Source organism: Erinaceus europaeus, chromosome 17, assembly GCF_950295315.1.
Source record: "Erinaceus europaeus chromosome 17, mEriEur2.1, whole genome shotgun sequence".
Classification (NCBI taxonomy): domain Eukaryota; kingdom Metazoa; phylum Chordata; class Mammalia; order Eulipotyphla; family Erinaceidae; genus Erinaceus; species Erinaceus europaeus.
The window spans coordinates 68,043,453-68,115,541 of NC_080178.1; the positions used below are offsets into that span (position 1 = coordinate 68,043,453).

Here is a 72,089-nt window from a genome sequence, read left to right on the forward strand (position 1 = left end):
AGTTTCAGTGGCTTCAATTGTAAAGCTTTTTTTTTTTTTTTTTTTTTTTGCCAGACCACTGCTCAGCTCTGGTTTATGGTGAGGCAAGGGACTGAACCTGGGACTTCAAAGCCTCAGGCATGAGAGTATCTTTGCATAACCATTATGCTGTCTCCCCTACCCTCATCTTCCTTCACTATTTTTTAATTCTGCATGTTTTCTATTGCTGCATTAAGTCATTTTAGTGACTGAGAAATTAAGTGTGCCATTTTATGTATACTTAATTACAATTTAATTTCTATGTAATTTGGTACTATTTAAAAAAAATTTATTTCCTTTTTGTTGGCCTTGCTTTTATTGTTGATGGATAGGACAGAGAAATGGAGAGAGAGGAAGACGGGGGGAGAGAAAGATAGACACCTGTAGACCTGCTTCACCGCCTGATAAGCAACTCCACTGCAGGTGGGGTTATTGCTGGTGCTCGGTGCCTGCACTACGAATCCACTGCTCCTGGAGGCCCTCCCCCTTTTGTTGCTTTTGTTGTTTTATCGTTGTTGTGGTTATTATTAATGTTGTTGGATAGGACAGAGAAATCGAGAGAGGAGGGAAAGATGGGGAGAGAAAGCTAGGCACCTGCAGACCTACTTCACCACTTGTGAGGCGACCTACCCCCTGCAGGTGGGGAACCTGGGGCTTGAACTGAGATCCTTACACCTGTCCTTGCACTTGGCGCCATGTGTGATTAACCCGCTACACTACCGCCTGACCCCCTCTGGATTTTTTTATTGGATGATTTTCCTCCAAAAGGGATTACTAATTCAAAAATCTTGAGGGCTGGGGATACAGCGTAATGACTATGCAAAAGACTTTCATGCCTGAAGCTCTGAGGTCCCAGGTTGAATTTCCAGCATTAACATAAGCCAGAGTTAAGCAGTGCTCTGGTCTTCCCGTTGTTACTCTGTTTAAATAAACTGCTTTAAAAGAAAAAAAATTTTGCACATGTCAAAAAGTTTTCTATAGTTGAGGACATGTAACTTTCCAAGAATTAGCAACTAACAGAGATGCCAACAATACCTGATCAATTTCATTCTTATTTAATATTGAGTTAAAAATTATGGGGTAACAGGATTATAATTCCACACTGTTCCCCCCACCAGGGAACAGTGTTCCCCATTCTCTCCACTGGGAACTGCATTAGTTCTCCCAAGGTTACATATGTAGGTTGACTATAACTATTTGTCTATATTTATATATTTTTGCCCATTTTTCTATGGTTCTGCCTTCTCTTTAAAATTTTGTTTTTAATCTTTATTTGATAAGAGACAGCCAGCTTGTGAAGCGACTCCCCTGCAGGTGGGGAGTCGGAGGCTAGAACTGGGATCCTTAACGCTGGGCTATGTGCACTTAACTTGCTGCGCTACCACCCAACTCCCTGTGGTATTGTTCTTAAACAACTGTTCTAAACTGTTTCACATTTTGTTAATTGTCTATTGGTATCATCTGGTTTACCTGAATGTGACTTCTGCGTAAGTTTGAACACATTTTGAAGTACCTGTTAGCAATTTAACTCCCCAGGAATAGCTTATTCACAGTAATTTTCTTTGTGTTTTTTCTAGTGTATTTGACTTTGTCTTGCTGGTGATAAGAACCTTTTTATTGTGAATTATAATTCATATACAATATGATAAGTATAAATGTGCAAATTAGTGCAAATAATCACAGGGCTCGAGAAACAGCACAATGGTTATGTAAAAGATTCTCATGCCTAAGGTTCTGACATCCCAGGTTCAATCCCCAGCACCACCATAAGCCAGAGTTTAGTAGTGCTCTGGTCTCTCTCTCCCTCCCTCTCTCATCTCTCATTAAAATTCAAGGCACAGTATACCAGTTCCTGATAGTCTAGGGTCACCTCCATCACAAGTACATCCCTCCCTGCAGAAGTAATACCAAACACACTTTTAGAGTAGTAATTTCTTAAAAACCTCTGGCCCATTAAAATACAGCTTTAAGGGTCAGAGAGACAGCTTAGCTAGTTAGAGCACCAACTTATATGCATAGCACCCCAGAAACTACATATTTAATTCCTTGTACCATGTTGTGCCAGAGTGGAGCTCTAGAGTGTTGTGGTCCATTCCTACCTCTCATTCCATCAGAAAATAGACCCATGTGCCAACAACTGTTTGTAAACTATTAACTTCTCAATAAAGAAAAATAATTTTAAAATGTGACTTTAACAGTGATACATACTTAATATTTCTGTTCTCTATTACCTTTTTTATAAATGAACTACACAGTACACATTTTTATTCATTTATTTTAATCTTTATTTTTATTGAGTAGAGACAGAAATTGAGAGGGGGGCATAGAGAGGGAAAGAGACAGACATCTGCAGCCCTGCTTCACCACTCATGAAGCTTTCCCTCTGTAGATGGGGACCAGGGGCTTGAACTTGGGTCCTTGCACATTGTAATATGTGTGCATGCACTTAACCAGGTGCACCAGCCCCTGGCCCCCACATTATTTTTTAAATTTTATTACTGGACAGAGAAATCGAGAGGGGAGGATATAGAAAGGGAGGGAGACAGAGATACAGAGACAGCTGTAATTCTACTTCACTACTTGAAGCTCTTCCCATTCAGAAGGACCAGGTGCTTGAACCTGGGTCCTTGTGCACTGTAGTGTGTGCACTTAAACACCTAGCCCTAGAACAGGTTTTTTTTTTTACTTTGGTAATTTCCACTGATTTTCCATACAGCCTGTGGCATGAAGCCCTTGACCATTTTTTTTTTTTTTAACCAGAACACTGATCAGCTCTGGTTTCTGGTGGTATGGGAGATTGAGCCTGGGACTTGGGGGCCTCAGGCATGAGTTTGTTTTCATATCCATCATTCTGTCTACCCCTGCCTTTGATCAAATACTTCATCACTGTATAGAATTCTACTCTGTGAATTTATGCCAATTGTTCTGTAGATAGACTCCTGATTCAGTGCTTTGGAGTTAAAAACACAGCACTAGTTGGCTGTTGGATGTCTCTTGATGGACAGTATCTGCATACACATTCCTGTTTATTCTGAGGACTACAATTTCTAAGTCAGGATGCTTATCGCCAACTGAAAACTTTTAAATGCACAATCATTTTAACTCCAGAATAATTTTAAAGTTTATATCTACCCATTAACCAATTTCTTGTAGTCTTAAGCTTTCACCCACTTTCCCCTAATTTTAACTCCTTTAGTTAGAGTATATTTAACAGTTAAAGTTATTATAAAACTGCTAAAGTACACTTCAGATTTCACCAGCTCTTATCCCTAATTATTTACTCTAAGATTTTCTTTTTTTAAATTTTTATTTATTTATTCCCTTTTGTTGCCCTTGTTTTATTGTTGTAGTTATTATTGTTGTTACTGATGTCGTCGTTGTTGGATATGACAGAGAAATGGAGAGAGGAAGGGATGACGGAGGGAGAGAAAGATAGATACCTGCAGACCTGTTTCACCACCTGTGAATAGACTCCCCTGCAGGTGGGGAGCTGAGGGCTTGAACCAGGATCCTTATGCCAGTCCTTCTGCTTTGCGTTATGTGCGATTAACCCGCTGCACTACCTCCCGACTCCCTCTGGGACTATTTCTAGGATACCATATTACTTAGTTGTCTTGTCTCTTTAGTCTTTCTGTGACGGGTGATAATTTTGCAGTCTTATTCTTGATGACTAACAGTTTTAAGAAATACCAGGCAGGTATTTTGTAGCTTTTGAGTTTAGATTTACCTAATAGTTCCTGGCAGAGGTTATTTCTTGAGGGGTAGGGGTGGGAGGTGGGTAGAGGCTCTTAGATTTTGAGGAGCAACATCAGAGCGGTAATGTGCTGTTTTCATCACATCATACTATCGACAATGACTTGTGGCTGATGTTAATTAACTTACATTACCAGACCAGGCAACAAGACTTGTCTGGTTTCTCCACTGAGCAAATGATTAAGCAGCAGCCATTATGAGGGTTAATGAAAGGTAATACCGACCTCCTGGAACATAGTATTTACAGAAAGTATTGGGAATTATACTGTAAGAGTTTCTCATCTGCATGCTTATCCACTGGCATATTTAATCATTTATAACTTTGATTTATGTGTATTTATACTTTGGGTTAAGATCCAATGCAAGGATTATTTTGATCGTTGGAAGCTATTCTGGCTTGACTCCTGCATCTTTTTGGTACACAGTACCCCTTTCATTACTTCTGACACTAAAAGAACTTCAAGCTCATTTTTTATATTCCCAGACTCAGCCCTAGAAATAGTGTTTTCTCCAAGAAATTGATTCTTTTCATAGAGAGTGGTATTCAAAACCTAGACAGGGGACGGTTAATGCCACGAAATCGGAAGTCTTTTTTTTTTTTACTAGCTTATACTTCAATGATTTATTTGCCATTTTTTTCTTTAAACATTGTTGTCCCCCCCCCTTTTTTTTTTTTCAATTTTTAGCATAGGCAACATTTCCTAATGTGATTCTTGATAACTTCCTTTATTGTATCCTAGCTGGTAAGTTCCTCTTCTCCTTTTTTTGTATCTTTTTTTTTTTTTTTATCTTCACTTATTGGATAGAGACAGCCAGAAATTGAGAGAGAAGTGGGCGATAGAGAAGGAGAAAGACAGACACCTGCAGCTCTGCTTCACCACTCAAAAAGTTCCTCCTCTTCTAAGATGTGTTGAATATTCTCTGTTCTTGCCCTTCTGGTGTGAAGGTGTCAGCAACTTAATGATTTACTGAGATTATTCAATGAGGAGGTTAGTCAGTTTAGTTTTAATGGCTTACAGATTGTTAGAATTATCTATATTAAATGGTTTCTCTTCCCAATCAGTGTTTAGTATACATTAAACTCAAATAGAATTTATTCTCAGCTACCTTTTATGATTTTTTATTTCCACCATGCTTATCACTAGTTTTTCTGTGCTTGCACAATATATCCACTGTTCTCTGATGGCCATTTCCCCCCCTTTGTTTTCATTTTTAAAAACAGAAAGCAAAAAAAAAAAAAAATGAAAGGAGCAGAGAGGAGAGACACCTGGAGCACTGCTTCACTGCTTTTGAAGTTTCCCCACTGTCTAGGAGCTGGAACTGAGGTCCTTGTAAATGCTCTACATATGTGTACCACCTGTACTGATTGTTTAATTTCATTATGGCAGTATGACAGAACATTTGATGAGCTAAAGACTCAACAGAAGTGATTTCTGCTGGGTCATTTTGCTGCCATTGGGACATTAGGTAGTAACTAGAGATACTTTTACAACTAGAGAGGATTGAAGATCCTAGTTGCATCTAGTGGGTAGAGACCAAGAATGTTGCTAAATTCTATAAACTTAGTGTCCCTCCAAAAAATAATTGCTGGCCAAATGTTAGCGGTAAGTTACAAAGTTGTGATGGAAAATTCCACGGGTGGGGGAGTGATAGCCATTTAAGCACATGTGTTACTATGTTTAAAGACCTTGGTTCCAGCACCCAGTCCCTACCTGCAGGGAAGAAACTTCACAAGTAGTGAAGCAAGAATGCAAATGTCTCTCTCCTCTGTTTCCCTCTCCACTTCTCTGCTCTATCAAGTGAAAAAAGAAGAAAAAAAGGCTGCTGGAAGTGATGAATTTGTCATGAAGGCACTGGGTCCCACCAGTGACTCTGGTGGCAAAATGATAATTGTAATAAAAATAAAAGTTCTATTAGGCTAATTGAAAATGATTCATCAGTGTATGAAAAGGGTAGGGATCACCTGTTTTCTAGATAAAATGTTGGATTCTCAACACCTGCTTCCAAGCCCTATAGAAAAACCCCTCTTTGGTGTTTACCTAGAGCTTCTAGCAATCAGAAGGTTGTCATTATATACTGGAATCTCCCTGTTCTGCAAGTTCAGTGTTCACATTGGCAAACGCTAGAAGAAGTGTTCACATTAGTGATCAGAGCTTGGCCTGACAGAAATTTTTTGGCCTGACGGTGTCTAGAAACAGAGTAAAATTAAAGGGTCTTGGTATATAGTAGGAAGGGAATGACTTATGAAGTATGATAATATATTTATCATATCTATAACCTGGACACATGTTTAAATTTGTGTTCTTTTATCTGTAAAATGTCAATGAAGCCAAACTTCCAAACCTGTTTTTAAAACTAGGGAAGTTTTTCACACAGAACTACCTCTGTAGACCCTCAACAAATGCCATTAAGAGGGGGAGGGTGCATCACAAATGGTAAAGCAGTGTTGCAGGTGTCTCTCTCCCTTTCTATCTCCCCCTTCCCTCTAAATTTTTTTTTAATCAATAGTTTTAAAAAGGGAGGGAGGAACAGATGGCTGCCAGGAACTATGAATCTGCCTGCAGGCAGTGAGCCCCGTGATAAACTTAGTGGCAAATCAATAAATGGAGGAGTAGCTAAGAGGTAATGAGGTGGGCTCTCAGTCATGAAGTCACGAGTTTGAACCCCAGCATCACCTGCACTGGAGTGATCCTCTGGTCTTCTCTCTCCTCCGCCTCTTAATTTTGTTTTTAAAGGAAAGGAAATTTATACTACAGAAAAGAAGTTGGACAGTTAAAGTGGGAGGAAGGTGACATTGTTACAGCAATACTTTGCACCCAATAGGCCCTGGGTTTGAGCCCCACCACAGCATATGAAGGAGTGTACATGGGCCTCAGTCTCTACTTTGTAAAAATAAAATAAAATAAATGCTTTTAGAAAGCAGAAGACCCCCACAAGCAACATCTGTAAATTTACAGGCTGGGAGTTTTGAGGGTGTTTTTCTTCTCTGTAATTTTCCCTCATAATCGTAATCTTTGATTTGGAGAAATTTCAGTATTCTTTGAATTTCCCTCAACATACCTTTTTACTTCAAAAACTTTTTTTTTTTTTGATCAGGTCTTAACCCGCAATCTAGAATATTTCTCTTTAAATTTCTTTGAGTATCAGTGGTTTACAGTACAATATTTCTTTAGGGTGCTTAAATAACGAAACAGCCTGGCAGGCTACCAATTCCAGTCCTGATTTACCCTGTAATTTTGTTGTTGTTGTTATTGCCCATATCGTTTATCGTTGTTGTCATTATTGTTGTTATCATTGCTGCTGGATAGGACAGAGAAATTGAGAGAGGGGAGGAAGACAGAGGGGGAGTGAAAGATAAGACACCTACAGACCTGCTTCACCACTTGTGAAGTGATACCCTTGCAGATGGGACCTGGGAGCTGGAACCGGGATTCCTACGCTGGTCCTTGCATTTTGCACCATGTGTGCTTAACCCACTGCGCTACTGCCCAGCCCCTTACCTTGTTAATTTTTTAAAGTTGTCCGAATAGGCAGAGAGACAACACAGATCCCTTCAATGTGTTGGGAGCAAGGCACTAACATGGCAAAGAAGCACACTGTCCAAGTGAGCCATTTCACTATATAATTTTGATATAATTCACTTTCTATTTAAGAAGTAAGAACCTGCCTTTGTACATTTTTATCCCCCTCCAAACACACACACACTTTTCCAATCAATTCCATGAGGAAGAATACGGGAATATATGACAGGCTGGAAAGGGGGTAGAATTAAAAGAAAGATTTAGATGAAGTCCCAGATCAGTCTCTGTACAGCTCATATCTCAAGCTCTAGGCAAATTAATGAAGAGATGAGGGACTTTAAGCAGTCACTTTAGTGATTAGCTAGAGTGTCTGTACTAAGATATATATATATATGGAAAACATGAGACTTAAAAAAGCTAGAATTAGGTCATGTTCAAACAACTTTCACCACAGTAGTAAGAGCAGTAAACTGCTCAGTTAGCTGGAAGGCATTAGTAAAGAATGAGGCGCAGATCTTTTGAATATAAGAATTTGAATGGGAGTCGGGCTGTAGCGCAGTGGGTTAAGCGCAGGTGGCACAAAGTACAAGGACCGGCATAAGGATCCCGGTTTGAACCCCGGCTCCCCACCTGCAGGGGAGTCGCTTCACAGGCGGTGAAGCAGGTCTGCAGGTGTCTATCTTTCTCTCCTCCTCTGTCCTCCCCTCCTCTCTCCATTTCTCTCTGTCCTATCCAACAACGATGACAACAACAATAATAACTACAACAATAAAACAAGGGCAACAAAAGGGAATAAATAAATAAAATTAAAAAAAAAGAATTTGAGTAGTTGTTGCTGATAGTCCTGTGAGCACTAAGCTGAAATGCTGATGAAATAAGGTTAAAGCAGTTGAGGTTGGGAATGAGAGGAGAGGGTACGTGAGACAGCAGAGTGGTTATGTAAACACTCTAATGCCTGAGGCTCCAAGGTGCCAGGTTCAATTCCCCATACCACCATAAGCCAGAGCTGAGCAGTGTGCTGGTAATAAATAAATAAATAAAATGAGAGAGGCCAGGTAGTGGCGCACCTGGTTAAGTGCACACATAAGGACCCAAGTTCAAGCCCCCTGGTCCCCACCTGTAGGGGGAGAGCTTCAGAAGTGGTGAAAAAGGGCTGCAGGTGTCTCTGTCTCTTTCCTTCTCTATCTTCCCCTCCCCTCTCAATTTCTGTCTCTATCCAATAATAAATAAAAACTATAATTAAAGAATGAGAGGGGCCAGGTGGTAGTGCATATGCTTGGGTGCACACACTGCAGTGCTCAAACACCTGGGTTCAAGCCCTTGGTTCCCCGCCTGCAGAAGGGAAGCTTCACGAGTGATGGAAAAATCATTGCAGTTATCTGTCTCCTCTAACCCCTCTCTGAACTTGTCTTTAGCCAAATTTTTTTAAAAAGTTAAAATAATGAGAGAGAATACTGTTTTGGATGGACTTTAACTTGGAAGTCACCCAGAATATTTGTGATATTGAAGAGTCATATAGAAGGGATTTTAGGATCAGTCACATTTTCTTCTGAGTTGGCAACCAGAGATGGCAGTAGTGAGCCTAATATAGTGGACTTCAGCATATGTTTGTTAGCCTATCGTTGAGTAATTCATTTATAATATTTCTTTTTTTCTTAGGTCCACTGTTAACAATGGCCGCCCCCTCACTGAACCCTGAACATTTGCTCATAGGCAAGATGACAAATATGTTCTCTTCTCCTTTATCTATTTTTGAACTATTACTGTATTTGGAGAAACTAAACATAGAGGAATTAAACAGATTCAAATTACTCCTGAAGGATGAGATGATGGGAACTGGAGACTACCAGATACCCTGGACTCAAGTGAAGACCAAAGCAAGTGTTCTGGCTAAGCTGATGGATGAGTACTACTCAGTAGAGCAGGTCTGGAATGTAACACTTAAAATCTTTGATCAGATGAACCTGAAGTTTCTGTGTGGCAGACTAAAAGCACAGAGAACCTGTGAGTGTTGCTGGGGATATATCTGGGGGTAGGGAAATGAAAGCACTTCTTGGAGTTCATTGAGATGTTGCTGTGAAAGACCTGGGGATTAAACTATTCCATGACAGCCAAGCATATTGTGAATGTGTTGGATCATTTGAAGAACACTGAAGAGGCAGAGTTTTGAGTAGTTACTAAGTTTACAATTTCTGTTGGGGGCAATTCATCTTGTAACAGTTAGTGAATTAGTGATATGAATTAAATCATGTGCTGTTTTGCCTAAACTCCAAGTTAGCTGGGCTAAACCTTGGGCAATCTAAAATGTGACTTAAAACCTTTGAAGTATGAGGGGTGGAGGGAAATTAAGGAACCTGAGCTAAGTCAGGCATGGCTATGAGATATTCTGGATATCTGATATCCTTTACTCACTTGTAATAGTTTATAGCTGTAAAGCACAATATCATTTATTTCCTTTGAAGAATTATCACTAGTCAAGGAAACTGAGGCATAGGCTAGACCACTTCACTTAGAGTTGCATCCACAGGGTGGACGTGGCAAAAAGTCTTCAGTTTTTATGACATTACTTCTCCCAGCAGTGAAGCTGGTAGAATCTGAGGATGGGGGTGGGGTGGGGGGGGAGAGGCATTTTCTTCAACTCAAATGGTCATGGAATTGGATTACTAAAGAGAATTTAGGTCCCTGTTATGCCTAACACCAAAGTCTCTCCTGTTTCTGGTAAATCCCATGATCCATTTTGGAACCTGTTGCAGGGGCAGATCAGATCATTCCACAAGATGCCAGAACGGAACCAGCACAAGACACTCAGAGCTCAGTGCTGGGTGAGTTTGACCTTTTCCCAACTTTGGGAGGAATTGAAACTTTGATGCATGATGGGGTTTATTATACTAGAAAGGCTTTATTCAACTCTGATCTTTTACCATTCTGCCTTTTCCTGTCTAACATCAGGTATGGTAGAGAGAGCTCAGGTATGGTAGAGAGAGCTCTTGTTCACACAACAAATTTTCATGTCTAAGACTTGGAGATCCCAGGTTCAATCGTGTAACCACAGGAATCAGAAGAAAGTGACCTGGTTAAAAAGTAGTATAAATAAATTAATAAATGAAAAAAAAAAAAAACTCTCTAACCAGACTCAGAATTGGGGCCATGTTAAGTTCGTATAACTGTGAGAACAATACTTAAAAATGCCAAGTCAAAATAGACACACAAAACTATATTTGTATGTACTTTATTAGAGTTCCTGGGTTGGCTGGACTATTGGGTTTTCTTTCTTTTTTGCCTCCAGGGTTATCGTAGTGCCTGCACTACAAAGCCACTGCTCCTGTGGCCTTTTTTTTTTTTGTTCTCTAGATTCTTTGGATAGGACAGAGAAATTGAGAGAGGAGGGAAAGATAGAAAGATGGACACCTGTAGACCTGCTTCACTATTTGTGAAGCACCCCCCCAAGTCCCTGCAGGTGGGGAGCCAGGGGCTCAAACTGGGATCCTTGCGCTTTATTCTATGTGCACTTAACACCATCCGTCCCCTTTATTGGGTTTTCTTTTACTTTTTAAACTTTTTTCTTTGTTTTTATTTACTTATTGGATAGAGACAGCCAGAAATTGAAAGGGAAGGTGGAAATAGAAAGGGAGGGAGATTGATAAAGCAGGGCTGCAGGTGTCTCTCATTAAGCTTTCTCCCTGAAGGATCAAACCTGGGTCCTTGTACAATGTGACATGTGTGCTCAACCAGGTACACCACCACCTGACCCCTTTTAAAATTTTTTTTTGTAGAGGTGAGAATCAAAGATGGGGGAAAGACAGGAGACAACATGTAGCATCTCTCCCAACACTCATGAAGCTTCCCCCCTGCAGCTAGAGACTTGTACCTAGGTCCTTGCCCATGGTAAGCTGTGCACTCTGTTAGATGAGCCATCATCTGACCCCACTAACTGTTTTCAGTCTATCTACCCTCTTCAGAAATGATGCTATGAGAGCCAGACAATGGAACTCAGTTGAGTACACACTGCCACACACAAGGACCCAGGTTCAAGCCCCAGGTTCCTACCCGTAGGGTGTACATGTACATTAATGTACAGTGAAATGGTTGAAGATGCCTCTCCATCTCCCCTGTCTCCTCTCCTCTTAATTTCTGTCCTATGAAGTAAAAACAGAAACAAAATTTCAAAGGAAAAAATGGCTTCCAGGAGTGGCTGATTCATAGTGAAGGCATGAAGCTCCAGCAGTAACCCTGGTGACAATTAAAAATAAATGATGCTAAGAGTACTAGAGAGGTGACCAACTAGTTTCTATGAAATATAATTTCAGGTTTCTTTAGAGACAAAGCGACAGAATGTATCAATGAAGCTTCCTTCAGTGCTATAGTAGGTGGTCTCAAACCTGGGTCACTTACACATCAAAGCAATAAACTCTTCAAGTGAATTATTTTGCAAATCCAAAATGCAATTTATAAACCCAGATCTTCTCAATATTAGTCCAGATCATTGTTTCCCTTTTAGCTATATGTGGCTGATTTTCAGTTTATGTAAAAGGAACTGTAGTTGATTAAAAAAAAAAAAAAACAACTGGATTGTATGTGAAACTTTGTCTCCAGGGTTATCGCGGGGGCTCAGTGCCTGCACTACAAATCCACTGCTCCTGGTGGCCATTTTTTCCATTTTATTGTTGTTATTGCTGTTGTTGGATAGTACAGAGAAATCAAGAGGAGGGGAGAAAATTGAGGGGGAGAGAAAGATAAACATCTCCAGACTTGCTTCACTGCTTGTGAAGTGACTCCCTTGCAGGTGGGGAGCTAGGGGCTTGAATTGGGATCCTTGTGCCAGTACTTGTACTTCACAAAACCTTTATTTTTAAGCTACTTCTTTCTTATGACCCATAATTTCATTCAGGAAATAATTGAGAATATTTTATGAAGTTGTTTAATCTAGTGAATATTTTATAAATGTTTTAATTAAAAGATATCAAAACTTTTAAAAAATTTCTTTATTGGGGGATTAATGTTTTACATTCAACAGTAAGTACAATAGTTTGTACATGAATAACACTTCTCAGTTTTCCACATAACAATACAACCCCCACTAGGTCCTCTGTCATCCTTTTTGGATCTGTAGTCTCCTTTCCACCCACCCTAGAGTCTTTTTTTACTTTGGTACAATATACCAACTCCAATTCAGGTTCTACTTGTGTTTGCTCTTCTGCTCTTGTTTTTCAACTTCTGCCTGAGTGTGAGATCATCCCATATCCATCTTTGTTTCTGACTTATTTCAGTTAACATGATTTCTTCAAGCTCTATCCAAGATGGGCTGAAAATGGTGGTCACCATTTTTAATAGCTGAGTAGTATTCCATTGTTTATACCATAATGTATACACAAGTTTACCACAGCTTGCTCAGCCACTCATCTGTTGTTGGACACCTGGGTTGCTTCCAGGTTAATAAAACTTTTATTATCTGTTGTTCTGAAGTTTATGTTTATTCTTGGGGGTATAAATTGAGGAAACCAGTAGCTGGTTTAATTGTTAAAAATTCACTGGTAGAAACTTAAAAGATAAAAGTATGAAGTTAAAAACATCATTCTTATAATCCCAGTTTTCTCTAAGATTTTTTTAAATATTTAATTTATTAATGAGAAAGATAGGAGAAAAAGAACCAGACATCACTCTGGTACATGTTCTGGCAGGGATTGAACTCAGGACCTCATGCTTGGGAGTCTAGTGCTTTAATCACTGCACCATCTCCTGGACCACAGTTTTCTCTAAGATTTATGACAGAAAAAGGTAGGACTAGTGCAGGAAAGACTGAAGGACCACTCTGGTACCTGTGCTGCTGGGAATTAAACTCAGTACTTTATGCTTGATTCCAACATCTTCTTTAGCCTAATATTATTTTCTTTTTGGGAAGATTAATGGTTTACAATCTACAGTAAAATACAGTAGTCTGAATGTAGTAGTCAAGCATGAAGTTCCTGAGTTCAGTCCCTGGCAGCACATGTACCAGAGTTATGTCTGGTTCTTTCTCTCCTATCTTTCTCATTAGTAAATTAAAAAGTAGTTGTACTTGTTTAACATTTTGTTTTCCATATAACAATCTAATCCCGCCAGGTCCTCCACCATCATGTTTCAGGACCAGAACTCCCTTCCCCAACCCACCCCATAGTCTTTTTACTTTGGTATGCAGTACACCAACTCAGTCCACATCCTGCTTTGTGTTCTTTCAAGAGTCCAACATTTTACATCTTATCTACTGTGCCACCTTAGTCTACCACAATTTTTTAAAGTACTGCATTGTAGTAGTTAGCATGTCATAGAGTTCTTTTTGATATCATACCTTATTTTGGAAGAGAGTTAAGTATAATCTAGGTAAGCATAATGAGTAATGTTAGGTATCTGTATTGAATGTCCTAGTAGAGAAAAAATCATAATACAGACTAGTACTTTCAATACATGCTGTGAGTGAAAACTATACTAGTGAATACTTGGAGAATATACAAAGAACTATTCTAGTTTTGAAATTCAGTGAAAGCTTCCCTGAGATAGTAGCACTGAAAGGAGGAATTAAACTTCAGTGAAAAATTAAACTATTTTTATTCTATATAGACATGTAGGAATTTTCTTTCCTCAAAATTTCAAGCTATTCTTTAATTTTTAGCAATGTTTTACCGGTCTGGAATGGATTGTTAATCTGTGGATTCAGATCTATCTTCAGGGTCTCCCTACAGTTTAGTTGATTTCTTTTTTAATCTGGATGACTGTTTTCTATATAGATCATCTTTTTACTCTAGAGGGAGAAACAAAAAATAATTTCAGAGGAAAAATTGTAGTTTGCATCAAAAATTCATTTTTGTGTGTGTATTGCCAAAACTTTTGTAGCTTTTTAATCCTTTATTTATAAAAAGGAAACATTGACAAAACCACAGGATAAGAGGGGTACAGTTTCGCACAATTCCCACCACCAGGACTCTGTATCCCATCCCCTCCCTTCCCCTGATAGTTTTCCTATTCTTTAACCCTCTGGGAATATGGGCCCAAGGTCATTCTGGGATACAGAAGGTGGAAGGTCTGGCTTCTATAATTGCTTCCCTGCTGAACATGGGCATTGACAGGTCGATCCATAACTCCCAGCCTGTCTCTCTTTCCCTAGTGGGGAAGGGCTTTGGAGAAGCAGAGCTCCAGGACACATTGGTGGGGTCATCTGTCTAGGGAAGTCTGGTCAGCATCATGCTATCATCTGGAACCTGGTGGTTGAAAAGAGTTAACATACAAAGCCAAACAAATTCTTGACCAATCATGGACCTAAAGGCTGGAACAGTGCAGATGAAGAGTTGGAGGGTCTCCATTTTGTAGATAGCTAGTAGGCATATTTTAGTTCAATTCCAAAGGGCCTGTGCCTATATATATTTTTTCCCTTTTTCTCTTTGCCCCTGAGCCTGAAATCTGATACGCCAGTGGATCCAAGTTATTGTCTGGGGAGATGATATCATGGCTGGAAAAAGGACCAGAAAGCTGGATCAGGGAAGAGTAGCTCCCTAATATGGGAAAGGGGTATAAATATTGTTGACTCTAAACCCCATTAATTTGATGTGCTCTGGGGCCCATAATTAGCTTAGGAGCCTTTGTGACCTCTGCATCCCTGTAGATGTGAGTACACATTCTGTGGTCATGAGTAGGAACACTCCATGCTGCCCCAATATCGACCCATCTTCCTCAGGTGTAGCATAGTCTGTTGTCCATCCTCCCTTTGGAGGATAAAACATTCTCGATCAATGTTGATCACTTTTGCAGTTTCTAATGCCAGTTTTAAATCTACAGGACGATTGCATCCCTTTGTCCAAGCCTGCCCTACCTTCATTTCATCCTGTAGCACTTGTTCCTAAATCCATTCAATATTTTATTTTTATTTTGTTTTTACCAGAGCACTGCTGGGCTCTGGCTGATGGTAGTCTGGGGATTGCACTTGAGAACTCAGAGCTTCAGGCATGAAAGTCAGTGTTATGACTATTCTTTCCCCCGCCTGAATATTCAGTATTTCCATTGCAGTTCATAGAACTTGTTCTAATTGTGTATGTTTTCCTTTCTCCTCCATTTGAATTGACTTAGGTGAAGGAGAAGAATACAGAATTAGAATAAAGGAAAAATTTGGCATCCTGTATAGTAAACTTTTGCCTGGAGAATCTGATTTCTGTGATGGAATTTTGCGGGAAGATGAAAAACTTTTGGAAACTATGTTTGAGGTTGTCACAACTGGCAAGGAGCCAGAGAGAGTAGTGCTTCATGGGGCTGCTGGAATTGGGAAAACCACATTGATGATAAAGGCAATGTTAGCTTGGGCAGAGGGGCGTCTCTTCCAGAAGTTTGACTATGTCTTTTATCTTAATGCAAAAGAAATTAACCATCTAAAAGAAAATAGCTTTCTTCAAATGATATCAAAGTACTGGCCCAGTACAGAAGGCCCTATTGAAAAAATCATGATGAAGCCAAGTCGTCTTCTTTTTATTATTGATGGTATTGATGAAATGAATTTTGCCTTTGAGGAACCCGTGGATGCACTGTGTAAAGAATGGAATCAACTACACCCAGCGTCCTTCCTCATGAGTAGTTTGCTAAGAAACAGAATGCTCCCTGAGTCATCTTTATTGTTGACAGCAAGACTCACAGATAGCAAGAAACTAAAGCTTTTGAACAAAGCACGCTTCATAGAGATGCACGGTATGACGGAAGATGCAATAAAGGAGTTTATTTTCCAGCTATTTGAAGACAAGAACTGGGCCTTAGAAATGTTCAATTCGCTGCAAGACAACGAAACGCTTTTTAGCATGTGCAAAGCCCCCCAAGTGTGCTGGGACATTTGTAACAGTCTGAAGCAACAAGTGGAGAAAGGTGGTAATGTCACATTGGCCTGCCAAACAATTACTGAGGTATTGACTTGTTGTATCTCTGACTTGTTCCAACCAACCAAGGACTGTCCTCGTGTACCCAGTGAAATTCAACTAAAGAGATTGTGCTATTTGGCTGCCAAAGGCATATGGAACATGACATATGTCTTCTATAGAGAAACCTTAAGAAAGCATGGCTTACTTAATTCTGATATCTCAGTTTTCCTGGGCATGAACATTATCCAGCAAGATGTAGAGTATGAAAGCTGCTATGTGTTCACCCACATACATGTACAGGAGTATTTGGCAGCTCTGTCCTATATGTTGGAAGGTGATTGGGGAATGAAGAGTGATTCCTTTCAGTCTTTTGAACACTTGAAATTGTTACTTGAAAGCAAAATGTATAACAGTCCCCATTTGATTAATATGAAATGTTTTTTGTTTGGCCTGTTGAATGAAAATCGAATTAGACGACTGGAAAGATGTTTAAACTGCACAATGTTACTGGACGTAAAGGATAAGATTCTTCAGTGGGTGAAAAGATTAGGATCTAGAAAGTATTTTCCATCACGGCCGGAATTTCTGGATCTATTGCATTATCTGTATGAGACCCAAGATGAAGCATGGGTAAAACAGGCAATGAAATCTTTCCAAAAGGTTGAAATTGATATTTGTGAGAGAAGACATATGACTGTATCTTCTTACTGCCTTAAGAACTGTCAGTGTTTACAACACATTAAACTGTGTAAAAAAGTGGTATCTCAGATGCTAAAATCAAGCCTAAAAACTGAAACTTGGTAAGTGTTAGACCAACTCTCCTGGGAGGCCTGTATGTACAAGTGAAGGAAGATTGTTTATTACTGATTTGATAATGATCGACAAGACCATAGGATAAGAGGTATACAATTCCACACAATTCCCACCACCATTTTTTAGTGATTTAATAATGATTAACAAGATTGTATGATAAGAGTGGTACAATTCCATACAATTCCCACCATCAGAGCTCCATATCCCATTCCCTACATCGGAAGGTTTAAAAAATATTTATTTTTAAATTATTATTATTTATTAAAATATTTTTATTTTTTAAATTATTATTATTTATTTATTCCCTTTTGTTGCCCTTGTTTTTATTGTTGTAGTTATTATCAATGTCGTTGTTGGATAGGACAGAAAGAAATGGAGAAAGGAGAGGAAGACAGGGAGAGAAAGGTGTAGACACCTGCACCTTCATCGCTTGTGAAGTGACTCCCCTACAGGTGGGAAGCCAGGGGCTCAAACCTTGCACTTTGTGCCACGTGCACTTAACCTGCTGTGCTACCGCCTGACTCCCCATTGGAAGGTTCTTAATCCCTTTGGGAGTATGGACCAAAAATCTATCTGCGGTGCAGAAGGTGGAAGGTCTGGCTTCTATAATTGCTTCTCCACTGACATGGGAGTTGGCAGGTTGATCCATATCCCCAGCCTGTTGCTATCTTTCCTTAGTGGGGCAGGGCTCTGGAGAGAAGTTCTAGGACGCATTGGTGAGGTCCTGTGCCCAGAGGTGTCAGTATGGAACCATAGTAGCATCTGCAACTTGGAGGCTGAAAGGTGGTAAGATACAAGGCAGAGAAACATGTTTGATAAATAAGAATCAAAAAGTACGAATAGAGCAGATGAGATTAGGGACCTTGGGGTGGAAAGAAGCTAGGAAGTCTATGTTCCTAGGGGCCCATGATTTAATAATTTTTGCTTAAGCTTGATATAGCTTACATGCAGATGTACTAAAAATAGTCTGGGAAAATGGAATGTGAACCTTCAGTGTTGACCACATGCTTTGCCTTTTCAAGTAACCTTTCTCTACCCATCAAGGGGAAGAATTGACCTATGGAACTACTAGTTCCAAATACAATTAAAATTGAGGATTTAAGATATTGAGTGGGGTGCTTAACACTAGCCTATGCCTATATAATGCTGGCCCATTACCATGCCTATTGATTTTTAAGAGACTTGAAGTTTACAGACAGTGTATATAATTGATTCATGCACACAGCAGATAAGGACAAATATTTGCTCGGTACATATCTATAGTCTTCCAAACCCAACTCATTTAGTTTCCCTATGATCTGATACAGGTGCTATCATTTCCATTTAATTAATGACACTATACCAGCAAGGTATGTATGTAACTTGAGACTTCACATTTCAGACTAAGTCCTTGACTTTCCAATTTTATCCACACTCTGCCATTGCTATAACAGGTCAGCTGTAGAAGCATCCCTCCTTGAAGAATATGCATCGCATTTATTTTTCATTGTGGGTATAGGAGCCATAGGATGTTTGATCTTTACAGATCTGGCAGGTTTAAATAACCTGCATGTCACTTTTCTTAACACTGACTTTGTAGTTTTATCTCAAGGAATGATTCAATCTAGGACATTAGACATGTAGCCTAGGCCAAATGTTAGAAAGGTATTTTGGCCACTGTTGACAATCTTCTGCTTCCTCTTCCCTCCCCTCCCCTCTTACTACTTAAAACTAGCTGGCAATGTTGCTTTACACATCCAAAGAACCCCCTTTTTTTTTTTTTTTTGCAAAGTCTATCCCAAATCATAATTACTTTGTAACTCTTCATAAGAGCAGACCCTGTGGGGGCTGGGTGGTAGTGCAGCCAGTTAAGTGCACATGGCGCAAAGTGCAAGGGCTGGCGTGAGGATCACGGTTCGAGCCCCTGGCTCCCCCACCTGCAGGGGGGGGGTCACTTCACAAGCGATGCATCAGGTCTGCAGGTGTCTTTCTCTCCTCTTTCTCTCTTTCCATTTCTCTGTCCTATCTAACAATGACAATAAGAATAGGACTGGTGTAAGGATCCTGGTTCAAGCCCCCTGCTCCCCACCCTGCAGGGGAGTCGATTCACAAGTGAAGCAGGTCTGCAGGTGTCTATTTTTCTCTCCTCCTCTCCCCCTCCTCTCTCGATTTCTCTGTCCTATCCAACAACAGCTATAACAGTAACAACCACAACAAGGGCACCAAAATGGGAAAAATATCCTCCAGGAGCAGTGGATTTATAGTGCTGGCACCGAGCCCTAGTGATAATCCTGGAGGCAAAAAAAAAAGCAGACCCTGTGGACCATTGTACCCCTAGTAGCTGCATATATGTCCAATGTTTGAATTAGATTTATTGCCAACTTTTAAGACCTCCCTTGCAGTGTCATCTTAGCAAAGTCTGGAAAGAACTAACATTTATGTAGCAAAAGTAATCAGAATGTGCCACTCCAAAATAGTTTTTACATAAGAATTATTTTGAGCCGGAGGCATTTGAGCTCCTAAAATTTCTTATCTGCTTAAAAGCAGAGCCTCTAAAACACTTAAAATTCCTTCTGAGAGCAGCAACTCTAATCTCTTCTTGAGACACAAGTTAGCGCTACAGCTAGGCACTGTCCCTCACTATCATTGTCCTACGGCTCTTTATCTCTCCAAAAAACTTTTTCCATAACTACATTTCTCTTTTTCCCTAAGTTAGAAAAGAAAACGCATTCTAAGCATGTTGAGTTACTTATAACTGAATTTCTTCCAAGAATGTGCACGGTGAGTATGCTAGGAAAATATGATTCTTTATTTCCTCTGATGTGTAGAAACTTAAGAAGGGCAGAGGGAAAGAATGTTTTCCTCTCCTATAGTAGCTATTATATATATATGGCAACATCCTAGACATCTTCTTGTTTTTAAATATTTTTCTTTATTGAATAGAGATAGAGAAATTGAGAGGGGTAGGGGGAGATAGAGACAACTGCAGCCTTATTTCACCACTTGTGAAGCTTTTCCCATGCAGGTGGGGAACAGGCTTGAACCTAGATCCTTGTGTACTGTAGTGTTTGTACTTGACCAGGTGTGCCACTGTGTGGCCCAGCGGACATATACCTTAGTATATAGTTGTAACTACTAATCATTAGAAGTATGTACAATGTGATTTAAAATTTTTTATTGGATAGACAGAAATTGAGAGGGGAGGGGAAGACAGAGGGAAAAAAACACCTACAGTCCTACTTCACCACTTGTGAAGCTTTCCCCTTGCAGGTGGGGACCAGGGGCTTGAACCCAGGTCCTTGAGCACTGTAATGTGAGCACTTATCCAGGTGTGCCAATGACTGGTCCCAAAGTATTTACAATGTAGAAAATTTACTGAGTGGTTTTAAAAGTATCTTTATATTTATTTATATCTAAGAATTTTAGGATGAGAAGTTAGACACCAATATGGTACATGCAGTGCCGGGAATAGAATCTGAAGTCTTGGGTACACAGGTCTGGCACTCTTAATAGTTTCACTACTACTTAACTGCTACATTTTTTTTCTTCCTAAATCATATCTACAAATAGGGGCAGGTGGTGGTGGTGCACCATGTTGAGAGCACATTATCTTGCACAAGGACCAGGGTTCAAATTGTTGGCTTCTGTTTGCGGGGGTGGGGGAATGTTATGAGCAGTGAAGTAGTGCTGCAGGTACCTCTCAATTTTTATCTCCTTTTCCCCTCTCCATTTCTGTTTCAATCTAATAAAATTTTTAAAATAAAATGTTTTTAAAAAATAATATCACAGTTATGAGGCCAGATGGTGGTACAACTGGTGAGTGCACACTTTACAGTGAGAAGAATTTGGGTTTAAGTCCCTGGACCCCACCCGCAGGGAGGAAGCTTCATGAGTGGTGAAGCAGTGCTGTAGGTGTCTGTCTCCCTTCCTACTCTCTACCCCTTCTCAATTTGTCTCTATACAAAATACTATATTTTTTAAGACTAAAAGTGTTCACATTAGTATTATTGCCAGAATCACTATTTAGTGAATGGCAGTGTCGGGACTCTTGTTGTACTCTAGATTTTACAATGAGTATTGATAGCCTGCTTAATAATTACAGCATAGGGTATTTTAAAATGTGCACAGTACTTTCACACGCTCCAAATTGACTGTTAAATCTTCACAACTCTATGAAAAGAAATGCCACTTCCACTTTATAGACTAAAGAAAACTCAGAGCACATGGAACTGTGACTTGTTCACAGTAATAGTTAAAGAACTAGGACTCAAAGACTGTGGTTCTCAATCTACACCAGTCTTGATACTGGCTCTACAAGTTGACTAAAGACTTCTCTCTTGTTCCTTCTGAGTCTCTTCCTTGAGAGTGAATTCTGTGTGGTCTAAAATTTGTGTGTATTCAGGGTGTTGGTAGTCTGAGGGCAAATAAAACCTCCAGAAGGTGCCCAGAGGAATTCCTAGAGTACTACACATACCCCAGAGCTGCAGAGGTGCTTCTTGCTGTCTCTAAGTACTTTCACTCGGTATCATCCCCTGAAAGTTGTCTGGACTTAGAGTCACCTATATTCCTTTTCCCAATTATTTTAGGCAAAGACAAGCTGATGAAATTTCTAAAGGCTGGCAAGACCTCTGCTCTGTGCTTCATACAAATAAAGACTTGAGAGAATTGGAATTGTGGCATAGTGACCTTGATGCATTAACTCTGAAGACGTTAGTTGCAGAACTAAGGCACCCAGACTGTAAACTACGAAAACTAGTGTAAGTCTGGCATGACAAAAGCTAATGGAATCAAGCCAGTTCTGTTTGTTTGCCACACTTTACATTCTTATATACAAGAAACCAACAGTAAATTAATGCTGAAATTCCGCTGTGTAAAATACTCTAACACAAAAGAAGCCATTGTGGGGTGGGAACATTACTCGTCTGGGGGAACTTGCACAGTTTTATAGGTGTTGAGGGTTTTGGAGATGGGAGTTAAGAAACACACACAGCTAATCTAGGTATGTTATAAAAATGTTTCTATAGTCAAATTCTAGACAGTTGCTCCTTTTTTATTAGGAAATATTTTACATTCAGCTAAAATTCAGATACTAAGTGTTTATTGAATTTTTATAATTTAAAATAGAATTACATTATTTCAAAGTGTTCTTGAATCCCTTTTTCTATTCAGCCCTTTCACTCCATTAGGTCCCCAAGGCAAACATTTGCTAGTCTCTAGTATTACCGTTAAATAGCTTTTCTATGCCCTTGCACTCTTATTGTAATTTATCCATATTACTGCATGCTACAATAGCCTGTCTTCCTTTCTTCCTTCTTTCCTTCCTCCCTCCCTTCTTGTACTATTTTAATGAGTGGCGTCACACTGCCATTTGGACATAGTCTCATTGATAGACCCCTGGCTTAGTTCCATTTTGAAGCTACTGTAATAAGACTACTATGCATAATTTTAGATGAAGTCCCTTTTTTCATCTCTAGGCTAATAACCTAGAAATGGAATTTTGTCTATGATATGTCTGACTCTTTTTTTAAAATTTATTTTATTTATTCCCTTTTGTTGCCCTTGTTGTTTTATTGTTGTTGTTATTATTGTTGTTGTTGTTGGATAGGACAGAGAGAAATGGAGAGAGGAGGGGTAGACAGAGAGGAGGAGAGAAAGATAGACACCTGTAGACCTGCTTCACCGCCTGTGAAGCGACTCCCCTGCAGGTGGGGAGCCGGGGTTTGAACCGGTATCCTTACACCGGTCCTTGTGCTTTGCGCCACCTGCGCTTAACCCGCTGCGCTACAGCCCGACTCCTGATATGTCTGACTCTTAAAGAAATCGCGAAACTATTCTTCAGAAGAATTGTACCATTATAAAGTTCCACCAGCAGTAATTGAACATTCCAGCTGTTGCTCACTCTAGCAATATTTACTGTGTTTTTTTTCTAAAATTGCATTATAGTTTAAGTTTACTTCAAATACACTGCCCTTTTTTTTTTTTTAACATTTACGTACTTGCATTTCTTAACTTCTATTGTCACGGCAGAACTGGAAGTAATCCTACTTCCTTGCCTTATTCAGTATCCATCAATGGCCTCAAGGCCTGCTGATTGCTCTGTGATACTTAATGAACTCTGAGCAAATTACAGTTAGTTCCACTATACTTGTTTAACAATGAATTCTTTTTTGGTTGTTTATTTTTGTTTTTTTGTTTTGGTTTATTTGGAAGCTGGTTTTCTTGTGATTTGACTTAGAATCTGTTTATAGTGAAATCTGACTATAGTTCTCCAGTAACTAGATGACTTCCGGTCTTGAATATAGGTGTGGTATTTATTTCATATGCTAAGAGTAAAAGGGTCCTAAAAGTCCTTTTCACAGACTACCAGCTCTCTCCACCACATTTTGTCCTCACTGAATGTTACCAATCTAGATCCTAGATCCTGACAATAACCAATTTGGGGGGGTGGTGTATGTGCAGTGGGGGTTTAAATAGCTTCCTCTTTTAAAATGCTAGCTTCCATTGGGTGATGTGTATAAAACCATGAGAACAGTAGTCTTTTTCACCTCAGAGTGGCCTTAAGCTCTTTTTTCCTAACACATGAGATTGTATTTCTTATTTATATTTAGCAAGTGCACTGGGCATTTTTACATGGTTGTTAGCATACTAAATGGGTAAAATACACATATACATACCTATATCTAACCAGAGCATTGTTCAACTCTGGTTCATGGTGGTGCTAGAGATTACTTCACAGCCTCAGGCATAAGACTCACTTGCTTAACCATTAGGCTATCTCCCCAGAACAAGCAAAAAATTTCTTCTTGGTGCTTGTATATAAGAGTGGAAGGCAGATAGTGGGTAAAAAGAAAGGAAGGTCATTTTATAAAGGGAGGTTTTAAATAGTGTGAATGTACTGAGCACTGGGTGATAGCAGAGACGTGCAGAAAAAGTGTACCTGGCTGACAGTATCTTAGGAAATGGAAAATAGGGAGAGAAATTGGCAACTTCAACTGCTTTCATACTTTGCTTTGGGCCATTTCTTTATACCCAACAACAAAGTCCATGAGATGACAGAATATTTTACAATGTTTTTGCTAATGAAATAATCAACTTGATATTGTGATATCATGCACTAAAAGGAATAAATATGAATCAAGTAAGAAATAAACATGTGAATTAATGTCATAGTTACAGTATTTGGAATAGCCTACATTATTGATAGTCATTCCTGGGGTTGAGAGTTTCAAATATGCATTTTAATTTTTGTTGTACTGTCAACTTCTTTTCCTTTGAGGTAGGAAAAAAAAATTAAAAGACTTTAAGAATATAATGGACAGGCTAGGTACATAGCGTAATGGTTATGCAAAAGATTTTCATGTCTGAGGCTCTGAGGTCCCAGGTTTAACCCCCAGCCCCAACATGAGCCAGAGCTGAGCAGTGCTCTGGTCTCTCTTAAATAAAATAAATAAAATAGTAAGAAAAAAAGAATATAATGAACATTTATAAGTTGCAGTAAATTATTCTCTTAGGCCACGTCCTCAAATTGGGATGTATGACCTAAACTAGAATATGAAGAACCTAGAGTAAATAAAAGGTAGCAGGACTTGGAGATAACATCTAAGAATTGGGTTTGAAGGGAAGGATTCTATAAGCAGAGAGGCACAAGGATGGCATTGTAATCTCTCCTGCACATTTTTTCTTCTGAAGGTTGAAATATGTTTCTTTCCCTGATGGATGTCAAGATATCTTTAGCAGTTTGACTCAGAGTTGTAATCTGAATCATCTCTATGTGAAAGGGTATAATATGAAGGACCAAGATGTAAAATCATTATGTGAAGGCTTGAAACATCCAAAATGTAAACTGCAGGATTTGGGGTAAGCTTTATTATAATTCATTATTTTGTGTCTCCACATTGACTTTCCAACCTGGACTGACTTTGACAGAATCAGCTTCAACATCTTTTCATGAATGGAATAGCAGGAATAAGCTGTGGAGGCTCATACTCCTAGTGTCTCTTTAGTCACATTATGTTAGTATTTCAGCTAATGAATTTGGAGGAATACAAATCAGTTCATAACCTCTATTCAGAGCAAGCTGAAGTTTTCAGCCATAGTCTATGTTCTAGATCATTTATTGGTGTCTAATGTGTCAAGTACTGGATTGAGGAGAGCTTTAGCTGTTCCTACCTCTATATATCTTATTTTTGTGGAAGGGAACCCATTCCTTAGAGAATAGGAACTCATAAGTCCTTGACTTAAGGCAACTAGAACTCCCACATTCCAGGAATGCTACCTGACTCTTGCCTGACAAATGGTTAATATCATACCCAGTCATATCTAAAGCACACTCTTTTAAATCACCCTCAAAATATGGTCTACCTGCACTTTCTTTTGCTCCCCTTTCTCTTTTACTTGATATTTAGAACCCATTTTATTTCTGAATTTATTGTTTTCACTCACTGGGTTTCTCAGAAAAGGTGGATTTCTGGGTACCTCAGAAAATATCGGTTAATTGCCATGAATCAGTGAACTCTTGGAAGACAGTTGTAGAAATCATAGTTGTTGTTTCTAATTTCTTTCCCATCTATAAATGACAGCAAAGAGCCATACATCACCACATGCCATGCATGATACGTGTATATAGCCATATATCACCACATGCCGTGCATGATACATGTATATAGCCATATTATCAATTCACCTTTCACCTTATGTGTTATAGTTAGAAGAAATTCAGACCAAGTAAAAAATCATTCAAGTACTTTTGAATGCTTTCATCTATATTTTCATAGGGCATTGGGAAGGTAGCATAGAAGACACAGACCTCTCCACTTTTAACTCATAAGCACTTTTGTGCTTTTGTTCAGTAATGCTCATTCTAGGCAGGGAAACTGGATTTCCAAAGTCCCAAAAAGAGCCTGTAGTATCTGTTCTAGTTCTTCTCTGAGCAGACACTTTTTCTATTTTCTAGCTTGGAATCCTGCAGTTTAACTACAGATTCTTGTGTAAATATCTCTGAAGCTCTCATCAGATATCAGAACTTGATAAATCTAAGTCTTTCAACCAATAGTTTATCTGATAAAGGAGTGAAGCTGTTGTGTGAGGCTTTAAGACATCCAAAATGTCAACTGAAGAGATTATCGTAAGTCTTCCTTTGTTTTCAAGAGTCTTAGAATAAGGTAACTTGTTAGAATTTTTTGCGATATACCTACTGTTGACAGCAAGAAAATGATGGCTTATAGATTATAGTTCATTTGACCAAACCCTATATTCTAAGTTTAGGATAGGCTTATGTTTTATAGAAGCATAGTATCTTGTATGGTTGTATCACAATGTGATTATTCTGTTCATTGCTATTAGATGGCAAACGCTAGAAGAAGAATTGCTATTAGATAATTTGAGATCTAAAATTGAGGAGATAGTTTATTTTGTCAGATACAGTTAATTTTCTATCCAGATAAATTGGTAATATCCCCTTAGCAGTCTTGAGCCTACATTTTAATACTCTCATTTTGTATCTATAGTCCTTTTGGTTATTAGATGTTTTAAAATAAAAAGTAATAATGAACATCTTTTCAAATACATTTGGGCTTACACATTCTAGGAATTGACTTTTCATAGGCTGTTTTATTTGTGTGTTTTCTGTTGCATACACTATCAGTACACTAATAGTTAACACCTATATCTCACAGTAGCATTTCTAACTTCATCATTTTTAGAATTTAGCAGTTCAAAATTTTTGTGATGTCAAATTATCTTCTATCTCATGACATTTATTAGTTTTGTCATAACTGCAAATCCACTTGGGGTTTTTTTTTTTGGTACTATTATGATTTAACATGGAAAACTAATACAAAATTTTATAAGGCCAAACTTATTTTCTCCATTTGTTATTTTTACCCTACTCTATGGAATATTCATCTGATTGAAATGCCACTTTTTTCTTTTTTTATATTTATTCCCTTTTGTTGCCCTTGTTGTTTTATTGTAGTTATTATCGTCATCGTTGTGTAGGACAGAGAAATGGAGAGAGGAGGGGAAGATGGGGGGAGAGAAAGATAGACACCTGCAGACCTGCTTCACCGCCTGCTTGTGAAGTGACTCCCCTGCAGTGGGGAGCCGGGGGCTCCAACTGGGATCCTTATGCTGGTCTTTGCACCTTGTGCCACGTGCGCTTAACCCACTGCGCTACCGCCAGATTCCCTGAAATGCTACTTTTATTGTGTCTAAAAGTACTTGCTTTTGTGGTTATTTCCATATCCCTGCTCTGTAACTACTTTGGCAATAGTACATAGTATAGATACTTTATTTAAAGTAAGAAAAATGTTGAACATATATCCAGTTTATTGTCCAAATTTTTTTTAGTCATTTAGTGATTTTTTTTACTAGTCATTTAATGATTAACAAGATTGTGATAAGAGAGGGGTACAGTTGCACACAGTTCTTACCACCAGAAGTTCCATATCCCATTCCCTCCACTGGGAGGTTCCCTATTCTTTATCCCTTTAGGATTATGGACCAAAATTCTTTATGGGGCACACAAGGTGGAAGGTCTGCGTTCTGTAATTGCTTCTCTGCTGAATATGGGTGTTGTTAGCTCTATCCATATCCCTAGCCTGTTTCTATCTTTCCCTAGTGGGACAGAGTTGTGGTGACGTGAGGTTTCAGGACATACTGGTGAGGTTATCCAGGAAAGTCAGGATGGTATCATGGTAGTGTCTGCAACTTCGCTGAAAAGTGGCAAGATATAAAGCAGGACAATTGTTTAGTAATCATCTGAATCATTCTAAAGGTAAGAATAGAGCAGATGGAACTAAGGGTTCTAACTAAGGCCCAAGAGGCCCATGACTTTACTAGTTGTTGACTGAGCCTGATAGCTAACATGGTGGACTAAAAACATTGCCTGGGAAGATGGTGTCAGATAATTAATAGGACTAAAAAGCTGTATCAGGGAAGAGTAGCTCCTAAATATGAGGAAAGTATATAAAGTACATAAATATCATTATCTGTAATTCTATCAGACTTAGGGCCCATGTCTATTCATATTTTGCACAGGAGTCTATGTAACCTCTGCTTCCTTGCATTTGAGCTCTCAGTCCATGACAGCTAGGAACATTCTAGGCTGCACTCATTTCAGAACCAGTCTTCCTTGAATAGCAGAGTAGGTTGACCCAGCCTCCCTTCAGAGAGTGGGGCAGTCCCTACCGTTGCTGTTCACATTGAGGGCAAGGTCCTAGAGAGGCCCACAGAGGGCTTATGATATTTCCTGATGGAAGTGAACAGTGATGGTATAGAAAGGGATCTATTACAGATCTAGGCCCATCAAGAAATGTAATTTCTGTGTAAATACTGCACGCTAACCGACTGCACCACTGGAGCTCCAAGAAATAGAATTTTAAGTGACAAACACACTCCAGGTGTTAGCCCTCTTAGCCAGAGTGTGAACATAGACAATTTTTTTTCTTGGTTACCTTCAGAACTTCTGGGTAGACCATGTCAATTATTTCCTCCAATAAATATGAAATTGAGGATCTCAAGATTACTAAAGATTCATAAATGTTCTTATTCTCAAATGACTCAAAAATGTTAATGATGGGAACTCATGTAAACTACTTTTCCACGTGACATAAGAGTATGGCAGTGGTTCAAGGGATGAGAAATGAGACAGGGGAGACTATTATCTTCGACATGAAAGGATTTTGTTATGTGGAGGTCTTGTAGACAGAAGGAAAAGAGAAAGGAATAAGAATAGCTTCCACTTGTAGAAAAGTGGAACTGTTGTGAGTCGGGCGGTAGCACAGCAAGTTAAGTGCTTGTGGTGCAAAGCGCAAGGACCGGCATAAGGATCCCAGTTCGAGCCTCCTGCTCCCCACCTGCAGGGGAGTTGCTTTACAAGTGGTGAAGCAGGTCTGCAGGTGTCCCTCTCCCCCTCTGTCTTCCCCTCCTCTCTCCATTTCTCTCTGTCCTATCCAATGACATCAAATAAAAAAAATAAAAAAGGGCAACAAAAGGGAAAATAAATAAATAAATATTTAAAAAATTAGAAAGTCAGTGTATCCTTAGAGAATAGAGTAGGAACAAAATATAGAAAGAAAACACCTTTTTATTGTCCTTTTAATTTTATTTTACTAATAGAATGTTATAAGATTGTAAGATTACAATGTATATTTCAAGACCACACCCACCACCAAAGTTGTGTTCCCACCTTTCCCACCTCCCAAAATAACCACAATAGTTCTAGAAAGAAAACAAAGCTCAGTTGTGTATGCTCTTAAATGGCGTACAAAGGGCCTGAAAGAAATATCTAGATAAAATCTTTCTTGGAGATAACATTAGGAATCTTTATGAAAGTTTTGTAAATACATTAGGAATGAAAAACAGATCTGTGGGTTTCTTATGAAATCCCGCCCCCCCCCCCCCCCGCCTTTTTGGTATTTTTAAAGTACGTAGAAGTAAATGTATATCTTTTATTTGGAGGATGGCCATTTTGTGGGAGAAAGTAGGTTGACTCAGTATTTTCCCTTTGTTCATTAGGAAATCATACCTTTCTGGTGGTATGTTATACCTTGCTATGTGTACTTTATTGTAGCCAGAAAAGGTTCAGAAAATGTTCAAATACCATGACATATCTCCTAGAAATAAACTTAGTGTTTAGCACTGACGGTTTCACTTCTTGGATTTTTTTTTCAGTTTGATGGATTGTAATCTCACTCGTGCATGTTGTCTTGAACTGGCTTCTGCTATTTCGAACAGCCCAAACCTGTATAGGCTGAACCTTGGGGAAAATAACTTAGAGGATGATGGAGTAAAAATCCTGAATGAGGCTTTGAGAAATCCAACATGTAATATTCAGAGACTCGGGTGAGTATCTCATGCAGCATTAGTAGAGTATCTATTTTGGTGTCGAGTATATCTAAGAACTTTTGTGGGCCAGGTGGTGGCACACCCAGTGTATATATTAGTAAGTGCAAAGCCCTGTGTTCAGCCCCCTGCTCCTCACCTGCAGGGGTCAGTGCTTTGCAGGCAGTGAAGCAGATCTGCAGCTGTCTTACTTTCCCCTTCCTCTTTCTCTGTCCTATCTGATTTTTAAAATTTAGAAAGAAAAATTTAAAACTGACTACCGAGCGCAGTGGATACATAGCTGGCACCAAGCTCCAGAGATAACCCTGGTTGCAAAAAAAAAAAAAAAAAAAGTATGTGGAAAGGGAGGTGGCCTAGGTTAGCTGCTCTCAGAAATGGAGTCTAATTTTTAAAAAATTAGGATCAATATGTTTTTCATATAGGAGACACACTATATATATAAAGAATACACCTTTGTGTATTCCCTCCAGCCCATTAGTGTCTTGACCAGGTCATGTATTAATTCATACTCAGTTTAAGTCTTGCATGTCATATCCATCTGATAGTCCACCTCTTAACTTTTTTAATATTGATTCCCTTTTATTGCCGTTGTTTTATTGTTGTAGTTATTATTGTTGCTATTGATGTTGTCGTTGGATAGGACAGATAGAAATGGAGAGAGGAGGGGAAGACGGGGAGAGAAAGATTGACACCTGCAGACCTGCTTCACTGCCTGTGAAGCGACTCCCCTGCAGATGGGGACCCGGAGGCTCAAACCGGGATCCTTACGCTGGTCCTCGCGCTTTGTGCCATGTGTGCTTGACCTGCTGCATTACCACCTAATTCTTTGTACTAATCACAAACTAGGAAAGTTACCATGTTCTCAAGGACCTTGTACTCTATAATAAAGTTTCCTAATTCTGATAACTTTTTCTGTGGCCAACCATGTTAGATATTCTAAAAATCTTGAACAGATCATAATACATTTTTACTTGCACAGCATGACCTCTGTATCAAAAACTCTCTCCATGTTAATTTTCCTGACAGGTCCCTGAGTCTTTGACAAAAAATACACATTTTTGTTTATCTTGACTGTCTATATATTTTCGTTACAAAAATGGTGACGTCCCAGCTGCTGGATCTTAAGTTAATATATTACAAAAAACCAACTAAGTTAGCCAAATATTTTGTTATAGTGTTGGCTGTCATAAGAATGCTACCACACAGAGAACTAACTTGCAACATGGCCTCATAAACGTTAGCATTTCTGTTAGGTTTCTCTTGTCCTCCAAGGTCCACAGGGTTGATATGAATGGTTCTGAGGCAGGTTGGATCCCAGGACAGAATCAGAGATAGGGGGCTCCACTATTTTGGAGTAAACCTGTACTAGTCTTTTTGTCCTGGAGGAAGACATTACTTTATCCTTGAAGGTGCCCATTGCACATACATCTTAGGAGATGGTACCTGGTATAGAAATGTCATGATTTTGCATTTAGCCAGAAAAATATACACAAGAGTAAAAACAAAAACTTATGGAAAAATGTCCAATAAATATATATCCCACTTATCTACTGACTGCTGGTAAATTTTCAGACATGCCATTCCTCTGGTCACTCTAATAAGGCCAAAAGAGATTGGAGCCATAGATACTCATTTTATCTTATCCTCTATTAGTCAGTCGGATTTCAAATACAAGATAAATTCAAACTACTATAGTCCTGATTTCAGCAATGTCTCTGAGGGTCCCAACTAACCAACTGTGTAAGACCTGGGGAGAACCAATAGGTCTTAGTATTCACTACACTTCATGAAAGGGCTTTTAGAATGACATGCTGGTCTTGATGTCATATATATGACAAAACCAAACCGATTCCTCCAACTGATAAACTTAGTGATCTGTAGTTCCCAACACACAAACGTGTGACACAAAAGAGCACAGGCTTAAGTTAAATTTGACTAGTCACCATTGCATTGGTTCGGTTAGGTCATGTGGGCAGTGCCACTGAGTGATTACCTAACAACTGTCTTGTTTGCTGAAGATGATCAGATAAAGCTTATAAATTGGTATCTATCAGACTGGAACATAGCTGTCATGGTTGGTGTTTCTGTGAACAAATGACAGGCACCCAAATTTAGACATTGTCCTGGCCTCAAACACATCAGGATCATTTAGGATCCACCCTGTTACGTGAGGTTTTTTAAATTTTATTTTATTTGATAGGCCAGTGACAAATTGAGAGTGGAAGGGGGAAGTAGAGAGGGGAGACCCGTTTAAGCACTCATGAAGTATCCCCCTGCATATGGGGAGCAGAGGCTTGAATCTGGGTCCTTGCGCGTGGTGATGTATACTCAACTGAGCATGCCACCACCTGGCCCCCAAATTTTGTTTCCAACACTTGTGAATGGCTTGACTTGTAGAGGGAAGTGCCCAGCATTTTACTCAACAAGGTCACCATTATCCTCATGATGTAGGACATGTGAGTCCAAGTGGAAATACAGAAATCTGGACCAGAATTAAGTTGAAACCCCATTGGTTCTTTTTGGTTGGTCTGCCACCTGTAGGATATCCTAATCAGGGAAGTTTGAAGTTGTTCTTAAGAAAAGCATATCTATGAATGGTTGAGATGCAGTTTGTAAATTTTAAAATCATTTAATGCAACTCATAACTCAATATATAGTCCATCTTTGTGTCCCAGAGTGCACTAAGAATGATGACATCTGAAATACAAGTTAGAATCTCTATTTATAATAGGTTGGTTTCACTCTTGGTCTTTTCTACATTTTGGAACTGATTAGTCAGTCACTGCCAATTTAGCATTGTTAATAGTTCTTGATAACTTTTTATTAGAATTCATTTCACCCTAAGGCTTATGTTGAGTTACTTACCTTGTGCCATAAATAATGGTACTTGCTCTATCAAGTTCGTGAGCCCCATGTGGGCAGCAGTGTATACTTAGCATATATGTTGGGTGGCTAGGTAAAGATAATGTGAAAATTTAGTCCAGCTGTTTTGAGGAGAATCATTAGGTTCAAAATATTTAATTTAGCACAATTACTCAGTTAATGATGTTGTACTACCACTGGTTAGTGTAGTGCTCTTCTACCAAGTTATTTAAATGACTAATTTCTTTCCATTTGCTTTTTCCTTCCTACAGCTAGACCACTGACCTAATGTTGTAATTTGCCACGGAATTAAATATACATATAAACAATTGTCTGCTTTCTTTCTTTTTGTCTCCAGGGTTATCACTGGGGCTCGGTGCCTGCACTATAAATCCACTGCTCCTAGAGGCTATTTTTTCCCTTTTGTTGCCCTTTTTGTTAGGATTGTTATTGCTGTCATTGTTGGATATGGCAGAGAAATTGAGAGGGGGAGAGAAAGACACCTGCAGACCTGCTTCACTGTTTGTGAAGCAACTCCCCTGCAGGTGGGGAGCTGAGGGCTTAAACTAAGCCAGTCCATGAGTGTGCACCATGTGTTCTTAATCCGCTGCTCTACCGCCCAGCCCCCGACAATTGTCTGTTTTCTTAGCATAAATGGTGTGGTACTGAGAGCCTTATTATAAACCATACTTTTTACAGACTTGAAATTCTAAAATCTGCTTATGTTACATTTTAAATGATCAAAGATGCAACAGTTCCGTAGTGTTCCTTTGTGTGTATTATGTAGTGATGATTAGAAGATACATCTTAGAGGTTATTGTACTCAACTTCTCAACCTTTTGGAGCTATTCTACTCTCCCCAGTCTCAGAACTTTTGTGTGCTTGCTCTGTTTTAACATAAGGCTCAATTTACCTTTGGTCTACCCTTTCTCTCAGGTTGGAATACTGTGGTTTGACCTCTCACTGTTGTCAGGATCTTGCTTCTACTCTCAGAACCAGCCCCAAACTGATAGAAATAAACCTGATAAAAAATAAGTTAGACCTTGAAGGAATTAAGAAGCTATGTGACGTTTTGAAGTCTCCCCAGTGTAAGCTACAAGTGCTAGGGTAAGTATTGACTTTTGGGGGGAACTTACCTAGAATAAGGACTCTTCAGGAGTTACTCATTGATTGCAGGCCTCATGGTCAACCTGCTTGTGGATCCTTAGGTATTTTGTAAGTTCTTTTCTTCATAAAGTACTGAATTTCAATAGAAATAATGTAGCATAGTGGGTAAGAGCTGGCAAACCCAGTTACCATCCTTAAGGAGCTTCACACATAGTGAACAATGCTGAAACTATGACTGTCTCTTCTACTTATTTTCCTATTTCTGTCTTACGAAAAAAGATACAGGGAAAAACTCAGGAGTGGGTGGAATCCTTGTGCAGGCACAAAGGCCAAGTAATAACCTTGATGGCAACAGAAAAACAAAAACACCTGACAACTATAGAAACTGATGACAGACCTAAGAGTGAATTTTGACCTTACTAACAAAATTTTGAACTTGTGTTGGTGCCCAATTAGTTATTTTGCCTTGTCTGTAAAATGGGTGAAATGATACATACTTAGAGGGTTATTGTGAGGGCCAGTGAAATTGGTTTCTATAGGCAATGTTTAGAATACTGTCCAGCATAATGAACAATGTGTATGCGGGCTGTTTTCATCATGTTAGCAGTTCTGTTTTGTTTTGCTTGAATAGAAAACGATTTGGAGGGGGCTGCTGGGTGGTGGCACACCTTCTTGAAGGTACATGTGACAATGCGCAGGGACCAAGGTTTAAGCCCCCAGTCCCACCTGCAAGGGGGGAAGCTTCAAAGGTGGTCAAGCAGGGCTGCAGGTGTCTATCTCTTCCTTGCTATCTTCCCCAACCCTCTGGATTTCTGTCTATCCAATAAATAAAATATTAAAAGAAAAGGATTTGAAGGGTCCTTTTACATTTGAATCTGTTTCCTTCTCTCCAGTCCATTTTTCTTTTCTTTTTTCTTGTCTCCAGGGTTATTGCCGTGGCTTGGTGCCTGCACTATGAATCCACTGCTCCTGGAGGACATTTTTTTTTTTTTCCATTTTGTTGCCCTTGTTGTTGCCATTGCTGTTGTTGTTGGATAGGACAGAGAAATCAAGAGAGGAGGGGAGACGGGGGTAGAGAAAGATAGACACCTGCAGACCTGCTCTACTTGTGGAGCAGCCTCCCCTGCAGATGGGGAACAGGGGCCTCAAACTGGGATCCTTACATAGGTCCTTGCACTTTGCACGATGTGCACTTAACCCATTGCTCTATCACCTGACAACCCTTCCTACTCCAGTCCACTTTTTCAACTTTTACCCCCTCTGTTTTCTTCCCTACTACTCAGTCACATTAATACCTTCTTTCACTGGAGAAATTCTTATTAAAGTACTGTGAGAAAATAAAGTATAAGAAATGTTTCCCTGTTTTCCCAGGTTGTGCAAAGACGATTTTGACGAGGTGGTCAAGAAAATGTTGGAAGAAGTAGAATTAAGCAATTCACAGTTAACCATTAAGTCCAATTATAAAGAAGATCGTTCCTGGTGTTGGTTTTTGTAATTTGAAGAAACTTTTTGCAAACTAAACTAAGGACTTCAGAGACCTGAGGCTGTTATCTTTAGGTACTCTGTACCCAAATATTGTTGTATTTGATGTTTGTTGGTTGTTGGTTTGTCACTTCTCTATAAAATGTTCTACTGCACGCGGTGCTAAGAGGCTAAAATAAAGTGAGAAGCAGAAAGTTGTCTGAAGAGTGCTTAATCCAATGCAGATGTTTTAAGAATTCAGATGTGTTAGGAGCCAGTTGTCGCACACTGGATAGTGCATAAGGACCCAGGTGGAGATAAAAGGGGAGATAGAAGATTACAAGATTAAAGCTAAGATAGGCTCCTCCGTTTAGCAGAAACATGATAAGAGTGAAATTTTTGTGAAAGATTATTTCATAAATTGCTATGTAGAAAACCATCCTCAACTTCGTGATTTAACATCATTTGGTATCTCATGATTTTGTGGGTTAGAATTCAGAAAGGGCTCAGTTAAAATCATACATGATCAGGGAATAGAAATGGGAGGCACAACTTCCATATACTAGGGGGAAGAGAAGGGAGTAAAGACAAATCTTTTGATAGAAGAGCAGGCAAGAAAGGTGGAAAAACAAAGGGAAAGGAATGATCAACAGAAAGTATAAAATACTTATGTATCAGACAAAGCAGGTATGGCAAAAATGTTACAGTAAGTATCTGTATACATTCAGCAGAATACATAGCAATTCTCAAATTTAGAAATTTAATCTTGAAGCAAAATGAACAAGTAGTTCAAAATTGTGGAAAATTTTCATAGTTCTCGGTGAGTGACAACTTTGTGTGTGTGTGTGACTGCCTTTTGGAGAAAGGCACTGGTTTATTTTATCCTCTATTAAGCATTAGTGAGTTACTAATGATTTACAGGATTAATAGATTATATTACTTCAACACTACACCCACCATCAGTTATGTGTGTCTTATCCACCCAGTAATAGCCACAATAATGCTCACAAAGTCTTAGAGACAGCTTGGCTACTTTTTTTTCAAGTTAGTGTGTTTTATTTCTCTATATTTCAGATGAGTGAAACCATCTACTAGAATTTTCACCTTCCTTCACTAAGTATAATCACCTAAAGTTCCAGCCATTTTGCCCCAAAGAAAACATTATCTTTTAAAATAAGAGTAAGACTCTATTAAGTATGTGTCCCATATGTTTATCTAGTCCTGAGGCTGCTTCTAAGCCTTGACTATTGTGGATATGCTATGAACATCATGGTGCATATACCCTTTTGAATGATTACTTTCATCTCCTTTGGATATATTCTTAGGAGTGACACTGATGGATCATATGGTATTTCTATGTTTAGGGATTCTCCATACTAATTTCCATAGGGGTTGCATCTATGCCTCTCCACCAGCAGTGCACCAGAGTTCCTTTATCTCCATATCCTCTACATTTGGATTTGGATTTTGACTTGGTGTGAGTAATTCTCACACATGGTAGGTGCTATCTCATTTTGGTTTTAATTCAGATTTTTCTAATAAGTGAAGTGGAACATTTCTTATGTCTTGGAACCATTTTTTAGACAAGGTTCTATATCTTTTGCCCACTTTTTAATTTTGGGGTTTAATGGTTTATAGTATAAACAGTTGAATCTGTTTATCAGTTTTCTTTAAGATACTCTCACCCCCAACCAAGGCCCTCCTTTGCCATTATGTACCAGGACCTGAAAGCTCTCCACTAGGAGCCACACCCCCCCCCCAACCTGAGTTATTTTGATGCAGTACACCAAATCCAATCCAAGTTCTACTTTGGATTTCCTCTATTTCTCAACTTCTGTTCATGAATGAAATCATCCCTTATTCATCTTTAAGTGAGTAACAGTTGTCACAAAAGGGATGAGTGGGTGCGCTCAGAGGTAGAGGGGGAGGGCCTTACATATCAGAAATTTTGGGTTCTGCCTCTGGCATCTCATCAAATAGCAACAACAAAAAAAGAATTCCATGCATGGTGGATACATTTATTATTACATCATATTTCTGATGTAAAACGAAATTCATGTCCCTATCCCTTCCTGCATGAGTGTAGCTTCAGGCTGTGGGTGTCTCCCCCCCATACCTCTATCGAAATAAAGAATGGCCAGAAACATTTCTGGAATTTGTAATCACTAAGCTTCAAGAATAACCCTGTGGTCAGTAAGTACAAAAGTAACAAGTGTGGCTGAGCAGTATTGCATACTCCCAAGGCTCTGATCTATCTCTAACACATTTAAGATTTTAAAAGTCTGAAAAGACTGGTCACAAGAAAAAAACCACAGCTATTGATAAAATAAAAGTTCTCATTAAAAATAACTTGTTAGGGGGGCCAGGTGGTGGCGCACCTGGTTGAGCGCACATGTTACAGTGCGCAAGGACCCAGGTTTGAGCCCCTGGCCCCCACCTGCAGGGGAAAGCTTTACAAGTGGTAAAGCAGGGCTGCAGGCATCTGTCTCTCTCCTTCTCTATCACCCCCTTCCCTCTCAATTTCTGACTTTCTCTATCCAGCAAATAAAGATAAAAAAATTAAAAAAGAAAACTTGTTAGGTACGTCTGACAAAACCACCTTTTCAAAAGATATGAGAAAGCTTCATGAGAAAGTGAGATGCAAACCAGAATACCATTTGGGTACAATGCAAATTTGAACTGGGTGTGGTCTATGGTAGGAAAGGCGAGGGCTCTGAGGAAAGAGGGCAAGGAGGGGAGAGTGTGCTGGAGACCCAGTGCCCCATGGCACAGGACTCAAGCTGGTTGTGGAAGTGGTGTGAAGACTCCTGTCACAGATGAAAAACTGCACTTCTGCCTACAACTGCCCTGTAAACTTATTTTTCCCATAGGTCAATACCCTTTATGTTGAGAACTGTAAAAATAAACATAAACAAAAATCAAAATTAAAATGCATATACATCGTTTTACTTTAGAAATATAATTTAATAAAATCTGGGACAGCAATTTATATGAACCAATGTGATCCATTTAACTTCCATTCATGTATGCTAAAAGTTTGAATTCAAGTAACCATAAGTGTCTGCTTTTATTACCCTTTCCAACACAGGTAATGTAATATGCCAGTGTAACAAGTATCTAAATATGTAGCCTTGTATAGGTTTCTCAAAACTAAAATTTGACCACAGCCTTCACATTTTTTAATAGCGGTTTTTGAGAAACCACCATAAAACGTGGTTTTTTGTTCGTTTTTTTTTTTTTTTAAAGAAAAAGTGACTTTCGACATTACCGTCTCAAAGCTATGTTTACTGATTTACTCTTTACGGGAATATTGTGACAGATGCAAATTGTTTTACTGAGATGTGCCGCCTCTCACAGGAAGGAGGCCAGTTAGCTCAGTTACGACCTGCAAGGTGTCCAGGTGCTCTCAGCTTCTGCCTTTGCTTCCTGCTAATGTTGAGTCTGTGTAATACCTTTAAAGGGCAGTTTCATAGTTTATAGGCACGAAGGTGGAAAATTTGAAGAAAACGAACATGAGTTCAGTCCAGTACTGTCTCCTTATGTCTAATATCCATAAACACTTCATTTGATCAAGCCTTGGACAAGGGTTAAAAAAGGAGGGGGGGGTCGCTGGTGGTTGAGCGCACATGTTATGGTGCACAAGGTCCTGCGTTCGCGCCCCCACCTGCGGGGGAAAGCTTTTGAGAGTGGTGAAGCCGGGCTGCAGGTGTCTCTCTCCCTCTCCCCCACCTCAATTTCTGGCTATCTCCATCCAATAGGTCAAAACATTTTAAGTGTGTAGGTATATAAATTTGTATATGTATCGATATCGATCCTTTTTCGTGTTGCCGCGGAGCTTTGGGGATGGAGTTGGAGGCCTTTATTAAAGCAAAGCTGTGCGGGTAGTTGGAAATTGACACTGTCCAACAGACCGCAGAAACCGCTGCCCTTCTCCGCGCAGTGCGCATGCCCGCCTGCCTCAACCAACCAATCAGGAGCAGCGGGCGCGGTGGGCGGCGGGAACCGTTCAGAGAGGTCCAGACCTGCGCAGGGGGCGACCGGCCACTCGGGGTCCCGCTAACCGACCGACCGGTCGCTGCCTCCCCGAGCGCCGCTCTCGCAGCCCCTCGCCGCCCGCCCCGCCGACGACATGGTCGAGGCGGACCGCCCCGGCAAGCTCTTCATCGGTGGCCTGAACCTCGAAACGGACGAGAAGGTCCTCGAGGCCGAGTTCGGCAAGTATGGCCGCATCATCGAGGTGCTCCTGATGAAGGACCGCGAAACCAGCAAGTCCCGGGGCTTCGCCTTCATCACCTTCGAGAGCCCCTCGGACGCCAAGGCGGCCGCCAGAGACATGAACGGCAAGTCCCTGGATGGTAAGGCCATCAAGGTGGCCCAGGCCACCAAGCCGGTGTTCGAGAGCGGCCGGCGCGGCCCGCCGCCGCCCCGCAGTCGAGGGCGCCCGAGGGGCCTGCGCGGCACCCGCGGAGGCGGCGACCCGCGGCGCCCCCCGTCCCGGGGCGGCCCCGGCGACGACGGCGGTTACGGGGGCGACTTCGACCCGCGGCCGTCCCGGGCCCCGCTGCCCGTGAAGCGCGGGCCGCCGCCGCGCAGGCCCGGGCCGCCGCCCAAGAGGGCCGCGCCGTCGGGCCCCGGTCGCAGCAACGGCGGCGGCGGCGGGGGGATGCGCGGCCGGGCCCCGACGGTGCGCGGGCGGGACGGCGGCTACGGGCCTCCGCGCAGAGACCCGCCGCCGCGCCGCGACCCCTACCTGGGGCCCCGGGAGGAGGGCTACTCGCCCCGCGACGGCTACTCGGGCCGAGACTACCCGAGCGCCCGCGACTTGGCGCCCTCGCCGCGGGACTACGCCTACCGCGACTACGGCCACTCGAACGCGCGCGACGACTGTCCCTCCAGAGGCTACGGCGACCGCGACGGCTACGGCAGCCGCGACCGCGACTACGGGGACCACCCGAGCGGAGGCTCCTACCGCGGCGACCCCTTCGAGAGCTACGGGGACCCGCGCAGCGGCCCCCCGGCCCGCGGGACGCCGCCATCCTACGGCGGAGGCCGCTACGACGAGTACCGGGGCTGCTCGCCCGACGCCTACTATGGCGGCCGCGACGGTTACGGCGGCGGCGGCCGCAGCGAGCGCTACTCCAGGGGCCGCGACCGCGTAGGCAGGGCCGAGCGGGGGCTGCCGCCGTCGGTGGAAAGGGGCTGCCCGCCTCCCCGCGACTCGTACAGCCGCTCGGGCCGGCGGGTGCCCCGGGGCGGAGGCCGCCTGGGGAGCCGCGCGGAGAGAGGGGGAGGCCGGAGCAGGTACTAAGGAGGAAGGGGCGTGGGCCCCCAGCGGCCGCTGTTGGTGGTGATTGATTGATTTTGCCGTTTTTTGGTTTTCGTTTTTTTTTTTTTTTTTCTTTTTCGGTTTTGTTTTTCTTCAAAAAGACTCAACGTAACAGAAGAACCGTTGTCTGTCTGTCTGTCTCTCTCTGGTGACTCCTATCTCCCAAGGACTTGCTTCAAGAAGAGACTGGTTGTTGACCTTTGCAGACTTTCCCGTTAGCTTCCTGAGTTCGGTGCTTTCGAGAAGAAAAAGTTGGAAAAAAATAATAATAATAACAAAAACCAAAAAAAAAAAAAAAAAACAATCAATTTCAAATGTCGTTTGGGAATTGTTAAACGTATTCTTTCCACAAGTTGCTGTTAAAAAGTATAAGCTTTGAACCTGCGTGCTAGTCTTTTCTGTTTGGCAAGTAGAAACTCCGAAAGGCTCCCTTCTAAATTTCTTTGATTACACGAGGCAAACACTTCTAATTCTTTTTTGTAAATCTCTGTCCACCTAAAATGGAAAGAAAGAAAGAAAGAAAGAAAAAAAAAAAGGCCGATTCTGTCCGTCCAGACCGACAAATTTTGGGTGGGAGAGTGGGAGGAATTGGTATATGCTACTCCAAAGATTTGAGTGTTTTTCAAACTGAAACCGAATCTCTGTTTTCAGTATTAAAAAACAAAAAACAAAACAAAACAAAACAAAAAACAGCAACGACAAAACCGTTTAGATGTTGCCTATGTAAAGAAATTTCTATTGGCTTCAGTTAATCTAAAATTCAAACGGATAATGCTGACTGTTTTTGACCCCCCCCCCTTTGGGGATCCACAGAGTATCCCCTCCCCTTACTCCCTCAGATACTTTATTCATAAGTATTGAATGATGATGGAATATTAAAGTTGCCAGCCAACCACAAAACTACAAAAGAGAAACACAAAACAGTACAAGTTCATTTTCACTACCAGCAAATTATTAAGAAACCTGTAAAAAATACCTGTGGTGGATTTGGGGACCAGGATGACTTCTGTAACGAAGCTGCTTGCCCTTGGTTCTGGGGTGGCTTCTGGCTGGAGAGTATTGGGCTTTTATCCTTAGGAGCAAAGAACTAAAAGGCAAGTTGCATCAGAATTCAGAAGCTGAGAGAGTGTCAGAGAACTTGGCATTTCAGCATCTGAGAACTTCAACTTGGTATAAGGGACTGGGGTCTTGCTGTCCAAAAAGGACAAGGGAATGGGGTCCAGTGTTCCATATTCTTAAGTTGGGGAGCCGGGCTTGCTCAGAGAGCAGAGACTTCCTCTAAAGTGCCTCAGGAGGGATATAAGCAGTGTCCTTTTTCATATGAAGGTTGGGGCAAGAAACACTTTTTCCAGTCAAAGCACAAGGATTTCCTATATTTATTACAAGGTAATTGTACAGGGAAGGAATACTTAACCAAGGAAGGACACGGTTAAAATATTAGGACCCATGTTCAATGTAATAATTTATGGAACAAAAGAACACCGCAAAAGCTAAAAAGACATTTGGTAAGACACACATACACAACTCAAAACATTTTTTTCAACAAAATAAAGTGAGCAAATTACAGAAGCTGCTGGCTGTATAAGTGGCCCGGAAGATCAAATGCAAGAAATAGTTTTGTTTTTTTTTTTAAGTCCAGCAATAAAATTTAGAAAAATTGTTAAGATCTTTATGGAAAATAGTGATTTTCATTAAAGGAAATGAAGACTAATAAATGGAGATTTATGTCTTGGTTGGGAAGGCTTAGAATTATTCTCCACCTTACTAAATATATTGGAAAAATCTATACACCTTCAAATAAAGTAACATGATATTTTTTTTCTCACAGCTCCCCTCCACCTTCCTTAATAAAACCATAAGTGTTGATCAACGATGGAATACTAAAATTATTGGCTAAACAACCACAAACAGAATAGTTTTATATCATTATCAACAAATTACTAGAAAAAAACCTCAGTTTAATGCTTATGGGAGATTTAGCTGATTTAAAACTTATGTGGTAGTAAGAAGTGCAAGAAGAGCCAATTACTGAAAAACAGTAATTAGGAATGATTTCCTCCTAGCAGGTATCAAGACTATAAGTTCTAGTGACAAAAACTGAACGTTGGCAGACAATGTCACTTTAATAAAAGACCAAAATTGTGAACCTACGTTTAGGTCTCCTTATATATGAAAGTATTGTGACAAGATAGCTCTAGGAATCATTGGTGAAAGGATGGACTTTTGTTTTTAGTTACTATCTGAAAAAAAGATAAAATTCCCTAGCAACATACACAAAAATACGTCCTAAATGGTTTGAAAGCTTAATGTGAAGATCAGGTTTTTAGTCACTTAGAAGAAAATGAAGTCATATGGGGGTGGAAAAGTCTTTTTTAAAGAAAATGTTCAAATCCGAAGGATAAGTGATAACTATTTTCTACGCTATCACTAAGGTATTTTTACAATAAAAGACTTAGCAAAATGAAACAACTAACTATAGATGGGAAGAATTCATTTGTGTTGAAATAATTTTCAAAGTAATGCATAGGAATAAAAAAAAATGGGCAAAAGAACTCATTATTTTGATACGTAAATTGACACAGTAACTTCGGAAACAATGTTAATAATGCCTAGTAAAATTGGAGTATATATACCATATGATCCAGAACTTCCATAATTGCATAAGAAATTCCACAAGGAGAGGACCTAGAGATAATAACATGCACACATGGAGATAAATACAAGATTGGTTATTCCAGAACTCTATAAATGTTAAAACAGCCTACATGGAGTGGACCAACTGAGGTTTATTATTATGAAGTTCAGTCTGGAAGCTGATAAGAATCCACCGGATCCACGTGCATCAGCCTGGGTAAATATAAGTATTTGCTTGGTGAAAAATGCAGATGACATAAACATATTATGAAAGAAAAAAATATAATTAGGGTGAGACAAAAGAACAGGGTATTTAGGGTGAATGGGAAAGGAAGGTGGGTTGAGGGATAGGGATTTAGCTTATGGTAATGTTTTACTCCTTTAAAAGATGTTTTTAAAGCAAAAATGATAGTGCTATTAGTTTTGGGTTTTTTTTAATAGTCTACATTGGCTTTTATTACTATTACTATCTTATTTATTAGAGAACCAGAAACTGAGAGGGAAGGGGATGATAGGGAGAGAGACACCTGTAACCCTGCTTCACCACTTGCAAAGCTTTCCCCCTGCAGGTGGGGAGTGGGGGGCTTGAACCTCCGTCCTTGTGCATTTTTTAATATGTCTGCTCAACCAGGTGCACCACCACCCAACCCCTACATTGGCTTTTTTAATTCCATAATTTTACAGTATTTTATAAGCTTTAATATAAAAGAGTTTATCATAGCACCAACTGGAGTTAATGTGTCAAAGGTGTATTTGTAGAAAAATATGCATGACATCTGATCAATTGAGAATTTTTGTTTATAATTGTTTTAATAGTAAGAAGGAAACTAAAGTGTAGTGCTTTTCAGGATTTACCCACTGGGTGTAAATTAAGAAAAATGCATCTCAGCAAATATTTGAACTTGCCTCAGATTAGTATTCAGACCCTATCTCTACATTCCTTCTGTCTAAAACGGATCCAGGATAATCCCAACTAACTATGGCAACTGGCAGCATTATTGAATACTTCCCCGCCAGATGAGGCCTGAACGTCAATCATCTCTGGATGATGTTGAATTTTACTGTGGGTTCAGATGCTGTTTCAGGTGGTAGACTTCTGTTTCAGACAGATGTATCTTGGATTTTCACTTGTCTCAGGCCATGCAAGATGGGAAGCATTTTTTTTTTGCCTGTATTTTTCTTAGTTGGGGTCCTCCCTAAGTTTTCTCAGCCTTTAAATTATGTAGGGGCAGCAGCAAACCCCGCTTACCTTTGACCTTAAAGGCTGGTATGATTGCTCTTCTCTTTATAAAAAGCATTTCATTTGGGGGATCACTTACTATAATCCCTTCTTTGAAAGGTATTAAAAAGTTTACCAAGCAGAGTGAGGCTGTGTTGCTTTTGCAGAGTACACATGGATTCCAGTGCTAGTGGCAATTCCTTTCAGAATCTGTAAGATCTATTTGCAGTGACATTTCTGAAACTAATTTCTCTCACAGTGTATCACACTTAAGAATTCTTTTAAAAATAACCAGAGTCATGAACCATGATTCAAAATGTACCAGGTCGAGTACCTGCATGTCCATACACATGACCCAGCTTCAAGTCCCAGCACCACATGGGAGACGATATGGCAGTGCAGGAAGCTTAGGTGCTGTGATGTCTCCCTCACTCTGAGTAAAGTGTTCTGGAGCAATGAAATGACAAATGTATGTGATCCTACTTCCATCTGGGGAAAAATTTTGTAAGTGACATTGAAAATGGTTCTCGGGGCCGGGTGGTGGCGCACCTGGTTGAGCGCATGTACTACAATGTGCAAGGACCCGGGTTCGAGCCCCTGGTCCCCACCTGCAGGGGGAAAGCTTCATGAGTGGTGAAGCAGGGCTGCAGGTGTCTCTCTGTCTCTCTTCCTCTCTATCACCCCCTTCTCTCTTGATTTCTGGCTGTCCCTATCCAGTAAATAAAAGATAATAACAAAAGAAAATTAACTCTTAAGAGAATGTATTCTGTGACATATATAGTATTAATTGAAATGTTCGAAAGGAACAAAAACTGTAAAGCTCTATTAGGAAATCATTAGGAAAAATGTTTGGGAAAAAGTAGTAAACTACCCCTGCTTGAAGGCTGCTTGCTATAACAGAAAGGCAATCTTTTGGTCATATATATGAATTCTTATCTTGTTAGTTATGTGACTTGGGCAATTTCATTTAAAAATAGTGATAGCTCATAAAAATTAAGTCATATAAAATATACAGCACAGTAACTGGAAGGCAACAGGGTTCAATAATATCTATAGTCTTGGTACAGTCTTTAACAGTACACAGGGGAATCATGGACAGCATCAAGGAAACTCTTTTGTATTGCCGAGTAGTGCTTTTCGGGTGTGTGTGTGTGTGTGTGTGTGTATGTGTGTGTGTGTGTGTGTAGAGAGAGAGAGAGAGAGAGAGAGAGAGAGATGAAGAAAGACAATTGAATCAGGCTGAAGTGACTGGTGCTATCACACATATGCAAGGCTCACCAAATTGAAAATAAATAAAACTTGCAGTCTTGGTCAGACTACTTAAGTCACTGTGTCTTATAGCTATAAAATATGTCCAAATAGCTATAACATGAGGTTGTTTGTCCTTCTGTATATTTGCTCATGAGACCCATGGTTGGCCAAGTACTTAGGGAATGCCCACTGTATAACATGCGCTGTGCTAATATGCCAAAAAGGCAGATAGCAGCCTATGTACATTGGGTCTGAGTTCTTATTCATGAATAACAAACACAGCACTGCCCCATGCATTCTAGGGTAATACACATGACCAAGCAGGATTGGACATTCATTTTGGTAAAGAAGCTCCTGCATTTGAACTTTGAGTCCTTTGTGTTGCCTGCAATTGCCAACCCTTTCCTTGGAGTTGTTGGGACTTAGGATACAGTAGGAATATGTCGTAACAGAACCTGGGTTTTAACCTTGTCACTCAGTGGCACTCAGTGCTTATGCTTGGGGTAAGGCAAAGCTTTCATAATTAAATCTGGGGCTGGGCAGTGGTGCACCTGGCTGAGTGCACACATTATACAACGCAAGGCCTGCTTCAAGCTCCTATTCCCCATTTGCAGCGGGGAAGCTTCATCATAAGTAGTGAAGCAGTGCTGCAGGTGTCTCTCTCTCTTTCCCCTTGTCTACACCCCTTTCCGTCTCAACTTTGACTCATATCTGTATTTAAGTCTGTCTGCTTTACATCAGCTTAAAAACTGAACAAATTCCTGGTGTCCGTTTTAGGTCAGTCCAATTGTAAAGAACTGCAAGCAGAAACCATATGAATGGGAACTACACAGTTGATGCTGTGACTAACACCTCTTCTATAGTATAGGGAACAGGAGTCAGTCTTCCAGTTGAATCTATCAATATATGACACAGGAAACTAGTGGCAAAACTTGTTACATCAGCATTCATGATTGGGAAGCATGAGCCTTTAGCTAACATCATAGTTGCAGGGACAACAGTGGTTTAAGCCTTGTAGCTGACAGAGAGTATGTTGAAACTCTGCTTTAACCAATTTCTTTTTATTTTAAAGATTTTGCTTATTTATGAGAAAGATGGAGAGAGAGAGAGAGAGAGAGAGAGAGAGAGAGAGAAAGAGAACCAGACATTACTCTGGCACATGTGCCAGCGATTGAACTCGGGACCTCATGCTTGAGAGTCCAATGTTTTATCCACTGCGCCACCTCCCAGCACAATGCTTTAACCAACTTCCACTGAATTTTTCAGAATGCAAATCTTTGACTCATAGGTTAATCTCTTTGGGATTAGTTTTGGACAAGTTATCAGATCTCTTAGCTAAATCTTATAGACATTGGTGGACAAAAGTAAACATTATTAAGCCTCAAAGGGATTAGTGTTCAAAAGGGAAGATAGATTTTGGTTTAAAAATGTAAAATTTTGACTGCAATTACTATGAAAGACATGCAGTGAGATATTACGTTAATATAGGTTTGGCGCAGTATAAGTATTCAGAGAATGCCTCCTTAAGGGTGATTGAAATAATGTGAACTGAGTAAGAACTAGATTGCTATGAAAATTAAATGGGACATTTGTTAAAGTATATGTAATACAGTAAGCTCTCAGTTAAAAAAAAAGATTTTTTTCCATTTTCTAGTTTGTAAAAAATTTTTTTTTTCTAAAATGGAAATATTGACAAGGCCATAGGATAAAAGGGGTACAATTCCATACATTTCCCACCACCAGAACTCCGTATCCCATCCCCTCCCTTGAAAGTTTTCCTATTCTTGATCCCTCTGGGAGTATGGACCCAGGATCATTATGGGGTGCAGAAAGTGGAAGGTCTGGCTTCTGTAATTGCTTCCCTGCTGAACATGGGCATTGGCAGGTCAATTCATATTCCCAACGCTGTGTTATTGCTTTATTGTATCAAAATAACTTGTTTTTAATTTTAATTAGGATTTACAAGATAGTTACTGTCACGAGTACAGTGTCTTATATAGTAGATGTCTGCACACCACTGCCATCACTGTGAGGGTCCTCCTTGTGGTTTTGAGTTGCATTTCCATAGTAGTAAGCAGTGAACAACATCTTTTTTTCTTTTTTTCTCCAGGGTTATTGCTGGGCTCAGTGCCAGCACCATGAATCCACCGCTCCTGGAGTCCGTTTTTTCCCCCTTTTGTTGCCCTTGTTGTTGTAGCCTCGTTGTAGTTATTATTATTACCATTGTTGATGTTGTTCCTTGTTGGATAGGACAGAGAGAAATGGAGAGAGGAGGGGAAGACAGAGAGGGGGAGAGAAAGATAGACACCTGCAGACCTGCTTCACCGCCTGTGAAGCGACTCTCCTGCAGGTGGGGAGCCAGGGGCTGGAACCGGATCCTTACTCTGGTCCTTGCGCTTTGCGCCACGTGCGCTCAATCCACTGCACCACCGCCCTACCCCCGAACAACATCTTTTAATGTGTCTGTTGGTCACCCATATGTCTTTGGGGAGATGCCTATTTAGAGCCTCTGTTCCTTTTTTTATTTTAAGTTTATTTTTTAATTGGGGGGATTCATGATTTAAAGTCAACAGTAAAACACAGTAGTTTGTACATAGGTAACATTTCTCAGTTTTCCACATAATAATCTAAACCTAGGTCCTCTTCTACCATAATGTTCTAAGACCTGAACACTCCCTCCACCCCCACCCAAGAGTCTTAACCTTAGTGTAATTACACCAAATGTTAAAGTTTTTTTTTTTTTAAAAAAAACATTTCTTTATGATTTCGGTTTATTTATTGGATAGAGACAGTCAGAAATGGAGAGGGAAGGGGGTGGTAGGAAAGGAGAGACAGAGACACCTGCAGCCCTGCCTGACCATTTGCAAAGCTTTTTCCCCTGCAGGTGGGGACTGGGGGCTCAAACCCAGGTCCCTGTGTATTGTAACATGTGCCCTCAACTAGGTACACCACCGCTCAGCCCTCAGCAGATTTCTTTTGAAATTTTCCTTTTTTAAATTACACTGTATGCTTTTGTTCTTGCATTTTACTAGCCTTTTAAAAATATAGCTAGGCTCAGTTGTTATTTGCAGTTAATTTGAGGATTGTGCTCATTTCTGTCGATCCTATTTGCCTTTCTAGAGTATATTTATCCCACTGCTAGTTAATTAGAAACCATTGAGACTTCAGAGGAATGGTGACTTGATCTGTACTTGATTATAATATCCTCAGTGTCTGAAAGACCCCAGAGAATGGTTGGAGAGGGTCATCCTGCATATGATAAGACTTACTTTTAAAAAATAAATTATGTATAAAAGAAAAATATCAACAAGACCATAGGATAAGAGGGGTACATTTCCACATAATTCCCACCACCAGAGTTCTGTATACCATCCCCTGCCTTGAAAGCTTCCCTATTCTTTGTTTTGTTTTTGCCTCCAAGGTTATTGCTGGGGCTCGGTGCCTGCACTACGAATCCACTGCTCCTGGAGGCTGTTTTTTCCCTTTTGTTGCCCTTGTTGTTTATTGTTGTTAATATTGTTGGATAGGACAGAGAAATCGGTAGAGGAGGGAAAGACAGAGGGAGAGAAAAACACCTGCAGATCTACTTCACTACTTGCGAAGCGACCCCTGCAGGTGGGGAACTGGGGGCTCCAACCGGATCCTTGAACTGGTCCTTGCGCTTTGCGCCATGTGCGCTTAGCCCACTGCACTACCTCCCAGCCCCCAGCTTTTCTATTCTTTGTCCCCCTGTGAGCATGGACCCAGGGTCATTATGGGGTGCAGAAGGTGGAAGGCCTGGCTTCTGTAATTGCTTCTCCACTAAACATGGGCTTTGGCAGGTCAATCCATACTTCCAGCCTGTTTCTCTCTTTCCCTAGTGGAGCAGGGCTCTGGAGAGGTGGGGCTTCAGGACACAAGGGTGAGATCCTCTGCCCAGGGAACTCAGGTTGATGTCATGGTAACATCTGCAATTTGTTGGCTGAAAAAGCATTAAAATATAAAGCAGAACAAATTGTGTAATAATCATAACCCAGAAGTCAAGAATATAGCAGATGAGATTTGGGGTCTCTAGTTTGGAAAAAGCTAGTAGGTCTATTTTAGGTATATAACAAGGGGCCCATGACTTTACTAATTTTTGCCTGAGCCCAACAGCTAACATGCAGGTGGACTAAAGATATTGTCTGGAGAGATGGTGTCAGAGTTGGAAAAAGGACTAGGAAGCTGGATCAGGAAAGAGAGTAGCTCCCAAATATAAGACATTTTTTTATCATTTATTTATTTGTATTTACAATTGGATATTTAAAGCTACATAGACCAGTTTCTTGAGACTGAACAAATTAACACAAACAGTCCACTAGATGGCACCAAAGCTTAGTAATTGTGGTTTCTTGTTTTCATCTGTGTGCTTTTCCGCTTATGGCTGAAGGGTATTTATTAGTCGTTTCCTTTAAGAGATAATTAAAATGACATAGAGACAACTAAAAATATTCATCTAATTGGTACTGAGCATTGCATACAACTGGAAAAGACTAAGTGTAATAGTATTACAAGAATTCTAATTGGTGGAGAAAGATCAGTAATAAGAAATGCTAATTCACTTGACTAAGAGTTTGTATATATGTGTGTGCTATTATATGTGTCATAACATGTGTTTCTAGTTATGTACATATATGTATATATGTATGATCAGTTTGCGGTCGAATAATTTAGCAACTAAAATGTGGAAGCACAGACATAGACGATGTGGATTAATTAAATACCTTGGCATGAGCTTCATGTGTGTACATGTATGTACATACTTTCTCATTATTATACTCCAAAATAAGGCTAATTAACTTAGTCATTCATTTATCTAGACATGGGCTTCACATTTGTGAGATTTCACTGTTTCTGAGCTACTTTTTTTATTCAGACGGTGAGACAGAGAGAGGGAGAAATACAACACCAAAGCTTTCTTTAGAGCTCCTCCCATGTAGTGTGCTGGGACTTACCTGGATCACACACATAACAAAGTAGTCACCCTTCCCAGTGAGATATTTCTCTGACCCTAGCTTGAATTTTCAGTTACGCTTTAACATAATAATAAATAATAATAACATTATAATTGGCACATTGACAATTCACATATGTGTGATATCACCACATTGGGATAAACTGACTCTTTCAGATAGAATGACAGACTGGAGCTGGTAGAAAGCTCACCCAGCAGAGCGTACACTTTACCATGTGTAAGGAACCACGGTTTGAGTCCCTGACACCACATGGAAGTGCCATGTACGCCGTTTGTCTCTTGTTTTTCTCTGTAAAAAGAGTCCACTGAGAGCTGTGAAATTGCACAGATATGAAGCTTCCACAGAGAGAGAGATGGAGATGGAGAGACAACCCCCACCACTGAGGCTTTCCCTTTGCTGTGACACTCCCATGTAGTATGCTGATGCTTTGGACCTCTGAACCTCGACCCTGTGTGTAGCAAGGCAGGCAACTTACCAGGTGAGCGATCGCACTACCTCTCCCCCAATTTTTTTAACTTTTGTAAAGTTTACATAAATATGACATCTTAACCATTTAATTTTTTCAATTTATTATTTTACTTTGATAGGTCAGAGAGAAATTGAGAGGGGAAGGGGAATAGAGAGGGAGGGAGAGAGAGAGAGAGAGACTTGCAGACCTGCTTCACCACTTGTGAAGGTTTCCCCCCTGCCAGTGGGAACCAGTGGCTTGAACCTGGGTCCTTGCACATGGTAACATGTGCACCCAACAGGTCACACCACCACCTGGCCCCTTTATTAACTATTTTTAAGTGTACAGTTCAGTGGCATTAAGCACATTCATGTCACTGTGTTATCCATGCTTGCCATTCATCTGCTAAATTCTTTTCATCTTATTAAATGGTGGATTAATAGTTTAAAAGTAAATAAAAACTGCATAAAGCTTAAGACACAGGTTTGTTTTTTTAAGCTCATTTGTAATATAAAAGCGTTTTCGAGATGCAGAGAAGAGATAAGTGAAAACACCACTCTGGTACATGTGAATTCCTGGATGCTGAACCAGGAATCTGAAGCACACAAGTGTGATGCTTTTAAAAACATTTATTATTTTTATTTTATAGGACATAGAGAAGAAAAAGGGGAGACAGACACCTGCAATCCTGCTTTGCCGCTTGTGAAGCTTCCCTCTGCAAGTGGGAACCAGGGGGTTGAACTAGGTCCTTGTGCATGATGATAATGTATGCACCACAGCCTGGATCCCCCAAGTCTGATGCTTATTATTTACCTGGCCCCTAGATTTGTTTTTATATAAGCTTGAATTTGGAAGTTTTTTCTAGACCCTACATTAGAGATATGAGTATTTATATACAGATATATTTTACTGCATAAAAATTAAAACTTTTCCCATCGAAATAAGCCTCAAAATTGTTTACAATACATACATATGCACATACTCATTCTCTTAAGAGAATCATCATTGGGGAGTCGGGCAGTAGCGCAGTGGGTTAAGCGTACATGGCGTAAAGTCCAAGGACCAGCGTAAGGATCCCGGTTCAAGCCCCTGGCTCCCCACCTGCAGGGGAGTCGCTTCACAGGTGGTGAAGCAGGTCTGCAGGTGTCTTATCTTTCTCTCCCCTCTCTGTCTTCCCCTCCTCTCTCCATATCTCTCTGTCCTATCTAACAACAGTGACATCAATAGTAATAACAACAAGTGCAATAAAAAGGGAAAACAAATAAATATAAAAAAATTAAAAGTAAAAAAAGACAATCGTCATCATGAGATTAGAGACTAAGTCTGTTTCCTTGCTGACTGACAGCCAAAGATTACTCTCAGTTCCTAAAGGTCACATTCAACCTTCTCACAAATTCTTTCATAGAACAGCAGCGTATTTCCTCAAATCCCAAGAGGAGAGTCACGGTAATGTGCTAGTAAAAGCTTAAAGAAGGGTTGGGGGAGACAGCATAGTGGCCATACAAAGAGACTTTCATGTCTGAGACTCTGAAGTCCCAGGCTCAGTCCTCAGCAGCATCATAAACTAGAGCTGAGCAGTGCTCTGGTAATAAATAAATAAGTAAATAAATAAATTAAATAAATGACTGAAAGGGGAAGTGCAAAGTGAAAGCTGGACTGGGTTGGCAAATTACAGCAAAGTGAAGGAATCTGGGGAAAATGGGTGGATGGGGGAGGCCATCAGGACGGTGGGTGGAGAGAGACTTGGGTGCGTGGTGGAGCGATGCGCAGATATTTACCAGGAAGAGGTGAGAGGCTGCACCCACGTGTCAACAACTGTCACATAAACCATTATTTTCCCCAAGGAAATGATTTGAGAAAAAAAAAATGTCTTAACTACAGAAGGAAAAAGAACACAGCTTTCGTTTTATATTTATTGAACACTTCATAGAGGCCACACCCCATCACCTTTCCATATTATGTTTGATTCATTATTTAAGTCTTGCCCTCATCTGAATTGTCCAGCTTCTTCATCAGCAACAGTTTTATGAGTCTCTCCTGGTTTGAGGTTATAGATTTCCAGAGGTCCTGATGTTCCCACTACAGTATGGCATAGTGTGGTAGTTTTTCGCCGTTAACATCAAGATAAAAAATGAGATTCCGTTTTCAGTCTCAGGTTGGTGCCAGTGAGCCCAGTCATTGGAATGTTCTTATTTTCATTTGTGTTTTATTTTATTATTTTATAGAGAATTTTAAAATATTTGTTCATTGATTTTATCTTATTTTATGCGAGAGGCCAAAGCATCACTCAACTCTGGATGAAACCTGGGCCTCAGGTGTTCACACCCTGTGCTCTAGTGCACTGAGCTGTCTCCTCCATTCTTATTTCATTATTGAGGGCACATATGCTGTGTGTGATTTTAGCCTTCATTTTAATCTGTAAATTTAATTGTTATAACCTTCCCCCCCGCCCGACTTCATTCTGTGTTTTGAATTTATTTTCATTTTGTTTTTTTGCCTCCAGTGTTATTGCTGATATTATCAGTAGATAGGATTCTTTCAAATATAATTCTATCAGTCTGGTGGGGAAAAACACAAACTAGCAAGGACAAGCCAACATGTATGTAACTGTATAAGTGAAAACACTCCACACTGGCAGGGGGAAACAGCTTTTGCTTTGGAGTAGAAGAAAAATTGAAGACCAGAAATAAACCTAAGAGGCTAAGATGAAAATGGGGTCTGGATCAAGCTATTATGTGTTTGCCTTTTTATGTACAGTGAAGTATTTGTGACAGAAGAACTCCAAAAATACATCGTAACAGTGAATTGAAAAATTACTTTCTAGAAGCTTTGAGGAAAGGCCTTTTTTCTGATGTAAGAAACTCATAAATATTATGGACATTTTGATACACTAAAATAACAAACTTAAGAAGATTATTTTTTATCAAATGTATTTTATGGCCTCAAAAAACACTACTGCTTTGTTTATTTTCATTCTTTCCAGTGGCATATATACTCCACGTGTAACTAATGTATTTGGATTAACTTCTCTGCACTTCATTTGTTCTGAAGGATTAGCAACAAAGCTAGATTAGAACCTTAGGGGAGGGATGTGGTTAGTTGAGACACTCATCAGATTTTATACATTTTTTTAAAATGACTGTGTTCTTAGGCTCAAAATTAGATTTGGAAGAAATAAAAATTAATTTAGCTTATCAGTTCCTTAAGGCTGTAACTAGTGGCTACCGAGAACATTAATTGCAAAATTAAGATAGGGCTTGGGAGCTGGCACAATGGGTGCCTGGCTCAATAAAAAAAGTACTCGACTGGGTATGTTGAATAAGGGGACAGCTTTATGTCTATCTTGCTCTAATATCTAGAGTAAAGATATTAGGGCCCCAAATCCAGGAAGGCAGACTTTTAGAAGTCTAGCCTAGATTCACCTTGGATTTTTTAAAAAATATTTATTTTATTTATTCCCTTTTGTTGCCCTTGTTGTTTTTTATTGTTGTAGTTATTATTGTTGTTGTCATTGTTGGATAGGACAGAGAGAAATGGAGAGAGGAGGGGAAGACAGAGAGGAGGAGAGAAAGATAGACACCTGCAGACCTGCTTCACCGCCTGTGAAGCGACTCCCCTGCAGGTGGGGAGCCGGGGTTCGAACCGGGATCCTTATGCCGGTCCTTGTGCTTTGCGCCACCTGCGCTTAACCCGCTGCGCTACAGCCCGACTCCCCACACCTTGGATTTTATCTGTGCTCCAAACAAGAAAACTTGTGGAAACTATTGAGAAAGTTGAGAGGTTTTGACAAATATCCTCCTAGCAGATGTTTCTTTCTTCCTTCCTCTTTCTTTCTTTCTTTCTTTCTTTCTTTCTTTCTTTCTTTCTTTCTTTTTCTTTCTTTCTTCCTTTCTTCCTTTCTTCTTTTCTTTCTGTCTCCCTTCCTCCCTTTCTTTTTTTTCCTTCCTTCTTCCTTCCTTTCTTTTTTTCTTTTTCTTTCTTTCATTTATTTATAAAATGTTTTTACTGGGACTTCATGCAAATCTAATTCTACTGCTGCCAGAAAACTTTTTTTTTTTTTTGCCTCCAGGGTTATCACTGGGTATCAGCACTACGAATTCACTGCTCCTGGTGGTTTTTTCCCATTTTATTGTAAAGGATAGAGAGAAATTGAGAGAGAAGGGACCAGGGGTAGATAGCATAATGGTTATGCAAAGAGACTTTCATGCTTAAGACTTCAAAGTCCCAGGTTCAATCCCCTACACCACCATAAGTCAGAGAGAGAAGGGGAGAGAGGAAGGGGAGATAGGGAGAGAGAAGGATAGACACCTGTAGACATGCTTCATCGCTTGTGAAGCAGCTCCCCCTGCAGGTGGTGAGCTTGGGACTCGAACCCAGATTCTTGTGGGGGTCCTTGCGCTTAACTGGCACCCTCCAGAAGAGTCTTTAGAAGACAGACCTTCCGGGGGCTGGGCGGTAGCGCGAAGTGCAAGGATCCTTATGCTTCACAGGATCTCTCTGTGAAGATCTCTCTCTCACGCTCTCCTCTGTCTTCCCCATCTCTCTCAATTTTTCTCTGTCCTATACATCAACAACAGGTCAACAAAATGGGATAATTGCCCTCCAGGAGCAGTGGATTCCTAGTGCAGGCACCAAGCCCCAGCGATAAGCCTGGAGGCAAAAAAACAAAAAACAAGAACAAAATAAAAAACAACCTTCCACCTTCTGCATCCCATAATGATCCTGGGTCCATGCTCCCAGAGGGGTAAAGAATAGGAAAGCTTCCAGTGGAAAGGATGGCATATGGAACTCTGGGAATTGTGTGGAATTATACTCCTTATTTATTTTTTATTGATTTAATGATTGACAAGATTGTGGGATAAGAGGGGTACAGTTCCATACAATTCTTACCAGCAGAGCTCCATATCCTGTCCCCTTCACTGGAAGTTTTCCTATTCTTTATCTCTCTGGGAACATAGACCCAGGATCATTATGGGGTGCAGAAGGTGGGAAGTCTGGTTTCTGAAATTGCTTCTGGACATGGGCATTGGCAGGTTGACCCATACTCCCAGCCCAAACAGAATTTCTTATAGTTTAGGAACCTGGAAATTCCAGATCAGACTGCCAACAGTATATGGTTAATTCTAAATCCTTTTCTCTTGGCATGTAGGTGACCACTATCTTGCTACTTTCTCACTGAGATCAATTATTTGTGTGAAGGGCAGGAGAGAACCATCTTTCTGTGTTTGTTTGTTTTTTTAACTTTCTTACAATCTTTATTTTTATTTTTTTTTAATTTTTATTTATAAAAAAGGAAACACTGACAAAAACCAGAGGATAAGAGGGGTACAACTCCACATAATTCCCACCACCAGAGCTCCGAATCCCATGCTCTCCTTTTTTCCTACAGTCTTGTCCATAATTATTAAATCAATAAAAATATTAAAAGCGAGATGGAGTGAGAGACAGAGAGGGTGATAGAGTTGGAGAGGGACAGAGAAGCAGGAGACACCATAGCCCTATTTCACTGCCTGCGAAGCTTCCCAGGTGCAGGTGCTCCCATGTAGTTTGCTCCTGATACTTAATAAGAAACAAAGCATTTGCTGGGGGGGGGGGGGGGGTTTGTTGAAGGCACTTCACTTTCTTGCTCCTTTGCTAAAAGTGATCGGGGTTTGTTTTAGCGTTTTAACCAGGAGTGGCTCTTCAGCACTAACAGCTGCTTGTGAGATGTCTACCAATTCTTCTTCTTCTAGCGTTTGCCTTTCTTCCGTAGCTAGTCAACAGCAAAGCTGTCAGGAGCTGCTTGTTGCTGGCTTTGAAAGTGACTGGGATCCATGTGGATTCAGTCGGCTAGGAAGGATCGTCAGTTTCCCCAATGAATGGGTACTCACGGGATGCACCACGAGAAGGTACCACGAGAAGGTCGATCCAATGCAACCCAATGTCTACCAATCAGGTTATATCTTGCCTTTAAGTCAGTAATACAGAACTTGATGCATAGAAATTCTATATGCTCATGATGTATTATTTCTCTGTGATGCTGGATTTCATTTTTGACTATTTGACTTACAGTGTTTTAAAATCTATGTTCAGAAGTGAATCTAGTAGTTTATATCAGTTCCGATTTTCTACTTTATATAGCAGGTTAGTTAGCATAGGTCAGTGTGATATAGCGTTATGTGGCACAGTAACTTTGATGCTGTAATTACAGTATTATAATGTTACAATGTACGGTATATTGTACATTACTTGCAGATAATAAGATGATTTCCATACAGTACTATAAAGAATCAATATGCAGGGGGCCAGGCGGTAGCGCAGCGGGTTAAGTGCATATGGTGCAAAGCACAAGAACCAGGGTAAGGATCCGGGTTCAAGCCCCCTGCTCCCCACTTGCAGGGGAGTCACTTCACAGGCGGTGAAGCAGGTCTGCAGGTGTCTTTCTCTCCCCCTCTCTGTCTTCCCCTCCTCTCTCCATTTTTTCTCTGTCCTATCCAACAACGACGACATCAACAGCAACAACAATAATAACTATGACAATAAAACAACAAGGGCACCAAACGGGAAAATAAATAAAAATAAAAAAGAATCAATATGCAAACATTACTAGATCTAGCAAGCAAAACATTATTTTGTTCCTCTATAGGAACAATAGGTATTTCAAGCAAGAAAACAGAACGAGATGGCCTGACAGCACAGTGGCACACCTGGCAGAACACGCAAGCTACAACACTCAGGAACCCAGGTACAGGCTCCCACTTCCCACATGCAGAGGGGGAAGCATCACGAGGTGAAGCCATGGGGGTCGGGCAGTGGCGCAGTGGATTAAGTGCACGTTGGTGCAAAGCGCAAGGACCGGCGTAAGGATCCTGGTTCGAGCCCCCGGCTCCCCACCTGCAGGGGAGTCGCTTCACAAGCGGTGAAGCAGGACCACAGGTGTCTGTCTTTCTCTCCCTCTCCCTGTCTCCCCTCCTCTCTCCATTTCTCTTTGCCCTATCCAACAATTAACAACATCAACAATGGTAATAATAATAACTACAACAGCAAGGGGAAAAATGTCCTCCAGGAGTGGTGGAGGCACCGAGCCCAGCAATAACCCTGGAGGAAAAATAAATAAATAAATAAATAAAATTTAAAAAAAGAAGAAGAAAGAGGTGAAGTCATGCTGCAGGCGTCTCTCTCTTTCCATCTCTATCTTACCCTCCCCTAGTTTTCTCTTTGTCTTCGCCCAGTAAATAAAATATAAAAGAATTATAAATTTTATGGAAACAAAACTGTCAAACTCTTCACAAGACTTCACAGAAGAAAAAATGTTAAATTACCTGAGAAGACAGAGAGATAGCATAGTGATTATGTAAAAGACTTTCAGGCTCTGAAGTCCTAAATTCAGTCCCTGGCACTATCATAATCTACAGCTGAGTAGCAGTGCTCTGGTTAAAAACAGATGTTATCTGTCAATACAGCCAAAGAAAAGTTCAAGGGATTTTTTTTAAAAGACAAAGCATATTTATTTGGGATAAGATAACTAATTTAGGGAGCATAGATTCAGGTAGCAATATGGTGTTTGGAGGAAGAACAAGAAGTAGGCTTTTTTTTTTTTAGTGGAAAGAAGGAAGATGAGTCGGAAATGCCACCTCAGTGTTTTGGAACATGTGTTTGTTTTATAAGAGACAGGGACAGTCAGTGTCAGGTGCAGTGCTATGGAATGGACTAGACCTCAGGTACTCAGTTTCAGGTGATGTTTTTCAAAGCAGATTTGCTTTGGATTGTGAAGATTAAAATTCTGTATGTGCCAATATATAAGAACAAAAGACTTGACCAAATATTTTTGACGGTTTTTTTTAGGAACTCAGCATATATAGTCCACCCTATTATGCATTATTGGCTTTCCATTTTCAGTTGTTTTAACATGTAAATAATGAGCATGGTGATTCAGATGATCATTTGTGGTGATCTAAAAAGAGTGCTCAATATTAGAAGCAAATGCATTAGACAACTACAGTAAAGTAAAAAAAAAAAAATTGCATGATCATAGATACCAGTAAAAAGCTTTAGAGTCTTACTCATTTCAATAGGATAAGAGTAATATAAAGAAAAACAAAAATTAGGGAAGAAAGACAATAATATACTATTATTTAGTTAGCTGTTGGATACAGACAGATGGGCCATTTTTTCATGTGTCTGCTGGTTTTTTGGGGCTCTTCTTTGGTAAAGATTCTGTCCATACCCTTTCCCTAATTTGGGATTAAATTTTTTTTCATTTTTTGTAATTATTGTTGCTGCTGTTTGGTGAATTCTTTGTATATTTGGGTTATTAACCTTTTGTCTTATTTATATCATGTAAAGATCTCCTATTCCTTAAGCAGTCTATTTGGGGGGGCTAGTTTCTTTTGCTGTGCAGAAGCTTTTCAATTTGCTGTAGTCCTGTTGATTTATTTTTGTTTTCCTTGTGGATAGATTTGAATCATTGAAGAAGCCTTTAAAAATTGGATAAAAAAAGAGTCCTGCCAATGCTTTCCTCAAATATCTGATGATATCTGGTTTAACATCCAAATCCTTGATCCACATGGAGTTTCCTTTTATGCGTGGTGGCATTCAGTTTCATTCGTCTGCATGCTTCAACCCAGCTTCCCCAACATCATTTATTGGAGACACTCCCCTTTCTCCATTTAATATTTTGTGTCCCCTCATCAAAAATTAGATGAGCATAGGTGTGGGACCTGATTTCTGTCTCTCAGTTTTATTCCACTATTCACTGTTGTCTATCCAGTACCAGACAGTTTTGATTACAATACTTATATTTTGAGATCTATAAGTATGCTATTTCCAGTCCTTTTTAAAAAATTTTACTTATTTTAATATTTTATTGATTTAATAATGATTGACAAGACCATAAGATAAGAGGGGTACAATTCTACACAATTCCCACCACCTATTCTTTTTTTTAACCACCCCCCCCACACACACACACACCTATTCTTTATCCCTCTGGGAGTATGGACCCAGGATCATTATGGTGTGCAGAAGGTGGAAGGTCTGGCCTCTGTAATTGCTTCTCCAGTGAACATGGGGTGTTGGCAGGCTGATCCGTACTCCCAGCCTGTTTATATTTTCCCCTGGTGGGGCTGGGGTCTGGAGGTATGGGGTTCAAAGACACATTGATGAAGCCGTTTGCCCAGGGAAGTCAAGTTGGCATCATGGTAGCATTTGCAGCTTGTTGACTGAAAAAGAGTTAAGATATAAAGCAGAACAAATTGTTTAATAATCAGTAACCTAATGGTAAGAGTATAGCAGGTGAGATTTGGGGTCTTCATTTTGGAAAAAGCTAATAGGTCTATTTGACATATATTCCAAGGGGCCCATGACAATAGTAATTTTTGCCTGAGCCCAACAGTTAACATATAGGTGGGCTAGTGGTATTGTCTGGGAAGATAGTGTCAGAGTTGGGAATAGTACTAGAAAGCTGGATCAGGGTAGAGAGAAGTTCCCAAATATGGGAAAAGTATATAAATATTGTTAACTGTAAACCCCATTGATTTCATCTGGGGCCCATATTCAGCACAGGAGCCTGTGTAACCCCTGCATCCCTGTCAGTCTGAGCTTGAATTCCATGGTCATAGCCAGGAACATTCTGGGCTGCACCCATTGCAGGACCTGTCTTTCTTGAGTGGCAGAGTATGTTGACCCACCCTTCCTTCGGAGAATGGGGCAGTTTTTACCATTGTTGATCCACATTGAGGGAAAGGTCCTGTAGAGACCCACAAGAGGGTCCACTTGTTGTTCCTCATGGAGATGAAGGGTGATAGTGGGGGAGAGGAGTCTGCTAGAGGTCTAGGCCCATCATGCCTTTGTAGGAACTCCAGGATTCCTTGACTAGGGCCCCGAATGACGGGGTGGTCTGGTAGTGACCAAAAGAGCCATCATTAAAGAATGCCAGTCTCTTGCTCTTATCCAGCTGTTGTGTCCCTTACTTTATCTGACAAGGTTAGCCTTGGAGTGATTGAGGGAAGTGAAATAGAAAGTAGGTGAGGAGAGTATCTAGGACTAAGTGGACACTATTTGATTAAGTACTTTATGGTGTCTTTTTTTCAGTCTTTCTACTTGCTTGCTGTACTTACTGAGTCATTGCAAACTATTGTGAACTTCTACTCTAAGGTATATATTTCCCCCTACCTTATGGATACATTTGCACAAGTGCTGTATCTCATGGACCCTGGTCTGTGTCTATGTTCTGAGGCTTTGTTAGAAAGTGCACCACCTGAAATGGAATTAAGGAGTCCTATGAGCTACGAATGGTCTCACCAGAGTAATGGAGCTGAAGGGTTGACATTTCACGTCTGGCATCTCTGGACACAATCTGAAGTGAAACAGGTCAAGGTAGTACTGGTTGCATTGATTTTGTTGGGATCAGCAGGTGCAATATCAAATGATATGGGTCGAGAGATGCGTTCAGGAAAATGAGCCACAGCCCAGAATTTTTTTCTTTAGAGTACCATGGCGATTCTAGGTATTTTCTTATTCCAGATAGACATTTGTGTGCTTGCTCTATTCTCTTAAGGAAATTTGGTGAGACCTCAGTGAGGATTGCTTTAAATTTGTATATGGTTCTGATTGGAATATTCATTTTGATGTTAACTTTTCTAATTCATGAATTCATGAATATGGGATCTCCTTCCATTGTCTGTATCTATTTCTATTTCCTTGAATAGTGACTTGTAATTTTCAGTATACAAGTCTTTCACTTAGCTTGTTAGTTTTATATTTCATAGATATTTGTCTGTTTTTACTGCTATGGTAAATGGGATCCGTTTCTGAATCTCTTCTTCTGAGTTTGTGTTTGTGTAGAGGAATGCCACTGACTTTTGTATATTAATTTTGTAACTTGCTACCTTACTATATTGCTTAATAATTTCCAGAAGCTTCCTGTTAGACTCTTTAGGATTTTCTATGTATACGATCATATTGTTCACAAATAGTGACAGTTTAACTTCTCTTCCAACCTATAGCCCTTTAATTCCTTTCTCTTCCCTAATTGCTATGGCTAAGATTTCCAACACTACACTGAATAGTAACAGCAATATGGGCATCCCTATCTAGTATGTGATCTAAGTGGGATTGATCTCAGTCTCTCACCACTGAGTATTATGCTGGCTGTATAGAGATTCAACTAGACCTAGGAATTTTCCATCTAGTGCAGGGGTAGATAGCATAATGGTTATGCAAAAAGACTCTCATGCCTGAGGCTCCAAGGTCCCAGGTTCAATTCCCCACACCACCATAATCCAGAACAAATCAGTGCTGTGGTTAAAAAAAAAAAAAAAAAGAATTTTCCATCTAGTTCCATTTTATATAGTTATTTGATCATAAAAGTGTGTTAGATCTTCTCAGAGTCTTTCTCTGCATCTAGTGAAATAATTATGTGGTTTTTGTTTTCCTTTTGTTGATGTGGTAGGTCACATTTATTGATTTACATACTTTGAACCAGCCATGCATCTCTGGGATAAATCCCACTTGAAAAAAAAAAAGTCCAAGTAAGCAAACTCACTGCATACCTCAAGGAATTAGAGAAAAAGAAGAACAAAGTAAATCTACAGCAAGCAGAAGGAGTAAAAAAAGAAAAATTAAGACAGGAGTAAAATCCATTGAAAATTAAAAAAAAAAAAAAAGCATATGCGAGATCAATAAACAAAGTGCTAGTTCTTTGAAAGAGTAAACAAAATTGACAAACCGTTGTCCAGACTTCCTTTAAAAAATGTGGGGGAAGACTCAAATAAATAGGATTGTAAATGAAAGAGGAAATATCCTAATAGACTCTGCAGAAATCAAAAGCATCACAAGATTTCTATGAACAACTATATGCCACCAAGTTAGAGAAGATGGAAGAGATGGAAAATTTCTTAGAAGCACATAACCTTCCAAAACAGAACTAGGAGGAAATAGAAAACGTGAACAGACTAATTAACAGCCAAAGAAATTGAAACTGTCATCAAGAGCCTTTCCAACAGTAAAAGTCAAGGCCCAGATGGCTTTACAAATGAATTCTACACAACCGTTGATGAAAATCTAATTCCCATATTTTTCAAGGTCCTCCTAACACTTAAGGACACAGGAATATTCCCTAGCACCCTCCATGAAGCCAACACAGAACCTTGTTTTCAAAAGTGAACACACATACCCCAATAAAAAGAAGACCAGGAGGAGGAGGAGACTATGGAACACTATCTCTGATGAACACAGATGCTAAGATATTGAACAAAATGCGAGCCAGCCAGGATCTAGTAGTGCATTGAAAAAATTGTACATTATGATCAATGGGATTTATCCCTGAGACGGAAGGCTTTCTTTAATTACTAACTATTAAGAAAGCTAGCAACTATAACAAGAGCAAAGACCCAGATAACAAAGAACTGGGGCTTTCTTTAACAGTCACTCATTTGATCCTGGAAGGAGATCCTTTAGTCCACTTTTTAGCAGAGTGCTGGCCCAGGTAGTCCCCACACTGTCTGCCCAGGGAATCACAAAATATAGGCTGCCAAGTCAAAGGCCGAGCCTAGACAGACGAAGCCAGGTGTTTTGTCTTACCCATGTCATCCCCCTAAGAGTAATACCACTCAACTCGTCAGAGAACTGGAACCCCAGACAAAATCTAGACTGCAACCTCATGGCCGACCCTGATCCTGAATGACCCAAGTTAGCCCACTTCCAAATTCCCGCTTCTTTAGAAAGTGTGAGGTAATAAATGTGTGTTATCTTAAGTCATGAAGTTTTGGAACATTTTATTATACCACAGTAGATAACTGAAATACCTACTCATATTTCAGAACCACAGGAGGGAGAACTGGTAAGGTATTCATCGAGGTGGGATTATCCACTGCAAGCTTTTCCTTAAAATGAGATGTTGGGAAGGGGACATACTATAAAAAGTAGGGTCTAACTTTTGTGTGACAGTAGTTTCATTAGGACCCCCCTTTCCCTTAACTATTTAAATTTGTAGAGATTTAATAATTTTAAGAGTATGGTGTTATAATGCCATGCTGTATCCTCCACCAAGTTCTTCCCTATCTCCAAGATAACTGCGATAATTACATAGTTTTTCATAGTCTTAGAGTTTGGTCCCTTTTTTTCCCCTGAAAGTTCATGTGTTTCAGTTCTAATATCGCACGTATGAATGAAGCCATCCAGCAGTTTTCTTTCACTTTCTTACTCTACTAAGCGTGATCATCTCCCAGTTTCATCCATTCTTCCCTGAAGGGTGCAGTATCAATCATCTCTTTAGTTGCAGAGTAGTATTCCATTGAATATATATTCGGTAACTGCTTCGTCTGCAGATGGGCATTAGGTGAATAAAGCAAGCAGTCGACATAAGGCTGTGTGTGTGTGTGTGTGTGTGTGTGTGTGTGTGTGTCTGTCTGTCTGTCTGTCTGTCTGTCTGTCTTTCAGGGTTATTACTGGGGCTTGGTGTCAGCACTATGAATCCACTGCTCCTGGTGGCCATTTTTTTTTCCATTTTGTCATTATTGTTGCTGGATAGGACAGAGAGAAATGGAGAGAGGAGGGGAAGATAAAGATAGACACCTGCAGACCTGCTTCACTGCTTATGAAGTGACCCCGCTGCAGGTGGGGAGCCGGGGTTTAGAATCGGGATCTTTGTGCCAGTCCTGTGCTTCACACCATGTGTGCTTAACCGGTACATCACCACCTTCCCCCTTTTTATATTTTTAAAAATATTTATTTTATTATTTTTTCATGTTTTTTATTTATAAAATGGAAATATTGACAATACCAAAGGATAAGAGGGGTACAGTTCCACACAATTCCCACCACCAGAATTCCATATCCCATTAAATACATAGAACAAAACATTGACAGGTGCAGAGGCCAGCCTTGGCTTATTACACAGGGTCCCTGAAGGATGAGGGGTGTTGGCAGGAATGAGGTGAGAGGTCAACTGCTTCAGGAGCAGGAGAGAGGCATCTCTGCTTTCTTTCTGCAGAACTTTACTATATGTTCATTTTCCACCCAGATACAACATGTGTCGATTCATTATTTTTGCAGAATTATGTTCACAACTGTTTGCCATAAAATTTATTTCTTTATTTTAGCAGTTAATAACATAAACTCTTATTATGACCTATTTTTCTTGAGCAAGCTTCTTAGAATATCATGAGCTTTCTGTAAAGCATCTATTGTTTCTAAAAGGTCGGTTTCTACAACGAAAATTATTTTGTTTATAGCATCTTTAATAATTCACCTGGTTCTATAGTCTGTCTTTTGGGGACATGTCTCACGGCCTGTTTTTTGCCAGTACTCATTCAGTTGCCTTTTAATAGCTTGTCTTTGTTTCCTGGCAAACATGCACCTAGTGAGGACGGGGCCATGCTAGTTTCTTTATAGATGGTGACTTATTAACCTCAACCTGCTTGCCTTTAATGTTAACCACAGACAGGACACTTCGTGTGATGTTTGCTTCAGAAATTCTAAAAAGGAATCCAGTTGGGGGCTGGGCGGCACACCTGGTTAAACACACATAGTACTACCCACAAGGACGCGTGCAAAATCCTGGTTGGTGCCCCCACTCCCCACCTGCAGCGTGGATGTTTTCACAAACAGTGAAGCTGTTCTGAAGGTATCTTCTTTTTTTCTCCCTTTCTCTACCTCCCCACCCTCCCAATTGCTCTCTATCCTAGCAAATGAAAAGGAAAAACAAAAGTGCCATAGAAGCAGTGGATTTATAGTATAGGCATCTAACCCCAGAGACTGGGTAAAAATTTAAAAAATCAAGTCCAGTAGCAAGAAAAACAAAACAATCAGTGGGACCATATCAAACTGAAAAGGGTTGTGCACAGTTAAAGGGACTACCACCAAAAAATAAAGACACCCTAACTGAATGGGAGATCTTTATATGTCATATATCAGACAAGGGGCTTAAACCTAAGCATATAAAAAGCTTACAAAACTCAGTAACAAACAAACAAACAAACAAAGGGAAAGAACCCCACTAAAAATCTGGAGAGGACATAGAATTTGTTTTGTTTTGTTTTTAATCATTGACACTTCACCACTCTGGGTAGAATTTTTACTAAAGAAGATATCTAGATGGCTAACAGGCATAAGAAAAAAATGGTTACTCATTATTAAGGGAATGCACATAAAGACAACAATGAGAACATTTCGTACCTATGAGAATGATACACAATAGAAAGACAGAAACAGCAGAAACTGGCAAGGATGTGGGGAATGAAGGATGTTTTACACTACCAGTGGGAATTCATTTGGTTCGACCCCTGTGAAAAAATAGTCTGGAAGCATCTCAAAACAAGAGAAATGAATCTATCCTATAATCTTGAGCTCCCCTCCTAGGAACCTACTCAAAGAACACAATACCTATCCAAGGAGATTTTTGTGCATGTTTTCAGAGCAGCACCTCCAAGCCTGTAAGCAAACTAGATGTCCAATGGCAGGTGAGTAGTCAAGAAAGTTGTGGCGTATCTACACAATGGAATACTACTCAGCTGTGAGAAATGATGAAATTTCCTTTTCCTTATTTTGGATGGAACTTGAAGGGATCGTGTTAAAATGATGTAAGCCTGAAGAAAGATGAATGCCATTGATCTGACTTATTGGTAGTATTAAAAACAAAGGCAAGAAAAGGAAACATGGACAACACTTGAACTGTGTAGGGTGTGTTGTAGCAAAGCAAGGGACTCGACTATGGGGAGGGGAGTGTGGGGAGAAATAGATCAAGTGCTGAAGAGGGACTTTGGCTGCTGGTGGGAGTTGTGGCAGATACTTTTGATGGAAGATAAGAAATTATAACCATGTCTCAAGAGCTGTAGACCATTAGTTCTCCAGTAAAATCACAGAAAGGTAGATGTCTCAGTCCTAATTTCATTCTGTATTTTTTAAGATACAAGATTGCATTGAAACTAGTTGCAAGGACTCTGAACTGGGGAAGAGATGGAGTGGAGAAGAATAAGAGAAAACCAGCCCATCTCTCAGACATACCTTCCAAGAGTTTTGAAAGGAGATTCCTGACATATTCACACTTCAGACATTTTAACCGTCATTTATCACGCACATGTTGAGTGTCTGGTGCCAAGTCTGACTGTCAAAACAAAGAATGAAGACAACACAAGATCGTCTTACCAAGAAGTAGAGAAATCCAAGAGGATGAACAGAAACTGGAGGTCAGGAAGTAGTCTGATCTTCCCAAGTGAATGAAGTGGATTCTTCTAACTACCTGCTTTCTAGTCTTATCTTTTGCTATGCTCTTCTAGCTTCTAGTTCTTAACTTTGTCTCTTAATTATAATTTTAAAAATTATTTATAAAAAGGAAACACTGACAGGGAGTCGGATGGTAGCACAGCGGGTTAAGTGCACGTGGCACAAAGTGCAAGGACCAGCATAAGGATCCTGGTTCGAGCCCCTGGCTCCCCACTTGCAGGGGTGTCACTTCACAGGCGGTGAAGCAGGTCTGCAGGTGTCTTTCTCTTCCCTTCTCTGTCTTTCCCTCCTCTTTCCATTTCTCTCTGTCCTATCCAACAATGACAGCATCAATAACAGCAACAGCAATAATAAAAAGACAAGGGCAACAAAAGGAAAATAAATTTTAAAAGAAACACTGATAAAAACCATAGGATAAGATGGGTACAACTCCACACAATTCCCAACACCAGAACTCTTTATCCCAGCCCCTCCCTGATAACTTTCCTATTCTTTATCCCTCTGGGAGTATGGACCCAGTGTCATAACCTTTTACTCTAAATAAAATACTAAATATGACTTTAATTCATTTTTTATTCAACAAATATTAATTGAATATCTATTATGTATCAGATTCTTGTTCTAGGTTTTAGGGACTTACCAGTGAGTAAAACAAAAATCCCTGTTTCAATGAAACTTAACCTTCTGGTGCAAGTTGTCTTGTCAGACAAAATATTAGCAAGTCTCTATATGTGTGTGCATATAGAATAGTTTACAATAATCTTCTGAAGAAAATAAGCATTAAAACGAACAAAGATGCTGGGAGGCTACTATGTTATGTAGAGTGATCCAGCAACTCTTCTCAAACAAAGTGATGCTTGAACAGGGATTGGAAGGGATTCAGTATGAGAGTCATGTTTGTGTCTGGTGAGGAGATCATCCAAGTAGTATAAATACTGGAACAGAGAAAGTGGAAAAAGACTGTTAGTGGGGTCATAGTAGTGAGGGTTAGGGAGAAGATATACAGGGTCTTCTAAGCTATGGTCAAGACTCTGACTTTAAAAATTATAAATCTCAAAAGTATTGTGAGCAGGCAAGTGCCAGCATCTTCACATGCTTAAAGTGGAAACTTGGACTTTCACATGAAGAATAGACTTGGAGGAGAGATGAAATTAGAAGAGAGAGCAGGTCGGAGTCCATCTGGATTATCTGCAAAATAGTTGATGAAAATTTCCATCAGGCTGTGATAGTGAGGCAGGAAGAAGTGATGCAATTCCAGATAGGTTTTTGAAGGTCCTGCCAAAAGGATTCCTATTTCCTGTTGGACTGGCTGTGGAGTGTGTGGAATAGCGGCGACGGCAACGTGATGCTCTTGACTGACCATTCTTACGCTCTGAAACCTGATTTACTCTCACACTCTGACATTGTCCACCTCTAGGCACGTCAGTGGCCAGCTCTTTCTACCCCTCTGAGAACGTGCCTCTTTCCTCAGTGCTCTTACTAGGCTTTGTTCTGCCCCTGGAGGAGAACCCAACAGGTATTTTCTTCACGTATATTAAAAATTAAAACTAACAAAATAACTTACAATGTGTCCTGAAAATATAAATCAATCTAAGGAAAATAGGGTTAAGTGAGGATGGAGATAGAGCATTTTACCTACTTTTTTTTCATCAGTGAATTGTTTAGAAACTTTGGTGATTATAAAATGGAGGTGGTTGTTGTAAATTAACTTAAAAAGAGGTACGGGGGTTGGAGCCGCTTGTGGATTCACAGCGGGAGCTGGGAACTGGTTTAATCAATCCACGGTCTATTAGTGTGAAACAGGTAAAAGGCAAAATAAGCAATTACCATCAAAGGTTAAGCCTATGCTAGGTCTATAAAGTCTGAATACGGTTATCAAAGTCCCATAAGATAAACAGTTATCAGCTCTGGTAAAGGTTGTTCATGGCTGTAGAAAGTTCTAAAAGTTTATCGGCTAGCAGAGTCACACGTGTTCAGTTCCCAGGAAAAGCAGCCATGGCGGATACCTGACCAGAAGAAGCTTCTGACCAGAAGCAGCAGCAGCTGAAGAGACTCATGTGCTCCAACTCCCTTGCTTTTATACAGCCCCTTCTCGGAAGCACCTCCTCAGGGTGACATCATTTGTATGCTTCTTCTTCTAGCGTTTGCCCTTCTTCCGTAGCCAGTCAACAGCGTCAGGTTGAGCCTGATGTAAAGTTTCGAGACCTCCTTTGAATCTGGAGAGGTGGCAGTCGTTGACTATGTGGGTCATAGTCTGTCTGGAGCCGCAGGGGCAGTTCGGGTTGTCTCTGGCTCCCCAGCGATGGAACATAGCGGCGCACCGGCCATGGCCTGTTCGATAGCGATTGAGGAGGGCCCAATCATAACGTGCTAGGTCAAAGCCGGGTTGACGCTTGCAGGGGTCTGTGATGAAGTGTTTGTTCTTGACCTCAGCTGACTGCCAACTCTGTTTCCAAGAGTCTGGAACAGAGAAGTTCAGTGTAGGTGTAGGGGACCAGATTGGGTGACGAGGCGTCAAGCGTTGGACAGGGTGGGCGAAGATATCCGCGTAGATTGGCAGGTCCGGTCTAGCGTAGACGTGGGAAATGAACTTAGATGATGCCGCATCCCGATGAATATCTGGTGGGGCGATGTTGCTAAGAACTGGCAGCCATGGAACCGGGGTGGAACGGATGGTTCCAGAAATTATCCTCATGGAGGAATATAATTTGGAATCGACCAAGTGGACATGGGGGCTACGGAACCATCCTGGGGCACAGTATTCTGCAGTGGAATAGCATAATGCCAGAGAGGATGATCGTAGTGTGGAAGCGCTCGCGCCCCATGAGGAGCTGGCCAGTCTTGCAATGATGTTATTCCTCGCGCCCACCTTTGCTGCAGTTTTTATGAGATGTTCGTGAAATGACAGAGTGCGATCGAGAGTAACGCCAAGATAGACTGGCTGGGCTTCATGCTGGATTCTCGTATCGCCAAGCTGCACATTAAGCTCACGCGAGGCCGAGGCATGGTGTAGATGGAAAACAGATGATACCGTTTTTGCAGTGCTAGGGATTAGTCGCCATTTTTTACAGTAATCAGATATCAGAGACTTGTCTTTCATGAGTGTTTCCTCGAGGATGTCGAACTTGGATGCCTGAGTTGCACAGCAGATGTCATCGGTGTAGATGAACTTCCTTGAAGAAGTTTCTGGGAGGTCATTGATGTAAATATTAAATAGCGTAGGAGCCAGAATAGAGCCCTGGGGGAGGCCACTTGAGACAAGTCTCCATCTGCCAGACTTGTCACCCAGATGCACCCGGAATCTTCTGTTTTGGAGAAGAAACGATATAGTGTTGGCCACCCATGGAGGCAGGCATCTTGAGATCTTGACTAGGAGACCGTGTCATAGGCTGCTGTGAGATCAACAAAGACAGCACCCGTCTTTAAATTCTTCTGGAATCCATTTTCAATGTAAGTTGAGAGGGCCAGGGCTTGTTCACAGGTAGATCTTCCTGGGCGGAAACCAGCTTGGGCAGGTGATAGGAATTTCTCTGTAAGAGGAGAAATACGTGACAGAAGCAGCCTCTCAAGGAGTTTGTAACACACGGAGAGGAGAGAAATTGGTCTATAGCTGGAGGCCAGTGTTGGGTCTTTCTTTTTTGTATGCTAATAGTCCCAGACTCCTGCTGGGGTCACCACAGGTGGGCACATAGATCTTGATGAGAGAGGAAAATATTCTAGAAAAATGAACCTGTGTTTGTTTCCAAGTCAAGAGACAGATAATTCAGAAGAAATCTCCTTGTTCTGTTTATTCACAGCTGGAGTTCAGATCAGTATCTTTGGAAAAGGAGCTAGAGGTTAGAATGGGGGGTTGCCTCTTTAGGTCAGGCCTAGGGAATCTAACATTGCTTTCCTGTTTTGACTTGTACAGATGGCTTGCCATTCCCACACACGAACAAGAACTGATTAGCACTCCGGTGCCCTATTTAAGATCTCCCAAATCAGAGAGGAGCTATTTTGAAAAGTGAAAAGATTACACTCCGATAATAGACCAGAGGCCTTACACATGTGGATGGCTCACAGAGGATTAGAAGACAGACTCAGAATAATGCAGCCTGTACCTGATAGAACAATGAGGGTAACTCACGTTCACACTGACTGCAGGGGTTGTTTGAAGGAAGTTCCTCCCACAGAACCTTAATGCCTCTGTGAGCCAGCAGAATGGCAGGCTAAACACTACTGGTAGACTTCTAATTCTAGTTTTTTTTTTTTTTTTTTTGGCCTCCAGGGTTGTCGATGGGGTTCAGTGCCTGCACTATGCACTATGAATCTACTGCACCTGGAGGCCATTTTTCCCATTTCTGTTGCTGTTGTTGTTATTATTATTGCCATTGTTGTTATTGCTGTCATTGTTGGATAGGACAGTGAGAAATCAAGAGAGGAGGGGAAGACGGGGAGAGAAAGACACCTGCGGACCAGCCTCACTGCTTGTGAAATGACCCCTCTGCAGGTGGGGAGCTGGGGGTTTGAAGCGGGCTCCTTACACAGGTCCTTGCACAGAAACTTATCATCTCTTTTTTTTTAAGCTTATCATTTCTAAAGTACTTTATTTAAACACACACACACACACACACACACACACACACACACACCCACCCCAGAACATTGCTCAGCTCTGGCGTATGGTTTGCTAGGGATTGAAACAGGAACCTCAGAAACATCCCCCCCCCCTGCAAGTGGGGAGCTGGGGGCTCAAACCAGGATACTTAGGCAGGTCTTTGGGCTTCGTGCCATGTGCGCTTGACTTGCTG

The 72,089-nt window shown here is 40.5% G+C and overlaps 3 protein-coding genes across 6 annotated transcripts in view; all 3 read left to right on the forward strand.

The window, feature by feature from the left end:
- The first annotated feature begins 8,933 nt into the window (after positions 1 to 8,933).
- On the forward strand, positions 8,934 to 35,442 carry NLRP14 (NLR family pyrin domain containing 14). Of its 2 annotated transcripts, XM_016190267.2 has the most exons (9): positions 8,934 to 9,296; positions 10,046 to 10,114; positions 15,387 to 16,959; positions 21,538 to 21,708; positions 24,641 to 24,808; positions 25,905 to 26,075; positions 29,624 to 29,794; positions 33,593 to 33,763; positions 35,135 to 35,442. In XM_016190267.2, the coding sequence occupies exons 1-9, from the start codon at positions 8,966 to 8,968 to the stop codon at positions 35,256 to 35,258; spliced, it is 2,949 nt and encodes a 982-aa protein (XP_016045753.2). In that variant the 5' UTR covers positions 8,934 to 8,965; the 3' UTR covers positions 35,259 to 35,442. The 2 variants fall into 2 exon arrangements, with proteins under 2 accessions (XP_016045753.2, XP_060032952.1); XM_060176969.1 differs by lacking the exon at positions 21,538 to 21,708.
- Positions 35,443 to 39,353: 3,911 nt separating this feature from the next.
- RBMXL2 (RBMX like 2) lies at positions 39,354 to 40,934 on the forward strand. The gene has a single exon (XM_060177515.1). The coding sequence runs from the start codon at positions 39,354 to 39,356 to the stop codon at positions 40,530 to 40,532; it is 1,179 nt and encodes a 392-aa protein (XP_060033498.1). The 3' UTR covers positions 40,533 to 40,934.
- A 16,450-nt stretch (positions 40,935 to 57,384) lies between these two features.
- The window catches only part of SYT9 (synaptotagmin 9), a 307,624-nt gene continuing 292,919 nt past the window's right edge, over positions 57,385 to 72,089 (forward strand). For all 3 annotated transcript variants that reach the window (XM_060176973.1, XM_060176971.1, XM_060176974.1), the window contains exon 1: positions 57,385 to 57,820. In XM_060176973.1, the coding sequence (XP_060032956.1) occupies positions 57,670 to 57,820 (151 nt within the window). In that variant the 5' untranslated portion in view covers positions 57,385 to 57,669. The remainder of the gene's footprint in view (positions 57,821 to 72,089) is intronic.

What these genes read in the sequence shown, in the direction of transcription:
- RBMXL2 (XM_060177515.1), top strand. Translation starts at nt 39,354, where the DNA reads ATGGTCGAGGCGGACCGCCCCGGCAAGCTCTTCATCGGTGGCCTGAAC.
- NLRP14 (XM_016190267.2), top strand. Translation starts at nt 8,966, where the DNA reads ATGGCCGCCCCCTCACTGAACCCTGAACATTTGCTCATAGGCAAGATG. An exon ending in AGCCTAAAAACTGAAACTTG is followed by an intron (nt 16,960 to 21,537) that starts GTAAGTGTTAGA and finishes CAATTATTTTAG; the next exon opens with GCAAAGACAAGCTGATGAAA. An exon ending in TGTAAGCTACAAGTGCTAGG is followed by an intron (nt 33,764 to 35,134) that starts GTAAGTATTGAC and finishes CTGTTTTCCCAG; the next exon opens with GTTGTGCAAAGACGATTTTG.